The sequence below is a fragment of the Paramisgurnus dabryanus genome, chromosome 1, assembly GCF_030506205.2.
Source record: "Paramisgurnus dabryanus chromosome 1, PD_genome_1.1, whole genome shotgun sequence".
Classification (NCBI taxonomy): domain Eukaryota; kingdom Metazoa; phylum Chordata; class Actinopteri; order Cypriniformes; family Cobitidae; genus Paramisgurnus; species Paramisgurnus dabryanus.
Genome location: NC_133337.1, coordinates 8,235,921 through 8,308,009, shown reverse-complemented (window position 1 = coordinate 8,308,009; position 72,089 = coordinate 8,235,921). Strand labels below are relative to the sequence as shown.

The following is a 72,089-nucleotide window of genomic DNA, read 5'->3' as shown; positions in this document are numbered from 1 at the left end:
GGAGGACAGCTAGGAGTCCTGCGTCTCATCGCATACAGTATCAAATGCGATTATCACTTCACTGCATTTTTAATTGAATTACATGCTGTTCTTAATGGAGTAAGGTTTGCAGCATAACATTTGATTCAATGGCAAAAACATTGCACCGTTTCATGGGAACAACTTGAAAATTTGTGAGCGATGAAGATGACGACGCCATGTGGGTGATAACGCCCCAGCCTTGGGTAAAAGATGCGATAGAGATAGATATGAATCATTTGTGAGTCACAGGGCTGTTAAAACAGTAAAATGCCGGCTGCTGTCCATATGACACCGTGGTTCTTGGTTTTTAGAGAGGGACGCGCGCAACAGGGAACCTTTTACACACTGACAAGCAAATGAAAGGTTGGCTGAGGCTCTTTGCCCATTAACGTCATCCAAAAAGCAGATTGTGTTGTAGCGCAATTATACTGTGCTGATTCCAACCTGATCTCACAGAAATGCGTGAAATGAACACGACCTCTTAACCACGAATTACGTGGTGGTGGCACGGATTGTGTTGAAATTGCGTGTCGGCAGCACGGAAACAAGACCCATACAAAGTCAATGGGGCTATTTTGTCGTGTGGGTGACACGGATTCCCTGGTTTAATAACGTCACACAGTGGGCGGCGGTAAAAGCTATTACGTTGGTCCTTAACTTAATATAAGCAGTGCTATTACGTTGGTCCTGAACATAAAATAAATATAGCCAATTTATTGCAGTGCTATTACGTTTGTCCTGAACATAATACATTCAAAGCATAGATTAAATCGTACTATACCATACGATTTTGCAGAAACGCTCGGGAATTCAGGTGCTGTAAATCCGGTGGACAGGACTCATCTCGTTATAGATCAAGATAATTTATAAAGATCTTTAAGGGTCGGAATATCAGATAGTTGACATAGTTCATATTTTTAATTAAAAAAGTAAAAACGAAATAAGAGGAATAGCATACATTATTGTTGTTGCTGTGTGTCACGTGACAATCATGACCCGTCGCCATGGACACAAGGGGTCGGATATTTAAAGTTAAATATTTTTAACTTCCGCGTGAAATGGTTAGTTTTAAAAATATATATATTCTAAGTAAACAACAACAGCCCAAGTTTAGTAAACATTTTTTTATTGAAACTATAAATAAATATTCTGCATCCATTAGGTGTGCCACTGTGGGTGGCTCCCGCACACCCGTGGCTACGCCCCTTCCGTGACCCAAATCTCGTTCGCACATCATCGCGATGTTTATCATCAATTTACAAACCTCGCCCGTCGCCACATCTTTGTGAGTATACCATTAAATTTCTGTTTGTTCGATATTAAATTCATTATGTGTTTTTTATTAATCCAGATTGGCTTCTAAATGTTGTCTGAATTTTATTGATCATCTATATTACATTCTTTTTGTTCACAATAAGTTCAACACAACACATAATCAAGTAGTGGGTGATTAGAGCGTGATTAAAAGTCACGTTATGTTACTTACCATTAACGTAACGTGACAGACCCTCGATCATTGTATTATATTCATATTTTTGGAATTAACTACCAATGTACTTCTACTGTGGTATTTTGTGTTTATAGTACACAAATCGTACCATGTTTCTACCGCAGTTAGTTTACTTCTACTGTGGTGTTTTGTAGTACAGTAACAGTAACCTGCTGAAAAAAACAGCATCAAACCAGCATGGGAATTATGCTGGTCTATGCTGGTGGTCACTAGCAAATCAGCACCAAAACACAACATATTCTGGTCTTGTTGGTATGCTGTTTTTTTCAGCAGGGTAAACCTTATGCTTTTACCACAGTAGTTCAGCCTTTTTATACATAGTAAATAACAGTAACAACAACATCAAATGTATTAAAAGAATGGTGTACAATTCAGAAATCTTTAGACATTCAGATCCTTCTTTTTTGGTCAGTTTTATTCTGTTGCCGTTTTATTTATCTTATTATATAGTCTTATTATAGTGGGCAGATCTTGGGGTTTGTTGTAAATAGTTATACACATACAATGTTTAGTAAATAAAGAATAAAAAAAATCCAAAATTTGTAATTCACAATTTTTTTTGTCTTGCAGTTTCTTCACATACATCTCATACTCCTCCATCTACACTCTTCACAACATTTAAACCAACGGCTCTTTTAACAGCCATCACTTGCAAAAGCTCTCCTAAAGCAGCTGATGGCGATTTACTTCTAATCACAGAACCGGCTTTACTGATGAAACACGCATGAGAATCGCAGACGATTTTTTTGCACAGTGAGTGAGTGAGTTGGAGAGTTAGTGAGGGACACACACACACACACACACAACACACACACACACACACACACACACACACACACACACACACACACACACACACACACACACACACACACACACACACACACACACACATACACACTCTCTCTCTCTCTCTCTGTTTGTCCCTCTTTCAATTTGTTTTGCCTATTTCTATTTGCATTCTTCATTCTTTCAATATGGCATCTTCAGGTTTCGACCAGTTATGTCAGGAAGCTGCAACTATTTCAAAGCATCTTGAAATGAAAGCTGACAATGCTGAACTTGAAGCAGCTACCAGAGAGGCTGAAGAAATTCTACAAATGTTCAATCCTCCACTGGTAAAGTTAAATACATTTCAGTTTTCTTCTTCATTTGGTTAATTTTTTATTTACACTTAAGTTGCTTTAATAAATGTATATTTTTATCTGTTCATAGATTTCCAAGTCCTTACTTTCAGTCACTGTTAGCATTTTATTTTAACATGTTTATTTTTTTCAGCTGAAAAAGAAGACCAAACAAGCGATTTCCTGAACTCGACAGACACAGTGAACTTTGCACTGCATTTCAAAGGTAATATTGGTTATATAAGATATCCGTATATCCACAGAAATGGACTCAGGTCCGTAATAGTGCCAATGTACATAATATAGTTTTATAAAATTGATTGATTGTTGTCTTTTGTTACATCTGTAGCCAGCTTCTCAGCCGCAACACCGAGAACCAGAGTTGAGGTCAATGTACTGCTGAGAAAAGTGCAAGATCTGTTTAACCAAAAATATAGTAAGCATAAGTTCAAACACTTTTTAAGTCTTGATAACCTAATATACCTTCATGTTTTCATGGCATTATTATCAAATCAATAACTTATTTGTGTCCATCAACCATGAGATTATGACACATTACCGACTGTTTACAGCCTGTACACTGGATATTAACAGGATGGGAGAGTCACAATTGTCCAACTGTGTTACAATGTGTAACATGTACATGCATGTGTTTGCCCGTGTCTTTCAGAGGATGCCAGAGGTACTGGAAGGCTCCCCTGGTAAATCAAGGCATGACAGTTAAAGTTGCAGGACTGCCCAACAGCCTCAAAAAACCATCCTATTATGGAAGGAAGCAGTTGGAGGCCATTTTGCAAGCTGCTGAGGAGATTTCATTTGAAATCAGTAAGTGAGATTAACAGTGGTTTTGTTTCTCCAGCTCAGTTTCGGCAGATCATTTGGCTCTTTGCAAAGTGGGAAAAATAAGTTAACTAAACAATAATACGGGCCTACATGTGAGTCTTTGTATAGTGCAGCAGTGGTTGGATTAATTTTTGACCCATAACGAGTAAATATTGGATAGGTCAAATGCTGGATTGTTGTTTTGCAACCATGGGGTAATTAAAACCCAGGAGTTGGGTTTAAACAACCCAGCATTGGGTCAATGTTAACCCAGTGGTGTTCTGTCCAATATTTACACAACATGCATAAAAAAAGAACCCAGACATTTTTATAGTGTGGACCACTATATTTCTCCATGTCTCCTCACCCCAACCAGTCGAGGCAAATGGCTGCCCATTCTGAACCATGGTTCTGCATGAGGTTGCTGCATATTAAAAGGAAGTTGCCACTCCACTCTCAGAAAAAAAAGGTATAAAAGTTGTACCTTTTTGTCACTGGTACACTACCTTTTAAAAAGGTGCTAAAATGTACCATTTAGGTACAGATATGTACCTATGAGGTACAAGCATGTAGCTTGGCGGTATCAATGTATACCTTTTATGTACAAAAGTGTACTTTTTGAAAAGGTACTGCCCCAATGTCAACTTTTGTATCTTCATGTACCTTTTTCTGAGAGTTTGTAGCCTAATAATATAAAGAGTACAGTTTGTGCTAGACCTACTCTGTTTGAAAAGTGCTGTGAGGTAACTTTGTTATGAATTGGCACTTTAAAAATTAAATGTAATTCAATTGAAACAGATTACGGTTATAGATTCTGTATGTGTCTATGACAGTTTGTAAGGGATGTAACACTATTTCTCAGTTGCAGTTTCCTCATTAAAGTGGACACATTTTCTAAAAAGGCACCTCTCCAGAATATCCTACAGCTGTTTAGTTGAATTTGACTAGTGATTGTGATGGCCCTTGGCAACAGTTGAATTTTATCTATAAAATAATATTTCTTCATTAATACTGCTGTGTGATGCAGAAAGACCAGTTATTTGTTATGCTTCTAAGTGTTTCTTTTTTCCCTATACATGAATTAGATGCAGCACAATGCAACTCCACTGACAAAGCAGAAGGAATGTTAGAGGCGATGGACGCAGAAGGTACGCTGAGTTGTTTTTATTTTATCTTTAAATAAATATATAACATTAAACTTAAGAAGCATAGTTTACTAGATATGTAATTTTGGTCATTACACTGTACATTTCACCACTGTATACATTATTAAAACAATAATCAAATCAAAAGATGAAATCTGTGTGTGATCGTTTAATATCTTCAAATCAACAGACACAGCAGATGTTGCCCAGAAATTTTAGAGGGCATGTGTGAAAATGGTATTTCTTTTCATTGTAATACATTTTGAATGGTATTGCTTAAGTTCAAGCTTAATTAAAACTACTCTTCTGAAAAGTCTGCCATTGACATTGGACACAAAGAGAAAAGCTCACTTGTATGGAAATTACAATTTATATATACAATATTTCTTCAGGTGACATTTAACATCTTTTATAGACCATTTTGCAAGATGTAAACAACACTGGTCCAGAAGCACTTCCTGTATCAGTTTCTTAACACAACATAAACGTTGGGATAAAATACAACCAAAAGGACATATAAAACTTATCTTAAAAAACTTTTTGATTGTTTTCTTTATGTGTGAAATAAAGAAAACAGTCACAAACTGAAACAGGAAGTGTTTCTGGACCAGTGTTGTTTACATCTTGCAAAATGGTCTATATGTTTGGTATTCTGATATTTTACACTTTGAATTGGCTGTTGATATTTAGATGCAAACCATGAATGGTACTGTATCTGTATTTAACCTACAATTTACTAATTAACTATTGACAGTATAAATGTTGACACATTGCATTATGAATTAGATTCAAACGTTGTATTAAGAAAGTTGTTATTATGTTTTATGTTCTACAGAGCTGGAAGAACAGTCCTCAGAAACAGCCACCGCTGTAGCTATCGTGATGACTGCAGATTAAGGTATCTTTTCAAATTGTGCTGATTTTTATGTCCCATTGAGAATAATAAGCTCTTCCTCAAAGTAGACCAGGGCAAGTAGACCTGGTTTGGTAGTTTCAACAGATTACAATACTTTAACAAGAACAGATATTGGAATAGAACCAGAGACCAATCCACTACACAGTGACACATTGTGACAAATCAGCCTCCAATTCTTTCATTTAGGATCTAACAGCATTAAACTAGATTCACTTTGTAAGTCTTTCAAGGTGCAGTTTCCAGGCAGAACGTGCAGAATACATTAACAGAGTTCTGTACATACATCTTTGACCTAATGTATAAAAACATCTTAAAGGGTGTTGTCCAGGACATTGTCTTAAATTACAAACAGAGCACACCAAAAATTGCTTTTAAAATGATGTTCCTGTGTACAAGCCTATGAATGGCTAGAACAGGCCAACCAGTGGCGGCTCGTGACTGCACTTCCGAGGATGTGCTAATTCATAATAAGTGTTCGGATTGTCACGTGTGTGGTTACCTTTTCCAAAATATGTGTCATGCGTGTGGAGAGATCCTGTGTGCATCACGTGTTTTGTCAAAATATGTGCCTGCTGGAGACGCGTCAAAACCGTTTATGATAAAAGAGACACTCGCGTTCCCTAAATACACGCAAGACACTCCCTTAACAGTAAACTCTGATTACGCATGAGATTGTGCTAATATCTGGCACACGCGAGCGTCTCCGTTCCAGTTCAAGGCAGCAGGCACTTATTTTGGTATGACACGTGATGCACACACGATCTCTCAAAGCGCAGAACACATATTTTGAAATGACGAACCACACACATGACAAGCTACGTGCATGTTATGACGAACTTCGCATCGTGAGCTTCAAAAAAAAGAAGTCACCAGCCGCCACTGAGGCCAACCTACGACTGTATGAGTTATGGCATTACAGTTAGTAATGCTAAAGCTGAAGAATAAAGTGGTGGTGAGATTTTTTAAAATTGAGTTACACTTCTGAATCATGTTTGATTTACATACATTTCTGAAATGGAAAACCCAAAGTTTTCCTTGTTTCTGCTTTCTGAAATTTGCCTCAGGAATTCTTCTTTGTTGACCTGTTTGTATCTTATGATTGAGTGTCAGCAATACCCACATTTTAATTTGACAATAGTTACAAATGAATAAACTGCCTTTGAAATGTTACTTAAAATATGCTCATGAGTATTAATTTCAACTAACTGGCTTGACTTAAATATATTTGTTTTGATAGATGGAGGCCATTTGTGCTGTGTCTGCCGCTTCCTTTTCGATGACAGGAAGAAGAATGCTTCAGAGAAGTGGTGTTTATGGTCACAGTGCACAGTGTGCCAATCATGGTCACACACTGCATGTCAAGACACCATGCAAACAGCCTGTAGCGCTGCATCAGTGATAGGAAATATGCTAGTTACACAAGATGTTTTATGTTTTAACTTTGAGTTGTTTTTATTTTGTTCATGACCCCATCCCTACAAACACACACACATATTTTTTTTATTTTTATGTATTAGGTGCAATTTAATTTTTTTCATGCAAATGTATTGTAATGATTACACTTATAAGAATAAAACAGATTTTTAATTCACTCTAATTTTTATTTATTGTTGTCATTTGTTGGCACCATAAGTGTGGTCCCTTTACCTGGGACATGTGGGGACCAATTAATATCTATTGTACTGAATTTAGGCCACAGGTTGTAAATGATAAGTAGCCTATTGTTTCATCTTTTATCAATGGTTCGGTATGGTTGGGTGTTGGCAAGGACCTCACCATACTTTTCAATACAGTGAGTCAAAGATCGATTTCATGTTATGGTTAAATACTTTACATAACTTTTACAACTTTTTCGCAGTCTTGTTGTCACTGAGAGGTATTTGGCAAATTTGATATCGAAAAGTGGGTTTATGTCAGAGCAGTAGTGATACCTGTGGATACTTTGATATACAACTGAACAGTACAATTTAAATATAATGGTTGCTATGAACGATGATGAGGATGATGATGTTATGTGTATCTGCTTTATCAAAGTGATTTTCCTCCATCATACAGATGAAGTTGAAGCAAATCTCTATTACCACATTTAATGTTATTAAAAGAACCATCATGACAGAAATATATATTTATAAATGAATTTGGAAATAATACAAAAATAAAAATAAAAAATGAGACCAGAAACACATCATGAGTTAAAAAACTGGCTATGCTCAGTTGTAAGGACTTTTTAAATGATTAAGTAATTTCACATTATGTGTCATTTTGTGTTTTAAATTAAAGTGACAACACAAGTAACAAAATTTGGTGTTCCAATAATAAAACTGATTGTGTTGTTTTAACACATCTGTTTTTAAAGTGTATTTATTACTGTACAGTATGCTGTAGCATTCATTAAGAAAGTTTTAAATAATATAAACTGTATACTACACTTTACTATAGTATGGGTATTTACTATAAATTACTTTAGTACTTTTTATGTGGGCAGAATTTTTATGACTGGACTGACACCTGATCCACATACATTCACGATATAGTTTGCATACTGCTCAGGCCTGTCTTTCTGCTTACAAAGAAGGAACATGAAACAATACATAGGCTTCCTATACTGTATTTGGCACACATAGCTAAAATGTTTCTCAGTGACAGTGACAGGTTTGGAAGGAGGGGAATGGTACTCTAATGGATAAACTAAATAGGCCTGTTTGCCATTTTTAGTTGAGTTCAAAAGAAAACATTTAAACAAAATAAATAGGCTACAAAAGGTGCAAGAGAGCATACATTATGTACATTATGTAGCAAACATTGTGTATAATGTTTGCTAATCTGGGTTTTGACAACCAATAGGCCTAATAATCATCTACTAGCCTACAATCGTAGATGACTACCCATCAGACTATGTTCTTATTTATTAATGGTACCTGAATGTTTTTAATTTAATTATAGCAGCATTAACATAAATAGATAAGCCTATGCATAAAAGCCCAAACAGAAATGCACAGTTTGTGTGTGTGGCCAACACCAGGTATTCATCAAGGTATGGGGTCTGTTTACACAGCCAGAAACAAACAAACAGCTTTATTTTATCTAAATCTAACCTTATTGAGCTCTCAAAGTCTCTGAAACTACACCTGAGATGGCTTGTGTACTTGAAATGAGAACATGAAAAGTTTGTTGTAGAGCTAAGCCTAATACATCGTTAGAAAGGTCTTGACCTGCAGAATAAGATATGTCAGTATAAAGAATCTACATGGCTCCTGCTTTGAAATACGGACCTTTGAAACATCACTTTGGTGCATTTTTGAAGGCTTATAATAAGGCAACAAAAGGGGCTATAGACATGGGACAAACTCTTAATGAGAGATCTTGGCCTCAGTTATAATGTCAATGTAGTCAACAACTTGGGACACTGTTAAATATGGTTAAAATTAATTTAAACCTATTTAACAATTAAATATTTAAAAATCTGATTGTATAAGTGTGTTAACAATACCCCTAAACACCTTACTGTACTCTCAACTCACTATTTACAACCTCCAATTATAAGAAAAACACAAATGTTTAAAAAAAACTACAATTCCCTACATGTGTGTAATGCAGCTTGATACAAATTAGCATTAAAATTGTAGTTTTTCTAGTTTGCAAAGTAGGGCTGTAAAAACATATATCTACTGAATATATAAACACCTAGTTCAGACAAACTATTAATTATGCTGCATCTAGATGATCTACGTTAAGAAAATGTAAAAAAAGTTTTTTTTTTTAGATATTTTAGCAGAAACAGTGTTTTTTTGCTAGATGGGATACAGCTACGCAATTTAGGGTTATGTTTGGGGTAGAATTCGGATGGAAACAGCGGATCTGTCTAGATGTGATGCAACTTGTCTTAAATCGCGTGAAATGTTTGGTTTGGGGTTAGGTTTTGGGGATAGGATTTGGATAATAACAGCGCTCATCCGCGAGATTTTGCTGTTGCTGTATCCCTTCTAGCCACAACGCCGAAACAGCAGAACACGCAAACCCCGCCTTCAACACAATGCATTTCCGTAGCCTTCTGCTACCAAAAAACGAATTTCTCAAAATCGAGAATGAGAAATTGTTGAAAATTATCATATTGTTGAGTTATCAAATTTTGTTTTCTGTAGGAAAATGTTAAATGTCATTTAAAAAGAAAACACGTCATGCAGGCTACGTTTCAGTGATAGCAGCCTCATAGCAACCACCATAGCAACGAACTATATAATACTAAAGGTAATATAATGGGAAGAAAAAAGTATTAATCCACATCAACTTAGTTCGGGAGAATTTTAAGACAATATAATGGTTATGTAAGAACCTACTGTATGTGGCAGTCTTGTGGATTATGACTGTAAAATCATTGTATAAGTCATTTATTAAGTTCATCACTATTCATTGACCTCTAAAGTGTGCTGTGACAATAGCTGAAATCATGACTATAACTCATTGTGGAAAACATTTTATTTTTTTACAAACTTTTACAGTATTTGTTTCAAAGGATTCAAGATTCAATACTTTGTCATTTTAACTTAGCTCACAAAAACAAAACACCTTACACACATTGACCACATTTTTACATTACAGTAAATAAGTAACATCACAATGGTAAACACACAATTTTGTCCTCACACAGACTAGTGTGAATATGTGTGCTTAAAAACAGTACCTACGCTTTAAAATAAATCAGACCTAGTAAAACATCATGTTTGCACAAGTAAGGCGAACATTATATTACACCACCATAAAGGTTTCTATGATATGCTGCAACATATACTATACATTTTACATCTTTCTTTTTACAGAATACAATATCAGACTAGAAATTAACAAAAAATCTGTAGTGCTAGTTATCATATTTATCCACATTTTCATCATTATCACTCTTATCATTGTATACCAGTGTCTGTATGCTTGGCATGGGGAGGGCCTGACACAAGTGGGGGTTGTCTGCAGGAACAATGTCCGATAGATGTGGGTGAAACATCACAATGGCTTGATGTAGTTTTCTTTCCAGCTGTTGGAGGTGTTGAATGAGAGCAGCTTTTGCACCAGGCTGCTCAGTGTCTTTGATGTTAGAGCCCAAATGTTAGAGGCCTGCTGCTGATGGGGTGTTCAGTTAGGGGCCAGTCACACCAAAAGCGCTTTAAACGCTTGCAAAAAAAGAGCAGTGCGACGTGGCTTTTCATATTGCTAAGCAACCACCGAGTCAGCTGTCTTGTCAATCAAATATTGAAGCGTGAGCGCTCTTTTGCTGTTAACTGTCATATTAGCAGAAACTTTAAAAAGAGGGCGCTTGCTCTGACCTTGTTTGAGGGTGAGAGGTGCACAAACACGCAGGAGAGAGTGAGCCAGTGGAGTCTGGTTTTTCAAAGCAACTGTAAACTTCACTCACCACAACGTAAGGCCCGGCTCTCCCCTCATTTGATTGGACAATGGAAAGACCCGAATGACGTCGGGCTCTTCTCCGCTCTCAGCGCTCCTTCAAAAACGCGTGCGCGGCAGGCGGCAAAAAAACGCGAGGCGCTCGGCGCACATAAACAGCGCGTAAACGCGCCCTGCCTATAGAATATCATTCAAAAAAGGCGCCTGCAACTGCCATAAACGCTTTTGGTGTGACTGGCCCCTTAGACCACTTGGCCACTTTTCCTCAGCTGCCCGAGTCTTCATATGTAAGGCATCAATCCCTTGCCTTTTTAGACTCCTCGAAACATCATCTTCTTCAATCTAGAAGACAAAAGAAAACAAAATGCTATGTTATGTTACCAGGTGGTTTCTAATATGATTTGCAGGTAGTTAGTTTGTCAGATGGTTACTAGAGTGACTGCTGTGTGGTTACTAGGGTTAAGTTACTATACTTACAGTGTCATTAAAGCAGAAGTAGACATGCCAAGAGGGATCACATGATTCCTGAAAATCAATTGGCTACCTGCTTGGAGAGTCTAATGGCAATGGCCTGCCCATCTGAAGCAAAGCTAGGAAACACACATGCAAAATGTATTAATTTTCATTATAGTCCTTTTTAAGTTCAAACCTATAATGTCATATTGTATCTACTTATCCACTTTTAGCACTATACCTGGATATATTCTTCTCAGGTGGAGGACGACTGCTCTCTCCCTTGATTCAGTTCTAGCCTTACAGTTGGACTCTGAGCTCACGGTCCACATCTTTAAGGGTAGACTGGAAGTTTGAATCAGACTCTTGCCATCTTCTCCCAATACGGTATTTTTCCTCAATGTTCAGCAGAGTCCTCAATTCTACAATGGTTAGCAAATAATTTGTATTAAACGTTATGTACACACTTGATCAGAGAACAGTAACAGACAGATTACTGTTTCACCCTTTTTGTGTGACTCACGAGTCCCATATCTACACATTACAAAAAGTACAGCACAAAAGTTAAGTAGCTAGCAAGCAGAAAGCATTACCGTGGTACACCCAACCAAACATACGTTACAAGTAAGGCCTTGGTGGTAATAGATTACTAATTACACCACATGAAAATTTGCAATAATACTGCAATACTTTAATTTATAACCACCGGTGACAGTTTCCTTCAAAACTATGCCATTACTATAATCACACGTTGAAGCACATCAGCAACACCGTTTTTCAATATTTTACTACAGAGCTATTCAGATCTTACACCCTTGAGGGCCAGAGCACTGCATAGTTAAGCTCCAACCCTGATCAAACACACCTGAGCAAGCTAATCAAGGGTTTCATGATCACTAGAAAATCACAGGTAGTTAATGGTACATAAACTCTGTAGTGCTCCAGGCCTCCAGGGTAAGATTTGAATAGCCCTGTTTTACTATGTTCTTACCACAACTTAGACGAATTATACATACCTCTTTTTTCAATGCGTGCACTTTTAGTCTTTGTACAGCGCCTTGTGAATGTATTAGCGTTTAGCCTAGCCCCATTCATCCATATGGCTCCAAACAGGGATGAATTTAGAAGCCACCAAACACTTCCATGTATTTACAGTGGTGTCCAAGTATGGTGGCACAAAATAAAACTTTTGTTTGGAGCCATAGAAATGAATGGGGCTAGGCTAAATGCCAACACATTCACGGAGTGCTTAACAAAGACTAAAAGTGCATGCATTGAATAAAGATAGGTATGTATTAATTCATCTAAGTTGAGCTAAGAACATAGTAAAATATTGAAAAACGGTGGTGTTTTCCTTTAAAGACGTCTGTAATTACCAAAGTCTTACATAAAAACATTAAACTCTTACTTGAACTTGTAGAACTGAATCAGTCTGATGATGTAGTCCCTTTTCCATCTACAGACAGTGTCTGAAGAAAAGACGACATTACTACCACTCTAATAAAGTCAGTAATTTCATGTTACTTCTTAACATGATTATATTTTATTACTGTACACGGAAGGGTAAGTATTACATTTGCAATATTCTTTGTTAATAGTATTCATGACATTCTTACAGTATTTAAGACTTTAACTTCAGTTCCTTACTTATTGGTTTCTGTTGGGCTAGCTTTTTTCCATCTCTCCATGTCTCCTTCAGAAATCAACACTATACAACAACAATAACAGAAAACAAGACACACATCAATCCTAAATACTCTAGTGCAAAATGCACTTATAAATGGAATGTAATATTCTCCCATCTACAACTAATTATTACCTGCTTCTTATGTGCATTGTTTACCTGGTGCCTCTCTGATGAGATATCTTCTTGAGCAATATTTTCTCTGCTTTGTCTACTCTTTGCAGGAGCTGCACCTCTGAAAAGACAGTTTAATCTACTTATAGTATGCTTACCATTTTTTGTGTGATCGACTTCACTCCAGAAAATATAAAAATGTATAAACAGTGAACCACCAGCACAGAATTTTGAAAGGTTATACAGCAGTAGACACACCTAGGTCAGTTGATTTCCTCCGTCAAGGCGGACATCAGTCAGTAGGTCAAGGCGATGAGATGGAGTCATCTCCTTTGTGACTCTGGCAAATCTTTGGAGGAAAGACCACAGCCTTTTCATTCCTTCCCCGTCTGTGAGCCCAAACCCATCAAGCCATCTGGTACTGTACTTGATCTATGATTAAAGCAAAGTGGTAAAATATCACATACTGTACACAAAGCATGACCCTACTGCTTATAGTGATCTTATGGTATTTTATCTTCTAATTTGTAAAAATAGCAAAGCTGTTCTTTTTATTACTTTATATTAATGTTATTATTATACAAATTAGGTAATATGCATAAAAAGAAACAAAGGAAACCAATTTGGTTATAACAATTCTCTGCTTATAGTGATTAGTTTGACCCAGACAGATTTGACATAAACAGTTTCCACTGGATTGTCTTACACATTGCATTTGAAACAAGTTTAGACAAACGTCAGGTTGGAAAAATGTTAGATTAAAGATTATTTTAGGCCTTTCTGGCTAATTTCAGCTTTGCAGTGCATAGACAGGAAAAATTGAGGCCAAACAGGGAGTGAATGATGTGTGTTATATATCCTGATATCCCTATAAAGTCAATTAATTACCTGGCGGGGCAATTTGTGTCCATAAACATGAAATTCTGGTACGGCCAAGGCAATGTTGTGTGATATGCCCTCCCCTGATTTCTGATTGAACATAGTATGACATAAATAAGTTAAAGGTTTTTTCTTAAAAACAATAATTCAGTTTTACACAAAAAAAAGGGTACTTACCTGCAAATGTGAGGCAACAACACAGGCAATGTAACAGACTACTCGCAGGTGTATGTTCTTTTTCTCACATCTTTGAAGTAGTGCATCAATGACATACAGGGGATAGGCTAATCTATTTCAACACAAAAATGTGAATGACAAAACATAACTGTGGAAATGCATCATCACAGTCTGTGAAAAAAGACCATTATAATACAAAGAACTTTTCAATTGGTAAATGCATGTGTACAAATAAATACCTCTTGATGGTCGATGGTCGACTTACGGTCGAATGGAACGCACCTTGAGTGAGTTGGAGAGTGAGTGAGTGAGTGAGTGAGTGAGTAGGAGAGCTTTTGCAAGTGATGGCTGTTAAAAGAGCCGTTGGTTTAAATGTTGTGAAGAGTGTAGATGGAGGAGTATGAGATGTATGTGAAGAAACTGCAAGACAAAAAAAATTGTGAATTACAAATTTTGGATTTTTTTTTATTCTTTATTTACTAAACATTGTATGTGTATAACTATTTACAACAAACCCCAAGATCTGCCCACTATAATAAGACTATATAATAAGATAAATAAATAAATAAAACGGCCATAGAATAAAACTGACCAAAAAAAAGAAGGATCTGAATGTCTAAAGATTTCTGAATTGTACATCAAATGTATTAAAAGCATGGTGTTGTTGTTACTGTTTTTTACTATGTATAAAAATGCTGAGCTACTGTGGTAAAAGCATAAGGTTTACTGTTACTGTACTACAAAATACCACAGTAGAAGTAGACTAACTGCGGTAAAAACATGGTACGATTTGTGTACTATAAACACAAAATACCACAGTAGAAGTACATTGGTAGTTAATTCCAAAAATATGAATATAATACAATGATCGAGGGTCTGTCACGTTACGTTAATGGTGAGTAACATAACGTGACTTTTAATCACGCTCTAATCACCCACTACTTGATTATGTGTTGTGTTGAACTTATTGTGAACAAAAAGAATGTAATATAGATGATCAATACAATTCAGACAACATTTAGAAGCCGATCTGGATTAATAAAAAACACATAATGAATTTAATATCGAACAAACAGAAATTTAATGGTATACTCACAAAGATGTGGCGACGGGCGAGGTTTGTAAATAGATGATAAACATCGCGATGATGTGCGAACGAGATTTGGGTCACGGAAGGGGCGTAGCCACGGGTGTGCGGGAGCCACCCACAGTGGCACACCTAATGGATGCAGAATATTTATTTATAGTTTCAATAAAAAAATGTTTACTAAACTTGGGCTGTTGTTGTTTACTTAGAATATATATATATTTAAAATTAACCATTTCACGCGTAAGTTAAAAATATTTAACTTTAAATATCCGACCCCTTGTGTCCATGGCGACGGGTCATGATTGTCACGTGACACACCGCAACAACAATAATGTATGATATTCCTCTTATTTCGTTTTTACTTTTTTAATTAAAAATATGAACTATGTCAACTATCTGATATTCCGACCCTTAAAGATCTTTATAAATTATCTTGATCTATAACGAGATGAGTCCTGTCCACCGGATTTACAGCACCTGAATTCCCGAGCGTTTCTGCAAAATCGTATGGTATAGTACGATTTAATCTATGCTTTGAATGTATTATGCTCATGACAAACGTAATAGCGCTGCAATAAATTGGCTATATTTATTTTATGTTCAGGACCAATGTATAGCACTGCTTATATTAAGTTAAATACCAACGTAATAGCTTTTACCGCCGCCCACTGTGTGACGTTATTAAACCAGGGAATCCGTGTCACCCACACGACAAAATAGCCTCATTGACTTTGTATGGGTCTTGTTTCCGTGCTGCCGACACGCAATTTCAACACAATCCGTGCCACCACCACGTAATTCGTGGTTAAGAGGTCGTGTTCATTTCACGCATTTCTGTGAGATCAGGTTGGCTGATTCTCAACAGTGTGTTTAGCTATCATTAATCCATCAGCTTAGAGATCACATTTATCCAGAACACTGCATTTACAGAAGGCATGGTGTTGGGAATCGTACAAACAGGCTTTTTGCATTAAATTAAATTTTTGTGTTTGATTTACACAAAATGACTAGTAAATGTGAAAAAAGAACAATGCTGAATGTGATAAAACCGCAATACACTTTACAAGGTATACATGAAATTGCATGCATTTATTTATATATGCTGTTGTTTTTTAAACAAAACATTTTTCTTTGATAGTGCCTATTTTAAATCTATTCATCTTTTACACAATCTTTGCGAGATTTCCTCCAGAATAATATGCACGTACAGTTATTAATGTATCACCATAGTGAGCTGATTTACTGTCTAGCACATTGGGCAGATGTCTACAGAAATAGATATTCGTGAGTGAGGGACTTAAAAGCCAAGTTAATGCATCAGGAGAATATGCTGCATGCTCATTGTGTGACCCGCCATAGAAATCCTCCTACTGTAACTCTCACAGCTAAATCTGACGTTAAAATGACATCCGCTAGCTGAGGTAACAAGTTGAGACTCATTGCGAAATTACCACACAAAATGATTGTGTAAAATAACAAAAATTATATGAAGAATAACGAAAACTTACTAAGTTAAAAAGTCATATAAAGTTTTTTTGGATGTTCTTAAGACTGACATGACACCTTAATAATCATGACATGACGCGTGTCATGAACATGAACGTAATTTTATGACTGTTATTAAGTGTCATTTGTTCAATTATGTCATTTTTAATGCAAAGAAGACATTGTTTGAGATGTATTTGTTATGACTACTTAAAATAAACCAATACATCATAACTTGTCATAAATCTGTCATAAACATGACATAGCAGAATAATTACCAAACTTAAGAAACTAGCTTTATGGGTTAACATTACATAAAATGTCATTTAAATGTCATTAAGTGTTAATACTGTCAAATAATTTTAAATACATTAACAAAATGCAACAGACACGTCAAAATATTATACTTAAATTTATTTGTGCGCAATACATAAAAAACTGAAAACTAACAGAGGGTTTCCTACATTTTCTGACATAGAAGAAACAACAAACAAAACAATTAATAAATTTAATGCAAATAACTATTTATGCAGCGATATGGACCCAACGCTGCATGGCTTAACCAAACAATTTGTAAGATATTTGCAGTAAAATATCCAAAAACCACTAGTCCAGTGTTATATATTTTGTTCAGCTGATTACTTACAATATTTCTAATGTTTTCAACTACTTGTAAATTATGAGAAAATTCCCATTTTAAACAGTGACACAAGGCAGTCACTTGTCAATGATGTTACCATTTGTTACGGCCTTTACTAACGTAGAAACCACATGACAGTGTCGTGAACAAATGCAGAAGTAACAGCATCTGTCAGGCCACTCGCTTGTTTATTTTGTTAATCTGAACACTTAATTCTGTGCTGTGTTAACACACCATTTTATTGGACTAATCTATGACTAACAATTGTGTTTTGAACATTACATAAAACCTTACATAATGAAATAAAATGATGTCATCAAATGCAACATTTATAAAACTTGATATTACTTTACCTCATCTGTTAACATGATTTCTTGTTCCTGTCTGATTGATGGCCACCAGCGGTTGAGTTAAAGACAACAAATCCCATCATGCCACACTGCTTCATAGCATCATTAATCTAAGTCATTGTTATTGTTTTCATTGTGCGTCCTCTTGCAGCGCGGATGATACAAATTGCATCTTTAACCCATTACTGTAATGTTTTCATTTATTTTAGGTGAATTGGTTTCCAAATGCATATAATTTTATCGATTTTAATTATTATTATTACAGGATGATTGATTTTATTTCTTAAACACATGGAGGAAATGTAAAAAACCTGAAGAATATTTATGACGCTGTTATAAAGCTATTTGATAGAGTATTAACACTTAATGACATTTTAATGACAAATTACCACTGTACCACTTTGTACCACTGTAGTTGAGGTCAAGAAAAATATTAATTACACTGTTATAAAACTGTATGACAAAGTTTAGCACTTAATGACATTTTAATGACAAATTAAATTTGTATCACTAGTAAAAAAGTGGTGTGTTATGATGTCTTGGTAATGACAAGTTATAATGTATTGGTTAATGTCAAGTTGTCATAATAAAGACATCTCAAACAATGTCATCTTTAAAAATGATATAATTGAACAAATGACACTTAATGACAGGTTTCATAAACGTGCATAAAATCTCCTTCATGTACATGACACATGTCATGTCATGATTTATGAAGGTGTCATGTCTTAAGAACACCCCTTCAAGTAAAGTGTTACCAGTTTTTTTCCTACTATTTATATAATGTCAGTAAAAATGGACATGAAATGGTCCCAAGCTGTCACTTGTCCGGTACCCTATCAAATGGTCCTAATATGTTTTATTTAGGTACAGATATGTATGCATTTGGTACCAATATGAGTTGCTAATGTGCACGGATGGATGGATGACATTTATTTATTACTGTGCAAATGGTTATTTTTTGAATTTTGTGCAAACGATGAAAGGTGCAAAGTGTACACTGTGTATTATTGTTCATAACAGTGAGGAAAGTCAGCATTTATTGCCCTCCAATGTGGAATTACAGAGAAAAGGTGAAAGAAAAAGGGTGAAGTTTTTGAAAGGGTACTACGCCAGCAACAGCTAGTGACCATTTTTTTACAATTTCTTCTGACAATGTTGTTAATTAACAATGAATCATGTCCAATCTTTCTTTGGACCTGAAAAATAAACAGCTATTTTTAAGATGCTGTTTTTTCACATATTGAATGAGCAACTTGGCTTATCGTCCACAATGTGATTTTGCCAATGTGACTGTGCCTCTGGCTTTGCTAACACATTTTTGCAGTTTAAAAAAAAATTGTTTCTCCCGTTTGGGAAGAAAGTTTTGAGTTCAGAAAGTTAAAGTATAGTTTTATAGTACAATGAACACTCTTACCTCCAAAGATTTGGAAAATTTGATTCCTTGTGATATAACCCGTTTTATACTTCTCAGTTGCACCTTCTCTGTTGTTTATAAAAAATGATGGATCTTTGCTACAGTATATTGAGAGAACGTTTGGGAATTTTAAGCCTACGGACATTTATCAGGCCATTTTCAGTGTGTCTGTTGCAGAATTTTGCCTGAATCAATAAGTGACAGGAAAGTTTTAAGCAGAGAAACAAAAAATATTAACTCTACTACAGTGATTAAGATGAATACAAACCAGTTGTGGCATGTTTTGTTATTTAATTAAACTGGCTCTTAACAAGTTTTCTAAACTTTGATTAAAAATGTTTTCATCCGGTGGAGAATAATGTGGGAAACAGTGACTGTAAATCTGCTCTTTTCATCCGGACTGACTGTACAAATGGACCTCATTGTCTACGGAAAATTCGATTTTCTGCCATACGCCAGTCCTACACAAACTCCTCTCTGGGGTCTGATGCCACCTTGCTGAGGCTTATCAACGGTACTCAGGGTGTGAGATTGAGTTCTGGCGCATATGAAACCACAGGGGGATGAGAAACCGGAATCAGAAATATGGCATAATCCCTCTGGAGATCCACTACCCATCTGCCTCCATCATATACCGACTCTGTCGTCCGTTTGAGGACAAAACCCTTAAAAATTCATCTTGAGTGCTATCTTATGAGTGTGTAATTTGCCCCTTTATCTTCTGTTCGAGTTGGCCTCTAAAATGAAGTCATTATCATCATTTCCAGCTAAGCCAAGGCATGATGGGAAAGACATCCTTCATGGAGTCTTAAAGAGTCTGAATAAAGGAGCTCTGCTATGGATGCTTTAGTAAGATTGTTAAAATGCACATGAGCTAAATCCACCTCCCGGCTGTGGTTCTGCTAAACTGTTGCTAGGCATGTAAGTGCTACCTTCATCTCTGTAAAGCATGCCAGATACATACAGTACTATTGCTACTATTGAGGTACAGTGTGCCAATTTTCTGTATGCATGAAATGTACTACAGTGTGTTTGCTACAGTATAATAACATGCAATGCATAGTAGAGATTCAACACTGACTGCTGTATCACACAATGCAATGTGCTCGACCTAACCTCATATACAAAAATCTAATTAGTTGCAGCATGTCATAATTAACTAAGATTGACAAATGTAACATGTTTTAAGACATTCAATGTTCAAAATAACTTTGGCTCACTGCATTGTTAAATATTTCAGTATTCACTGGAAACGTGTGTTGAGGTCGCAATTTAAATATCACTTTATATAAAAAAGTGTACATTAATTTCATTGTATTTGTAGTTCAATTTAATCACCTTGCATTGTGGGATAGGGTTTGCTCATTACTCAATGCTCAAATGTCTTACTGTAAATGCTTTCTCATATGTTAGTTGCTTTGGATAAAAGTGTAAATTTAAAATGCTCAAGTACACGTTACACATTATGGCAAATGTATTATTTCATTGTACATTGTGTATTGTTACAACTGTAGCCTATAGTGTTGTGTCATTTCAGACATAACTAGCTTAATTTACAAATGCCAAATTTGCATGCACAATATTGCCTTTTTAATATAAGCATGTTACTTATCGACCAGGTTACAGTGCAAACCTCTTATTCAAAAACATATAGATCAAATTGTATAAGTATATGTATGTATGGCATTTCTATTAAGAAGTACCCACAGTTCTGTCTGTTAGCTGTGAAAGCTGGTTTTGAATCAACATGGTTGAAAGACAGTGATAAATATGCCCACATAGTCTGTTTCCTTCCCACAGAGAATAAACGCATTCTGGTTACTTATAGTTCAGTGACAGCAGGGGCCAGAGTAAGATCTCTACAGAGAGACAGCATGCTGCGTGGACTGCCTCATTTACAGCCACTCGAAAAAGTCACATGATATATATCAGCTACTGTATGATAGACAATAAAGAACGCAAGAGAGTGTTTGCACTGGAGATATGCATTGTGCTCTTTTTGGATGAGACGCCCCGAGTGTATTTTTAAATACGGTGATAATGATGTAGCGTAATCCTGTGAGTCTTATCTCATTTTACCTGTAAAGGAAATGTAAATAATGGATGTTTGGTGTGGGTGGATCAGAGCTTGAGATTGAGCGTTGAGCTGGAGGGTTTTCCCAGCGTCTACTGAAAGCACATTAAATATCCTGGTGATGAGCGCCAGGAAGATTTTCCTGTGGCAGAACACTTTTAAATAAGCAAATTTCAGATTTCAAATTAGAAATGCTCTGATCCTCGGGTCGGTCTGTTTTTACGTAGCCGTGATAGATACTGACGAACAAGGAAAGATTTTTGCAATTTGACTCTATTGTTGTGCAGTCAAAGCAGTTTCACCATCTATTCTGTCATCATGTTTCTTAAAGGGCACCAATTATCTGATTAACGATTTGACATTTCCTTTGGTGTGTACCTCGAGTTATCGTTTCCAATGTAAATATTTTTTCTTGAACTACAACAAACACATGGATTGTAGGCAACAATTTACTTCATAGGCCGGTTGACGTGGACTTGACGGTCATTATCATGATTCCTCCCGCTTCTGACTCACAGCCTGTAAGTAGTCTATGTTTGCATATTTTAAGAATTTACTACAGGTACAGACTAAACCATGATTCACACACGAGTTTTGTGCAGTGCAGAGAAGCGCTTGTTGTTGGTCATTTCTACGATCACAAATGCAGACATGCTTATGTTTTTGTATTGAGAGCCATCATGGCTTCCTCTGCTGGCCTGCAGAGGCTTTTCCCACACATCACCCTCAGGACTTCAATACCCATCATCCCATGCACTAGTCTGATCATCACCACACCTGTTTCCTGTTTGCTTACAGTATGCTGCGTTCCAGGCAACCTGTAACCGTAAATCATGTTGATGGCTTTTAAAATAGTCCAGATAATAATGCTGCGTTCCAGGCAGGTTTTTGAGCCCTTAAATCACGACTTCAAAACCACGACTCTGAACTGGGAGTACGCGTTCCAGGCAGCCTGTAACCGGTGTTTTTCCAACCTTCTAATCGTAAAAGTGCACTGGAAGAATAGTCAAACCCGTGAGTTCACACCCATGAGTTCCAGTTCAGAGTGAGTCGTTTTGAAGTCGTGATGTTAGGGCTCAAAAACCTGCCTGTAACGCAGCATTATTATCTGGACTATTTTAAGCCATGCTCACACTCACACACATTGCAAAGTATTGTTAGCCCTCTATTTGCACTACCGAGCATTATTCTGTTATTTTCTATTGACCTGTGCATGTTTATTGCTTATGATTGTTTGCTGCCTGCCCTGACCTGCGCCTGGATATTGTACTACGATTTTGGATTACCTTTGCAGTTGTGTTTGTGTAATGGTTTTGTCTTGTGTTCTGTTATTTACAGTAGGACTTTTATTTTGATATCATGTTCTGTTTCCAGTCTTTTATTTTGAAATCTGAACATGTCATGCTTTACATTCCACTTCCTGTTTTTTACTATGAAACCCATGGAGGCAGGATTTCATATTTTATTGAAGCTTTCCCGGGCGCCGCCATTGATTAGCGGACCCCCACCTGCTGTTAGCATTCCATTGAATCCTGTTAATTTTGGCATCACTTTGACCATGAATTACTTTACATCTGAGGCGTTTAAAGACTCCATTTTTCCATTACTTATTTCTAAAGAAACACGAAAATGTATAAAAGTCTCTGTTATATTGTGTCTTACGTTATGGACCAGTAAAAGCAATTTTTGGAAAAACAGTAGAGAAATAACCGTATGGACAGGAAGAGAAGCACACAGGCAATCTTTTTCTGTCTATGAGGCAATCAGGTGGACGTGGAGGCATAAAGTCAAGGGAGAAGCCCATAGAGAGTCCATAAAAACAACGGGAAAAAATTGTTCAACAAAGTTCCTTTTACTGTCTATGGGTGATTCAGATTTCTCGTGGCACAGCTGTTTCCAGTGTTTTATTTTGAAATCTGGTAATGTCATGCTCTCACAGGTCGGGGCGGACCACAGATGTAACCAGCCACGCCCCTTCCTAGTTTCCACCTCGAGGAGGTCCCAAAGCCAACCCAATGACCAGACAACCAAGCGTAAGTATAAGTTTAAAATGAACTTTATTTAATTTACTTAAAATATTTGGGAAAAAGGGGAAAGGGGAAGTTAAAAAGGTTTCTTCTGCCCTCCAGATGGGCCGTGCCAGGGGGAAGAGAGGTGCCTGCTGCCGGGGGTCCAAGGCACTGCTGAGGAGCGAGGGGAAGACAGGGGGGACAAGGCTCCTATGTCTTGTTTATTTGATCCCGTGGCACCCTCCTCTTCTCCTGGAGGCAGATTAAAAATAAAGGTACAGTGAATTGTTGGGTTCAGTGAAGTAGATACCTGGCAATCTTCTCGTATTAGAGTAGTCCGCTCTCTGGCTCTATCATAGAGTTGACACAGGTAGGTTCTCCCAGGCAACTGGGCTCACACGGCTCTTCTTCCACGGCTCACAACTGTAAACACAGAGTATTACTTGACAGTGACCACGACTTTTTCTCTCACCCAGATACTCGTAGCGGCGTGCAAGGTAAGTATTTCACAGGTGCTGGACTCAGGACTCTCTCCCTCTGGAGCCTCAATAAAGACTCGTGCTCTCACCCAGGTACTCGTAGCGGTGTGTAAGGTAAGTATTTCACAGGTGCTGGACTCAAACTCTCTCCTTCTGCAGGCTTATAGCTGTAACACAGAGGATTACTTTTACAGCCACTGGGACTCTTGCTCTCACCCAGATAACTCGTGACGGCATACAAGGTAAGTATTTCACAGGTGCTGGACTCGGGCTCTCTCTTTCTGCAGGCTTATAGCTGTAACACAGAGGATTACTTTTACAGCCACTGGGACTCTTGCTCTCAGCCAGATAACTCGTGACGGCATACAAGGTAAGTATTTCACAGGTGCTGGACTCGGGCTCTCTCCTTCTGCAGGCTTATAGCTGTAACACAGAGGATTACTTTTACAGCCACTGGGACTCTTGCTCTCACCCAGATAACTCGTGACGGCATACAAGGTAAGTATTTCACAGGTGCTGGACTCGGGCTCTCTCCTTCTGCAGGCTTATAGCTGTAACACAGAGGATTACTTTTACAGACACTGGGACTCTTGCTCTCAGCCAGATAACTCGTGACGGCATACAAGGTAAGTGTTTCACAGGTGCTGGACTCGTGCTCTCTCCTTCTGCAGGCTTATAGCTGTTACACAGGGGATTACTTTTACAGACATTGGGACTCTTGCTCTCACCCAGATTACTCGTGACGGCATACAAGGCAAGTATTTCACAGGTGCTGGACTCGGGCTCTCTCGTTCTGCAGACTTATAGCTGTAACACAGAGGATTACGTTTACAGACACTGGGACTTTTGCTCTCACCCAGGTGACTCATGACGGCATACAAGGTAAGTATTTCACAGATGCTAGACTCAGGCTCTCTCCTTCTGCAGGCTTATAGCTGTAACACAGAGGATTACGTTTACAGACACTGGGACTTCGGCTGGTCACTCTGGCGGCTCCTAGCATAAAGCAGAGGTAAGTAATATTTGGCAGCTGCGTCTCTTATAATCATTCCTTTAGCTGGTAGTAATTTTTGGACATTCAACAGGTATTACAACAACAAATACTGCTCGGGGATGGTGGACTTACGGCGACTGCACTGCAACCAATAGATAGGTATACTCACAGACCTTTATGTAGTGAAATGTCGTGGCACAAGCCTTCCCAGATGTCTCTTGTACTTCAGGGGAACCCTGACACTGTCACGTCGAGCCGAACGCTGCCCTCTCCTCTCTTCCACTTACGGCCACAGAGAACTGGACAGGGGCACACTTTTGAAGAGGCTCCGTAACAGGTGAGATTAATCCACACCACCCTTTTTACAACAGTACAATCTTCTTCGTACACATAAAGCACTTTTTGGTTCTCTTTACTCACAGCAGTATAGTACACCGGTATACTTCACCACCGTCTCCACCGAGCAAAGGCAAGTCCAAAGTATCGTCGAAAGAGTGCTACACCTGGGTCTTCAATACAGGGGTCACAAACAGCATATAATGTAAGTTGTTTCACCGGCTTCCACAGCCTCTCGTTTTCCCACGGTGAGTTCAGTAAAAGGGGGATACTGACAGCATAAACACAGCATCACACTGCACTAATTTTAAGTGTACACTCACAGCAACGGCACAGACTCACCCACAGCACTTCTCACACTCTATGTGAAAAATAAGGTCAAAGCCCCGTCTTCCTCGAACTGTTCCCGGGACCGGTTAGGCATTGTAAAAGTGGAAACCAGTAAGATAGACGTCGCTGCCGCCCTGGGCTCTTACTTCCCGGCTCTCCCACCACTCTGCTCCGTGGTAGGGCCGTTAACCTATTGACTGAAGGCTCACAATACACGTTGAACAGAGCAATCTCCACAATAACATGCTGTATAAGGTACCAAGTACTCACAGTGATTAATAATGTTCTTCTTTTGTTTCCTTCTTCTTAGGGCGGACGAAATCCTCTTCACCTCGTATTTAAATCCACTGCTAAAGTCTTCTCCAACAGCACTTCCGGTGAGTCATTCCTCAATAAACACTCAAACACATCAATGATGTACGTAGGTCGTTTCGTTTAGAAACTTTCAAATGGATAATATACTCAGCCCCTGGCTCTGTATCCTTCTCTGCTTCTTTGTCCAGTACACATCAATTCCTGCCGCTACCAACGCGACCTCGCCCAGATCCTCACTCTGCACACCGGAACGGTTCAACAGCACACCCAACAATAACGCAGCACTGCTACCACAACACACGGGTGCTCCTTTAATGAAACAACAGCAATGCTTTTCTTTCACCTCCTGCGGCCCTTCACTCTCTCCGCTCGCTTCCCAGCGATCGCCGGATCAACGGAGCGTTCGGGTTCTTCAAAAGGTATGTGTGTTTTCGGTCCGCCCTTGGCGTAAAAGGAGCTTTCCCCGAATCAACCGCACTAGGCGGAACTGCATCTGCCCAAAGTCAACCGCCCTCCACTTGTGTTTCTGCAGATCTATTTATGTGTCTCCTCTTCAACACATCCTCCAATCACAAGCTGCTGCATTTAATCCTCACACCTGTTGCTGATAAAGCCCCGATTGTGTTGCTCGAGTAACCAGGAAGTAAAGGTGTTTCTAAAATTTGGTCCGGGCGGAAACCAGCTTCGGGCGGAACCAATCCTCGCCATTTTCAGTTCCGCCCCTATAGAAGTCACACTGTGACATCCCCCCCGCCAAACCGTTCTAATCCCTAGAACGGGCTCTTCGTGGTGACAGGTAAAATTTAGGTGGGGCCTCAGGCACTTCGTTGTCGGCCATTGGGTGACCTTGGTCGCTCAACTCGAGGTGGAGCCCTGCGGACTACGCCAAAATCTGTCACAGGTCGGGGCGGACCACAGATGTAACCAGCCACGCCCCTTCCTAGTTTCCACCTCGAGGAGGTCCCAAAGCCAACCCAATGACCAGACAACCAAGCGTAAGTATACGTTTAAAATGAACTTTATTTAATTTACTTAAAATATTTGGGAAAAAGGGGAAAGGGGAAGTTAAAAAGGTTTCTCCATCTGCCCTCCAGATGGGCCGTGCCAGGGGGAAGAGAGGTGCCTGGTGCCGGGAAGACAGGGGGGACAAGGCTCCTATGTCTTGTTTATTTGATCCCGTGGCGCCCTTCTCTTCTCCTGGAGGCAGATTAAAAATAAAGGTACAGTGAATTGTTGGGTTCAGTGAAGTAGATACCTGTCAATCTTCTCGTATTAGAGTAGTCAGCTCTCTGGCTCTATCGTAGAGTTGACACAGGTAGGTTCTCCCAGGCAACTGGGCTCACACTCTCTTCTTCCACGTCTCACACATTTCACTTCCTGTTTGCTACTAGCCTAGAAATCTAGACGCACCCTAGCGGCCGCAAAATATATTTGCTGCCAGGGTTTAGTCTAGGCACTCACAATACACTTAACAGCTCCACAAACCAAAATTTGGTCAGGCCAATCACATCGTGTGTAGCGTCTGTGGGGCGGGCTTAACATGATGACGACAGAGCTGCAACGGTTCCTACTTGAAAACAAAGAATGGCTGCTGCTGCTGGCGAACAGCTTTCTTTTGAAGCGGCTTTAGCCGCGACTCTGGAGGAAGAGCAAATAACCCTACTGAAGTCCTTTTTAAGCAAGAAAGATGTGTTTGGAGTTTTGCCGACTGGTTACGGTAACTACGTCACCTTCTTCGTTGCTCTGATTGGTCATAGCGCTATCCTATTGCGTGCAGAGTCATTTTGAGGGACAACCTTATATCCCGCCCCTTGCATTGAGCCGTTTGTTTGAAGAGTTGCCAGACCTTACATCTTGATGTAGGTCTGGCTAACCAGGCTAGTTTGCTACTATAAAACCGGTTCAAACTCATAGTCACATTGTGAAGTATTGCCAGTGTAACACCTGCCTTACCAAGCGTTTCATAGTTATTGTTCTTGTTTCCTGTTATCCTGTCATTGTCTTGTTTCATGGTTCTTGTTTATTTATGTTCATGCTTTTGACCACTTGCCTGTTATTTGAATTACTAATAAACTTCTCTGCATTTGGATTCTCTTGCTCTCTCTCTCGCTTTGTGTAAGCACTTTGTTACAGATTAACTGGTTGTTGACCCTTGCCTGTTAGTGGATTACTCTAAATAAAACCTGCATTTGGATCTAACCTGTGTTGCACCTATATGATAGATATAGTATCCTTACCAGTCTATTACGTCCTGCTCAAGCCGTGCTGTTAAAGTTGATAGATCAGCTTGGTCAACTGCATTTTCTGGATCTGATTCGGCTTGCATTGATGAGTTAGTAAAGACGATATTAAAGCTGCAGTCTGCAAGATTTTTTAAATCATATTCACTGAAACCGACACTATTCTCTGATAGAACAATATAAATTAGATTGTTCAAGAAAAAAACCTCTACCTCCACCTAGGTCCTGTTATTTGTTTGGGAAAAATCCACCGCTCCAAGTTCATCTGGTCCAATCAGCGCAGGGCTGTGTAAAATCTGCCTGTCAATCACAGTTCCTGCACATGCCACAGGTCCCCCCTCCCCCCTCGTGCGCGTTACAATATCACATGCATCTGCCTGAAGTTCGCAGGTCTGTTGGATTGAACGCAGTACGCAGCCTGATGGCGGAGAAAACATTCACTAACAAACTTCCAATTCCTTAGTTAACAACCAGAACTTGGAGAACAACCAAGGAAAAGGAAACAAAGATAGAAAGCGATTTCCCGTAATAAAACTAGGATCAATAACGTACCGGCATTTGAAAGGTGGAGAGATCTATGACATTTTAAAGGGTTCAAGCTGGATGCACAGCTTGCCACATTTCTTCTCGATAAGTAATTGTGCTTTATCAATCATTGATTGTATTTCTGAGTGTTATGTAAGTAATCTAAGTATGCTTGAACATGCACTGATGAGGACCAGCTCGATGGGAGGTTGCTCCGTGGTAGTGGGGAGGGGCCAGTGTTGCCAGGTTTGCGGTTTTCCCGCACAATTGGGCTATTTTGAAAATACAGTTGCAGAAAAATTTCGGAGCCGCGGGCTGCAGTTTTTTGGGCTAGTTTTATAATGTGTCGCAGCCACAAATATGTTTATCTGTAGACTTATAAAATGAACGTTCTTTATTTTCCTAATATGCATTAATCCCATAAGAAATACCTATCAACCCAAGGACAGCTCCAGCGTCAGGAAGTCAGTGGAAAAGTGAGTGGAGGGGCACGTTTTGCTCTTAATATCACGTTAGAAACAAGAAATTACCTTACGTAAGAAGTTACATCTATACTGAGAGGATATTTACACACTACGTGAACCCATCTTTGTGTGATATTTTCAAGTTAAATAGAACATTTTTAATACATAGATAGAATGTTAAAAGGGCAGAGTTCATACTGTCTCAAAATGGCCCGGTTGGGTACATTTAACATTAAGATAATCTTAAGAATTACTAAAGTAGAATTTTTTTTTTGTTTAGAACAGAATAGTGTGTGAAAATATAGCACTTTAAGTGCATTAAGAAAATGTTCATCTGCATGGAAAGTACATTGAAAGCAATAGTAAGAGTTTATTTTAGAGCCTTTGTTTCAACTCTGATTGGACAAAGGTAAAAATTGGGCTAGTTTTCATTCCTTTTGGGCGGGTTTTGAGTTGTCATTGGGCTGGAAATTTTTCTTGGACCTGGCAATCCTGGGAGGGGCATGAAAATTGTAAACATTCGAAATCATCTCAATCCTCCAGAGTTGCCAACTGCAGATTTGACTACTGTCAGTATTATATTAGGAGCTAATCTTTCAAATATGGTAAGTAGCATCACATTTCCGGCTGACATCAGAGCTATTCAGGCAAATCACAATGTACTGTACTAGTAAGCTGGCCAATTTACTAGTAAAGTAAATTTACAATGTACTAGTAAGCTGGACAAAGCGATTTTCAGATCAATTAGCTATGTAACAAATCTGAGCATTTGAGGAAGGCAGGGAAATCTGGAGCAACAAAAAATTAATTGTATGTAGAAAATAATGTGTTTTTTTAACCATAAACCATGTGAATACACCAAATACACAAAATAACATTGTTTTTAGCAATGAAATAGGTGCTCTTTAAATGATTTGTGTGCTGTTTACAAGCCACTCCTCCTGCTGCATCCCACATCCACTGCTGTCTATGAGGCGCCATGGCAGAACTTTGCTTTTCTTAAGCTTTATTTTAACATTATGGGCTATTTATTACTATATACCCCAATCTGATAAGCAAGTTAGAAGAGACTGATCTCAGTTATTGCTCATTGAGTAAATTAACACACATCATGATTATCACCTACAGTCTGAACACAAGCACCACTGTTCTGAAGGGTAACCACAGAACTTAAAGAAAAAAATGAAAACTATTTCTTAAAGATAAATGAACTTTAAACACCAACTAAGTCTTTCTTTTTAGTTAAAATAACATGAAATAGCATTTAATTGTAAAATGTCCTCTCCAAATGCAGTCCCATGCATAGCATGCTAGGAATCACAAATCCACTTCAGTTAGTTATTAATGTAGTTTCCACACAAATTTCCTTCTTACAAATTTAAGTGCAATAAACATGATAAAATTAAGTTGAATTTACTCAGTAATTTACTCAAATAAAATTATTATAATATTTAAAGAGCCCCTATTATGTTTCTTAAAATAATGTTATTTTGTGTATTTGGTGTAATGCAATGTGTTCACATGGTTTATGATAAAAAAATATACTGTACATTATTGTTGCTCCTCTATGCCCTGCCTTCCTGAAACACATTGATTTTGTACAAAGCTCATCGTTTTGAAAAACGCAGTGTCCTACGATTGGTCAGCTAACCAGAACGTTGTGATCCGTCAGAATACAAAAAGACATTATAAATATATATGCTAATCAAAAATTTTAAAAACAGTAAACACGCCACTGATGACTTTGAAAGGAAATAATTACTGAGATTACTCAAATTATTCTCTATTCTGAGGTTTGACATCATCTCGGATGTTTCTCTGATGTGTCACAGCTGCAACGCTAATACAGCGTGCAAATTTTCGAATGAGCTCGAGTACAGTGGGCATCTGGGCCAGCTGCACACAGTGATACGTATCCTGTCAGAAATGGGAAAAGCAAATCATTGTTTTCATATGTAATAATAATAATTTGATCTGTTTTTGTTTCCTTACCCTTAGTACCATTAGCCACCATCAGGAAACTGAGCTTTTGTCTGATCTGGGCCACACACAGTCTTTCTCATGTTGCATTTCATAGTGCATAGTGCTAACATACACTCAAAATCATAAATATCTTTCCTTTCAGCCATACATTGCAGCAGTAAATGATGCCACAGATAAATAACAGCTTTAATTCATCCGACAGGAAATTATAGTAGTAATTATGCTGACTGAGCATTACTTACATTTCTAAGCACCCGTCTGCATTAACAGATGATAAAAACACATGTATGCATAAACAGAAGATAAACTCCACTAATAAAAAAACACCCGGGAGATGTTATACTATAATTTCTGTAATATTGCTTATTTCTGTGTTGTTCTTGTGCATTGTTTCACTGAAGCCTAAAGATTTAGTTCATTTTTCTGTGAACTATCTCTGTGGCCCTCTAAATGAAGATTAATGTCACGACGTGCATTTAATGAGCACCACACCGTTATGCACGTAGTACTGCTGCGGCCACAAAACATTCAAACGCACACTTATTGCCTTTCAGTTTCAGCAATTAAACCCTGAATATTTCAACAGATAAACATGTCGTTATTAAGGAGAAATGTGCTAAATGAGTTATATGTCAGATTTGAGAGCAATCAAGTTGTTAGACATTGACATCACATTTGGTTTGGTTTGTAACATTGCTTCCTGTTGGACGTTGATATTTTACGCTGCACTTTAAATAAAATGTCACAATTTATTTCTCGACTAAAACAATCCATCCTAAAACAAGATGTAACATTTTTACAAATAGCTTTAACAAGATACACGTTTGTGTCTTTAACACAAATCACAAAATGAAGTAAACTGCTCTCCAGTTTTTCAGAGGAAAACAGAATTAGTTTTGCATTGCCTTGTTTTGAAAAATCTGTACTTTAAGTGTGATACATTTGTCAATGGTTGCAGGCTACAATTTGGCTAACACATGATTTGATTTTGGGGTACATTATTTCACAGTCTCTGACAGTCCTATTTATTCCTTAAATTCTTGCAGAAGATGAGAATCATATGTAGTGCATCTCTTTTATGTATCCTGTTTGTTTTATTATATATGAAAATATAATTTATTTTAAATCACAGATATCTATAAAGTTGTCTAACAATGTCATATTTAGGCATGTGGATGTTGCGATCTTTGTTTAACTGTCACAAACTTATAGTTAAAAAACCTTATACAGTAGATAAACTCAAGGACATTTTCATGATTAATTTATCTAAATAAAATGTCAATAATCAAGTCATAATAGGGAAAGATTAAAGAGCACCTATTTCATTGCTAAAAACAACATTATTTTGTGTATTTAGTATAATACAATGTGTTTGTGTGGTTTATGGTTAAAAAACACATTAGTTCCAGATTTCACTCTCATTCTGAAAGCACGGTTTTGAAAAACTTTGTGTCCCTGATCTGTACGTTGTAATTGGCCTGAACACCTCTGACATCAGCAGGAAATGTGACGCTCCTTACCATGTTTGAAAGATTCGCTCACAATGCAGTGCTAACAGGAGTTAATTTACAGGCTGTGAGTCCGAAGTGGGAGGAATTATGATAATGTCGGTCTTTATCACCAATCCCAGGAAGTAAACTGTTGCCTACAATCTGTGTGTTTGTTGTAGTCCAAGAAAAGAGATTTATGTTGAAAATGATAACTCGTGTCATCCTTAACTTTGGGGTTTGTTCCTTTTGCATATCATTAACATGTACTAATACACACTTACACACCAAAGGAAATTTAAGAAATCTGATAATATGTGCTCTTTAACTGCTTGAGATTAAGCATACAGTACAGTATGTCTGAATATATATGAATATATGTATGTATTGTTTATTTTACAGACATACAGTAACTTCACACTTAGAAATAAAAGGTACAAAATCTATCACTGGGGTGGTACCCCGTCAAAAAGTACACCTTTGTATGTAACAGGTATATTCAAGTGCTGTACCTCAAAATGTACATATTGGAACCTTGAAGGTACATACATTTTTAAGTGGTCCTGTTCCAGACAACATTTGTACCATTATTTCTAACCATTGTTTGCTCAAAGAAAAAACACAAGCATATTTTTTGTTAAAATGTTATTGAATATTTAGCTTTTAAAAATTTTAGACCACTTTGTCATTTTTTATTTATTTGTCTTTTTCCACATTATTGAATAAAAGTACACTCATCAAAACTATGGCGTAACACAACTATAACAATGTCAATTATTTATTCAAAATAATACAATATGTTGTAATATTTCATCTTCAGCATAGACAGAAATGTGCTTTTGGCATGTTATCAAGCAGCTTCTTGACGTCCGTCCTTGAGATGTTTTTTACACTGTCAGAAAAAAGTTACAAAACTGTACCTTTTCTGTCGATGGGCTGATACTCTCAAAGGTACATTTTATATAATTTTAATTACCTATAGTGTACCATAAGGAACAATTTTGTACCAGTTAAATTTTAGGTGTACAAAACAGTTAACTGTACCTTTAAAGGCACACAATAGATTCTTATGGTACTATTATGTACTAGCCTGACGTTGTCATACTCAATTCTAGTCAGAATTTGAGTCTGATACCGCTCCATTGAGCTATAATTATGAGGCGTGTCTCAACCAAAAAATGCCTCTGCACTCAATTGGATAGACCTACGACCAATCAGAGCAACGGGGTGTGAGACGTATGTTGAAATGACGTATTTGCAGCATGACCGAACTGCTAGTTATTTCGCTACGACACACACTACAAGTCTGAGTTTGCGAACGTACATCAACACCTACTATGTTTACAACATTTCATTTATATCACATTAAGTCATACAGTAAGACTATCTCTTACCATTTGTACATTAGTTGAACTTCATCCACGACGATACCCATTACGCTTGCTTGTTATATCCATCTCGTCGTGCACACCGAGTTGCATCGCCGTGATACCCATTTCAGTTGCTTCTTTAACTTGATCTTTCATAAGTGCGACAACTTTTGTCGAATCCCGTAGGACGGCAAAAACATCAACAAATGCCTTGCTCGCGTTTCTCTGTTCCTCTTTTAAAATCAATGCTCTGTCGATATCTTTTAGAACAGACTCAATGTCAGAGTCCACACATCTGATTTCTACCGCGGCAGCCATTTCGTTGTAAACAACAGATTCAACACACGCGCTCTTTGGTGACGTGGTTGATTTACGTTACTGATCATCTGTCCATCATCATATAAAGCCCGCCCTGACAATTTGATTGGTCGACCAGCTTTGGGTCGAGCATAGTAGCAACTCAACGGTGAAACTCCAGACCGATCTTCCCGTTCCTCAAAATGTTGTGGGCGGGGCTAAGATCGGCTGGCACCCAGGCTAATTATGTACCCCAAAAGGTTCAAATTAATGTGTTTAGTAAACTTGTAAAAGTACAAAACAGGACCTTTGGGCACCACCCTAGTGACAAAAAACTGTGTCTGATAGTGTAAACAGTATTAAAGTGATTTTATCTGTTATAGGCTGCTTTTTCTTCATTATTTAGTCCAAGTCATCCATTTCAATTGTTTTAATAAAATTAGTTTTCAATTTTTTTGTATACAAAGCATTTAAGCATGGGTTCAGATTTAAACAAATCATGTAAAACATTCATTCAAGTGTTTATGTTTGTGTTTAAATAAACCCAGATATTCATTTCCCAGGTGCAAAAGCAGTTTTCTCTAGTTTAACAACTTGCGTACAACCCTAAAATCCCAGGGAAATTGCTGTTGTAAGGTATTTGATAACTGAAGGACTGATAAAATGCACTTGACTAAAGAGCAGTACAATTGAAGACTGCCAGTCTGATGTGTTACTGCAAGAAATCTACCTGAGGCCCTGTTATTTGGAAGAGCAAATAAGGCAATTTGGATGCTCTGTCAGCAAACACTTTTAATCAAAAAACAGTCGCAATGATTCCAAGGTGCCAATGTTAAGGAGTTGAGTTGCTTGTTGCAGTGAGAAAAACATGCAAACACAAACTATTAAACTATTTAAATGTACAGTATTTTTTAATCATCACCGTGATTTTGTGGTTTTAATCCTGTTCAAGTTGAGGTTAATAATGCGTTGTCTTGTGAAACGAATATCTGCATAGACTGCCCAGGTCAAAAAGACGTAGTATTTAATGTATTAAAAATATACTTAAAATACAAATAGTATGTTTATAATACATTTGTATTTCCAACATACTTATTTGAAGTGTATTAAAAATACGTTAAATTGCATTTAAACATATTTTTTAAAAGTACACTAGAAGTACACTTGTAATAAATATATACTTAAGTACATTTTTAAGAAATATGCTAAACTTAAGAATATTTTAAATGTATTTATATTAAGTGTATTAGAAGTACATTGGTAATAAATATATACTTAATTACATTTTTAAGAAATATGCTAAACTTAAGAATATTTTTAATGTATTTATATTAAGTGTACTAGAAGTACATTGGTAATAAATATATACTTAATTATATTTTTAAGAAATATGCTAAACTTAAGAATATTTTTAATGTATTTGTATTAAGTGTACTAGAAGTACATTGGTAATAAATATATGCTTTATTACATTTTTAAGAAATATGCTAAACTTAAGAATATTTTTAATGTATTTATATTAAGTGTACTAAAAGTATGCTGGTAATAAATATATGCATAATTACACTTTTAAGAAATATGCTAAACACAAATGTACTTCTAGTGAAGTTTTAGTATATTTGGATAAAACATACTTTTTTCAAAACATGATTCATTAATTGTAATAAGCTAACATTGAACTTTCCTCAAGCCTTTCAACATTATATCATTCCGATTGCACAATAAGCTATTTTTTCAAAGATTTGCTTAAAATCTTACTTGTTTAATTTCAAAATCTTACTTGTTTAATTTCAAACAACACACGTGACACACGTGACTAAACCTGATTGGTTGTTGTCATAGTAACACGTCACGGTGCTATTTGAAACTTGTTCAGTTTAGTTCAGTTGTTCACGGTGCATGCGGTTGCTTGCATTAAACGTATAAACTGTTAAATTAGATGGCGACTCTGCATTAAACGTATTTATTTAATTAATCGGCGATCATATTTCACCAGAGGACTAAGATAAAACAACTCGATTTAAAATATGAGCAGTTTTAGTGGATCTGACGTTGAGGGAAAAAGTATTTCGCTTTTTGTTTGGAGATGAACGAGATAACACGAGGGTAAGTGATGACAGATTTTCACATTTCTTTATTTAGTTAACTATTAAATAAGTAAAACATTACATTACATTTAACCCAGCTTCTTTATGTAATGTTATGTCTGTGTTGCGTGTGGTAATTGGAACATCTTTATTTTCTGACTAACGTTAGGCATTTCTCTTAAGCATTTCAGAAATCATTAAAACCTTTCTTTTTTTTAGCACAGCGACATAAATATGACCAACCAGATCCCAAGTAGACAGGAACAAATGAAGATATAGCGCATAGAAAGACTTATTCTTGGTGGTAAGTTTGTTGTTGCTATTTGATTTCACGTTTAAGTTTTTCTAATGTTTCTCTTGCAACGCTAACGTTAGTTTAAAATGAATGTTTGAGCTGTCTTACCTGAAAATACCATGATATGACCATATGGTTATTATAACTCCAGTAATGTTCAATGGCTAATGTTTATATCAGTTCAATCTTGACAACCTTATTGTCTTTTTGTTTATTTTTAAATGTATTTCTAATTACATATGGACACAAAAATGACATTGTAAGAAGGGATACTTTTATGAGAGATTGTAAAACTGCCGAGGCTGGGTTTGATTATATTATATTGTCTTAATATATTGTACTCGGGGTAAGTAAATCTTAAAACGAAAACAAATCATTAATCATCATTTACCTGCCTGTTGTTTTTCAGATCGACTGCTATTGACATTTTTGAATCGGGGCAAATGTGGAGTGAAGAAAAACGTTTGCAACACATCCATTCCAGGTGGCTAATTTCTGTCCTTTTGAATTATTCTTGTAAAAAACGTTTTTTTATTGTAAAGCTGTAAGGGACTTGGCCTAGTCATCATTGCACCATTTGGCAGGGCACCAGACTAACTGTTTTTACTAGGAGCACAGTGGCCCCCAACTGAAAATTTTAGGGGCGCAACCAGAAAATTTAGGGGCACACACGGTAAAACAACATGCTAACCAAATATTCACATGTCTACTAATTTAGACTGTATTACTAATAAATACTTTAATTATAGATTCAGAAAGTACAATGTGCTGTTTCAGATTAGTGTCATATCCACTGATCTATATAAATGACTGGATTGCACATGACGTCACACTTGTGAAGCCACCGCGCCGCCATGTTGGTATACCCAAACGTTCTATTTAATCAATGGACGTTATCAGATTTTAATGATAAAACATCACTTTACTCATCTTCGTTTTTATATCTGAAGTTACCCTGTACATTATTACAACACAAACGTCCAAAGCATGTAAATAGTTATTTACTGAAAGTTGTACATTTTGCATTTTAAACAGTTATTATACATTCATCTTTATTACAGTATCAGATCAGCAGACAGACCACAGCATATTTAGTATTAGTGACAATAAACGTGCTCATTCTGAAATCTAAATAAATAATCATGCTTTGTACAGTATGTGCATGCAATAATTTGCTAGTTTTGTAATTATGTTATCTTAACTTACATGTTACCTAAACTTATTTAGAGATATAACGCTGACCGTCACAGTGTAGCTGAATGTCAAAAAAAACTTTATTTATACCCGTGTCATTAGCAAATGCAGCAGACACACTCACCTTAACGGTTTTTTATAAATCCATTATCCTGCCCGATTAAAACATAAACATTGCAAATAACACCAGAATTAACAAATAATTAACGTACACATATCCTAAAAATTAACCTTGTGTAACTGATACGCTGTAAAGGGGGTAAATTTTGATCATGATTTTGAATGGAAGTCAATGACGCTCTCTGCCGGTTGGGTATACCAAGATGGCGGCTCGAACTCTGCGCTGGCTTCAACTCACGCAGTTACGTCAAGCGTTCCAATCCAGTCATTTATATAGATCAGTGGTCATATCACAAAAAAAAAGGTCAAATTTGCTGGTCGCACATGTGCGACCGGATGTAAAATTCAGTGGCACACTCTCAAATTTAGGTGGCAAAATGCCACCATTTGATAGCAGTCTGGAGCCCTGTTTGGCATCATTTCTGATTTCCTTAAATCTCCTTAAACAGAGGTGAACCTTAAGTTTGCAAGACCACAATAGACAAACAATGGAAAATGATCTAGGTTCAAATAAAACACAATTATCAATGTAAAACATATCCTGTAATACACACAGGTTGCTTTATTTCATGAGCCTGTTCTAATCCTATCTTCATTCCCACTTGTAGAGTGCTCTGACAGATAAAACTGACACGCTTGATGAGGACACAGTCAAAGCTTTAAAAGGTAAACTGAGAAGTTAACAAAACTTCCATACATGCATATCTATGCCAATTTATTTTAAACATGGATATCCAAATGTTCATTCATTATTGGTTAATTGGTATATTCTGTTTCCTTTTCACAGCCTGTGTGATAAAGCAGTCTTCAATTACTACGGTGTCTGAATTGCAAGAAGAAGTCACCCTCCACTTAAACATGTGACATCTAAACTGTTTTGTGTTTTAGTTCAGCTTTTTATAGGTTTATCTTAAGTTGGTTAAAGGCAGAGTGCACTATTTTTGAAAGCCAATGTTAACATTTGAAATTACCTAAACAAACATGCCTCTACCCCAATAGAATCGGGACCTTCTTTTGATAGAGCCACCACACACATACGCAACCCCGGCAAGGATGTCAGTTAGTAGACACGCCCCTTACTGCTGGTTGGCTACAAAGTGTGTTTTGGTAGTCGGCCCAATTTCCTTTTACAAAGCGTTTTTCAAACATTGTGCACTCCGTCTTTAAATTGCACTTAAACATTTTTTTTCATTAACTTTTTATGCAGAGAATTACATTATGATTATTATATAATCATTGCTTATGAATATTTAGTGATTGCATATTCATAGTGTACTTTTCATTAATACATTTAATGTTAATGTTGTACAATTTGATAGAAGTAGCTCTGTAATTGCATTTCTCTGATATTTGTTTTATATGTTTCTCTTTGGTCAAGATTAATTGTCTCTGTGCTTGATTAATTTACTTTAGGTATTTTTGTAATGTACACAACACAATATGAAGTATATTAAATTGTTCTGTATTCAAAATCTGTGTATGTGTCTTAAAATTTAATGATTTTAATATAACATTTTAAATATTAAAAACAGCTTTATAATAAAATAGTAGTGTAATGCTAATACATTTCTATTAATGTAATGCTAGTATATTTCTAATATGCTGAAGTACTATTAAAGTGTTCTTAAAGCACAGTTAAATTAAGCTTTAAATGTATTCTAACTGTATTTTTAAGTGTATGAGAAGTGCATTTCAAATGAATTTTAAAGAAGTACACTTAAATTGCACTAAATATATTTGAAGTTGTTCCAATTTAACACAATTTCAATATATTAAATATAATGCAAATAGATTAAAATTGACTTTAAATATATCTTGAAATGCATTTAATATATTTGAAGTGGGTTCAATATAATACATTTAATATGCATTTAGTATAGTAGCTTTTAAATATATTAAGTATGTCCCAAAAAATACTATTTAAATATATTTCTTTTTCACCTGGGTGCACAGCACTGGTAAGTCAGCACTTGGCATGTTGGCCTTTGTTCTCCAAACTTACTAACTGATAGCATCTTTGATTCCACCAAGTGTAATATTAATGCAAATCTGCACGTCAGCTGCGACATCATAATTAACCGTCTTGTCGCATTTGGAGTTTGTTTATTATCTTCCTAATGCTGATGTTTTGAAATTAAAAAGCTGTGTTGCCCTGGACCATTAGCCACGCGGTAATAAAGTCTCTCTTGCTGTTGGGTCACAGTGTTCTCGCTAGTTGAGGGAAGAGAAATTAAACATTTAAGAACGGCTGTCAGTGTTAATGGAAATATGTTCCTCCGCGTGTCTTTCTGAGCTTTCTGAGAAAGGTCTTGTGGGAGGAGGGTTTTTTATTTACTACTCGTGTGCGCTGACAGGTTAAGTGATTAAATCCATGCTTCATGCTGAGGGACAGCGTATCCCTATAGAGGATCCTTCACGCAACTTAGGGCTACATTTCTTCAGGTTGAGGACAGCTCATTTGCGGAGTCCCCGTGGTGGAACGCATCAATAGCAAACCTGGGCGCGTTTTAAATCCTGACGATAGGAACCAGACCTGTTTCAAAACCCTCCCCGCATTCCACTTTAGGACTTTTGAGTGTTAAAGGCACACAAGGCAAGTCTGAGTATAATTTCTCTACTAGCTTCCCCTAGTGTCTGGGAGTAAATGCTTTCTATATCTGAGACTTTACAGACTGAAGGACACCGGGTCGGATACAGCGAACTTGCAAGTGGGGTATTCTTCCTACAGACGGTAGGGGCGGGCGAGAGAGTCTTCATTCGTCATGTAATGAGTCATTTAACCATATACCGACTTACGAAGATGATTTATTAACATAAAAATGCTGCCTTGTGTCCCTTTAAAGTCCCAATGAAATCAAAACTGACAATTCTTTTGTTTTTGTGGAATATAACAGTGTTTATTATAAACAATTTATCTGTGTAAGTAATCTTTTTTATCCACGTGCCCTCATAGACTTCAATCAACATCTGAAAATGTACTTTCGTCCTCATGTGACAATCATTCTCTGATGATGTCAGCTAGACGGTTTGGGTGGGACCATTCGTTAACTCCGCCCCCTACAAATGTCAGTCTGATACCAGTTCCATTTCTGAATGAAACGCCTACTTTTCTATATTTAATCACAGTGGAAAACAAGCCACACATGTTATTCTGTTTAGCTCGGAAATACGTCACAACACAAAAAATTAAGTTGATCGTGACTTCTGGTTCACATACTTTAAGGTCTCATTGATAAAATGTACAATGTAAAGGAACAATGTAGAAGCTTTGTTAAACGAAGGGTTTAGATACTTATTCACCGTCTCTAGAATGAATTGTGAATTCCCTCATAAAACTATACATGGATTTCTCAGTGATGTCATCACTGCTTGCGCATGCAACCTAGAGGCAAAAAGAAGAGATGTGCCTTGTGTTGTAGGCTACAAGCGGTGTCAAAATGGCAAGGAGTTGTTGCGTGGATAATAGTACCAACAGAGCCAGTGCTGGGTGCTGCAGGTTAACATACCAGCAGATGCGACTATTAAGTTACTAGCCTAACATTATATTTCATACATGCATCACAGTAACACTGCAAAATTAAAGACAGAAACACAGATCCAACTAAAATCAAATTTTATTTATATACAAACAATAAAGAAAGCATCAATACTTAAGGTTGTTGCAGTAGCGGACCAGCTCACCAATCAGGCTTTCTGCCTCCAGGATGTGCATGCACCCTGTAATGTTTGTAAACAGGAAACCCGTGTATAGTAGTATTTTTGGTAACACTTTATTTTACGACCCGCAAAGTACCGCGTAATTAAACCGAATTTACAGCGTACCTATTTGTAACAACAGAGTACCTCTACAGTACGTACTTGTAGTTATAAGGGAATAATATTTTAAGTTTGGGGTAATAAGGGGGTAAGAATATATGGAAAAATATTCTCTAAGTATTTCATAACTACAGGGTACCTATTGTAATATTACGTGGTATGTATGACTTACGTCTATGGGTAATATGGTCTATGTGTAATAGTTTTTTTTTTTCATATTTGCTACTTACCTGATGAAGTGTTTTGTATAGCCTACAGTTGATGTCTACAAGCCACGTCGGCAAATAAAATATAACACACAATAAAGATAATAGCAACTTGTACCTCTTTGATCTGTATATGTATACAGGAGTTACCAGGTAACTCTTATATTTGCGGGCTGTAAATTGAAGTGGGGCTTATTCCCCGATTGTTCTGTGTATGTACCAGGTAACTCTTATATTTGCGGGCTGTAAATTGAAGTGGGGCTTATTCCCCGATTGTTCTGTGTATGTACCAGGTAACTCTTATATTTGCGGGCTGTAAATTGAAGTGGGGCTTATTCCCCGCTTGTTCTGTGTATGTACCAGGTAACTCTCATATTTGCGGGCTGTAAACTAAAGTGGTGCTTTGTTCACCTCTTGTTAATAAATGTTATAGGGTAAATACCATAAACATACAGAATATTGTTATTTTTATTTTAAAACAACTTATTTCAAAACATCTTTAAAACACTATAATTAAGCCAACACTTAATGTTTATTATCACATAACTTTTATTTAAAATAAAAAGTCATGACAATTTTTCATTGTTTTTGCGGCTTGGCTTCCTCTGTTGGTGTTCTTGTCCACTCGGATGACGAGTTGATGTCGTCTCACAAATGCTGTTCTGCATTACATATAAAAAAACATAAATGAAAGCCTTCAGTAAATGTTTCTTCACTGTGCCTTGACAGAAACAGAGTTTTCTAAGCCAGTTACGTTTATAAATGTTAGGCTTACTTATGTGCTAGCTAACCTGCTACCGTTAGCTAGCAACTTTCTTGAAAAACATTGTTTGAAATGCGTGAGTCATGTATTAACAAAACCAGTCACCTTATCCAGCATGCGGAACCTGCTAACATCACTCGCAGCTGTACTCCACAGTGTAGAACGTTTTTAAAACCTCTTAAAGAAATTTCACCTCAGGATCGCGTTCCAGCAAACCTCCTGCAGACGACCGCGCGCTCTACACCTGCGCAGTAACCTACGCATGTAGTCGTCTTTTGCTTTAGCGGGAGCTGATATCTGCTGTTGTTTCATTCTGGTTTGCCATTGCATAAATTATATTTGGCTAAAATACTTGTGTTTACAGTAAATAAATTGCAAAGCACCACTTCAAATATGTCCGCAAATGTAGGAGTTTCCTGGTAAATAGGGAATAAGTTGCTATTTTTATTGTACTTACCTTAAAAAAAGATAACCACATTAAATCAGCTTGACTTTTGTTATTAAAAGCAAGTAATATAGGCTACTAAAATAAAAGTGATATGCTGTTATATTTATTTGCCGATGTGGCTCGTAGACATTGACTGTATAGAACATTCAGTAGTCAATATGAAAAATTCACAATAAAAAATAAATAAAACATAATTTCCCCATAGACTTGACTAAGTCATACATACCACGTAATATTACAATAGGTACCCTGTTGTTATAAAATACTTAGAGTATAAATAATTTATAATTCTTCATATTCTTACCCCCTTATTACCCCAAACTTAAAATATTATTCCCTTATACCTACAGGTTACCTACCCGGTTGTTACAAATAGGTACGCTGTAAATTCGGTTTAATTACGCGGTACTTTGCGGGTCGTAAAATAAAGTGTTACCGTATTTTTTAACATTTCTAAATTATTTTTGCTTAAAATCAAATGCACACTTATGCAATTGACAGACACTTTCTGTTTCTTAAATTAGTTATTTATAATACAAAGACACTCAGATGTAAAGCCAGCGTGTGACAGACTGTAAAACGATCAATCATTATACACTTTTTAATATACATTGTGTTACAACAACACTCCTGCATGCAGCAAAGTCTTTTTTTTAACCTCTTGAAAAGCACCCCCATTCTGGCCCGAAACCATGAAAATACCTACTTTCACTAAAAGGGCTGTTTTTACTAAACCATTTATAGTATAAGCATAACTGTGGTATCATTAGATAGAAGACACTTTGAGCTTCGTTTTCCATGTTTCAAAATTATTTTAAGATATAAAAAAAAGTTAGAGAGGCTGAAGTACATTGTAATACATTTTTTTTTTGCATAACATCTTTTTTAACACTAAAAATCTTAATGATAAATATATGTGTGAAACCTAGAAATGCAATGAGGCCAAAGCCACAAGTCTAAAGAAGTTATATTTCACGTTTGAAGTCAATAGACCCAAAAGGTTCTTGCAAGAGTTTTTGTAAGACTAGTGCCTTTTCTAAGTGCCAGTCAGCCACAAAATAAAAGTCTTTTGTTTACATGCATAAACGTTCGTTCTTTTTATTGTTTATCCTTATATAAGCGTATAAAATGCCGTATCCACACCAGGAAATAAAGCTTCACACAAAGATCGTTGAATTCGTGTTCTAATTGGCTACACGTTCTGTCTATCAATATTTTCCATGAAGTCATTGGAGGAACGCGCGAGTCAGATGACGTCACGATATTAGACAGCGCTGTTTGGATATTATGTATTATACTCCCGCCTACTTGTACAATCATGCTTGAGCGCTGGTTTTGAACGCGAGTGTGCTCTCATATACAAGTGTTACGATGTAAATAGTCCTCAGATTGTATATTATAATCTATTACAAGACGTGCATCTGAAATCTGATGTAAACAATGGAAAATATATCCATATTTCACAGATTATACGCATTTGTGGACAACAGTGGTCATTGGATGTACTTTGTTGGAGAGTTTTTATGGGTTATTCACACATCTGAAACAGACTGGATTCGATTCGCGTTCCTTATACCAGCACAAAGGTAAGGAGTCAGTTTATATTATGCATGTTGTTATCTGGACTTCTGTAATAAAATACTATATTTATGATACTAGAGCAATTTAATCTCAAAACGGACACCATACACTGATGCTAAACCCTTAGACCTTTTAAACGATGTATAGTAGTGTTATTATTATTCTTGTTTGTACACAGTAGGCTATATATATATTGCTAGCAGCATTAAAAAAAACTGACGTCCTTCCGTCCGCGAGCTAGTGCGCGTCGAGAGGTTAAAGTGCTGTGAGGTGTCAGATCAGCAGGTATTTTGCCTTATGTATTTTATCCATTTTGGCCAATTGTCCACATAGCTTTCTCAGTATCAGTAATAATAAAAAAAAACATATCGGTCAACAATTACATTCAAGGTGTTACTGTGCGTTCACATCGCCATGGCGAGAGCGTCAAAGTAGCCGGAAATCATTCATTTTCAATGGCTGTCTCTAAATTCCAAGCACCTTGGAAGAACGAACTCAGAAGGTCGCGAGAACACAGAACGCACTTGTGAGAATTGAGATGTGTGCGATCTTCCTGCTGGTCATGTGACATCCCCAGATTTCAACGCGCAAGTCTGCAGTCGATGCATTCTCGATATCAAGAACTAATTTCCACGTGTCCTCTGAACTTGCGTTCTTGAGAATTGGAATTGAACTTTGACTGTCAATGATGACGTAGAGCGAGGACACAAGGACGGAAGATCGCTGAACAACGCATATTGAGAAACAGCCTATGGTAATGAGCTATGACGCGGTTCAAAAGGTGGAAATGTTCAGTGAGAACCAATTGGAAGGCGGGAACCTCCACTTGAGAGGATTCCAGAGAATCCATTTGAGCATCAGAGCGTCCACCACACTTTTACTATAGCGTCATTGGCAGGGCAGCCGGAACGTTTTTTTGTTTTGTTTGTGCTCTTGCCGGCGGCAGTGTGAACGTACAGCTACTTTTTATTTATTTGCATGTTCCCTGTGAATATTGCAATTCATAATGAAACTGTTTGTTTTGGTTCAAGGCATTGTTAAAGAAGTTTTAAGAAATAAGATACTTGGCAACTTTTGTAAATTGTGTAAATGATGGCCATCAGATTCAAATCATCCCAGAATATTAGATGAGCTCTTATTATTTATTTTATGACGTACTTGTATGTCATATTGTGGTCCTGCCTTGGTTCTTCCAGCACCAACCCAGTCTCACCCCATGGCGTCAATATTTGACGACACTTGACCATGCGTCAATATGTTGACGTGGAGGGTATACCTTTCGCGTCATTTTTTGACGAACTGGGGACTTCAATACTATTAAGTCCGTTGCATTCTCTTTCCTATTTTCTTACCATTTTCGCGTCGGTTTAGGGTTAGATTTACATAATGACATCCCTACCCAAACCTAACTCTAACCCCAACGCCAGGTGACAACTGTTTAATTTCGCGTACCTAACTCTAACCCCAACGCCAGGTGACAACTGTTTAATTTCGCGTACACTGTTTAATTTTGCGTAATCTAACCCTAAACCGATGCGAAAATGGTAAGAAAATAGGAAAGAGAATGCAACGGACGTAATAGTATTGAAGTCCCCAGTTCGTCAAAAAATGACGCGAAAGGTATACCCTCCGCGTCAACATATTGACGCATGGTCAAGTGTCGTCAAATATTGACGCCATGGGGTGAGACTGTGTTACCAGCACATGTTTGTAGTATCAGAGCAATTTAAAAACAGCACTGAACTTTAATCCGACTCGCTGGGGACTCAGGACAAATTTTATGCGGCCTGCATTTTAAAAGCTTCAGTCTAATGAGGAAGGAATTAATTCAGCTGGGATTTTTAATTCTGCCAGGCCACAATTAATCCCATCAGTAAACAAAGCAGAGGTCATCTTGTTTTGGAGAACTCCAATTATAGAGCTTAATCAGCAGTAATCAGACAAGCTGCTCTCCAGCATCTCGTCACACTGTTTATACCTCTCTCTCTCTCTCTCTCTCTCTCTCTCTCTCTCTCTCTCTCTCTCTCTCTCTCTCTCTCTCTCTCTCACTCTCTCTCTCTCTCTCTCTCCCTCTCCAGTTTCTTTTTATAAATCATTTCTACAATGTTTTTTTTCAATTAGTCAGAAATTATAGTTTTACTTGTCAGTTTTTAATGCAAAAACATGCAATGAAGTGCTGCCAAACCAACAGGTGGCAATATAACCCTAACTAGAAAGCTATGTTGGCCAATCAGAATCCATTGCACAGACTAGCTTCATGTAAACAAAGGAGATAGCAGTGCACAGGCTGCACACAAGCCAAAATCTCCAGTAAAAATGACTACACGACAACACTGCAAACATAGTTTCCAACCTGATCTCACAGGAATTGGTACACATTTTACAGTTGGCTAATTAGTATGAATTTGTACGCAAGTAAATCATACAAAAACATTCGATTGTAATAAAAAAACAAAAAGGAACCCAACCCCTCACCCTAACATAACAGGGCGAAAGCAAATGCGTGTGGTCATATGAATTAATATGACTTAGCCACCTCATAAAATGCATACGAATTGCCATGAGATTGCATTGGAGTTTGTGAAAATCTTCACCTTGAACAGGAGTTTTCAAAAATGTTTGGTTACAGTGTCCTGTTTCTGCGTTTGTGTTGGACGAATGGCCAAACCGCATAGAAAAAGCTGTCGATTGTTGGGTAAAAATGTGCATTTAAGATGATCATTTACATTTGTGATGATTTGGAAGAGTATTAATTCCTTACATATTTGTTATAATCTATTTCTGTCACGAACGGGAACACGAGTAAGGACACAAACGCAGGGTTCACATGAAAGGGTAACATTTAATATAAATAACATGAAATCAAACACGAGGAATAACACGGGCAGGTAAGAACAATGACTGAAACACTGGAAACAAACATGACATCAGCGACAATCATCCGGCAAATGAGTACAACACATAGGGGTATAAATACAGACAGACTAATGAGGTGCAGGTGTGATGAGGAATCAATGAATTGTCCAGGTGACGTAATCAGTGGCCATCTCAGGGACCGACTCCGAAGACTCCACCCTCCTGGGAACCGACGGGGATCAGGTCATCCTGGGGATCGACTCCCACCATTCCGAGGAAAGGGGCTCCACTACGGTGGCGACCACCTCGGGGAAAAATCGAGCGTGGCATCCGTTCTCTAGCCCCAAAACGAGCATAGTGGTGGACCTCTCAGGAACCGACCCAGACGACAGTACCAGCAGGGGAATCTCTGGAATCGATCCGATCCTCGAACCTGGTGCTTCCTTCACTGGCTGAATGATTCTGTCACGAACGGGAACACGAGTAAGGATACAAACGCAGGGTTCACACAAAAGGGTAACATTTAATATAAATAACATGAAATCAAACACGAGGAATAACACGGGCAGGTAAGAACAACGACTGGAACACTGGAAACAAACATGACATCAGCAACAATCATCCGGCAAGTGAGTACAACACATAGGGGTATAAATACAGACAGACTAATGAGGTGCAGGTGTGATGAGGAATCAATGAATTGTCCAGGTGACGTAATCGGAACATACACAAAACATGACACGGATTTCACCGTGACAATTTCTATTTGTTTACCTGTAATTTCTTTGGTACTTATTGTCAGGATCCTGTCAGATCCTTGTTTGTATTTAGATCTAGTTCAGCATGGCAGGGTTCTGAAAGTACAATGTTTCATGTGGGAGATGCGTGGTTTTAGTATTGGTTTATTCTGACCACGCATTTCTCGGGTCTCGTCACTTTTTCCCAGATCCCTTACTTGTGATTTTTTTCAGGTGTGTGTCATTTAGTTTTCCCTATTTAAAGTCCTTAGCCGTTTCTCAATACCAAGTACGCCAAACTCGAACTTGTGTCCTTCGTAGTTCGAACTTGCAAGTTCAGACTCAGAAGAACGAACTCCTGACGCGAATGCATTCTGGGAAACTTCGCTGTCATAAGTCCCCACAAGTCTCCTCTGATGCATCTTTGATAAAATGGGCGGATCAAGAACACATCCGGGGATTTTATGTGAACTTGGGCTTAATGCGAACTTTGAATTGGAACAGTAGTTGGGCCGCGACTAATGACGTTTCACAAGTCCACAAGAACGCAAGTACAGACAAGAACGCATAATGAGAAACGGCTTTTGTGTTTGGGTCTTGTACGGGTTCGTTTTGTTCTGTCCGTGAGTATTTTGTTATTGAAAGGATATAGTCCAGTTTGTTTAAACATTTTGAAGTTTTGTGTAGTTTGTGTTTACTCTGTTTTGTTTGCCCCCTCGTGGGTTTTGTTTTCCTGTATTTTACCTTGTTTTGTTAATAAAGTCCTGTGGTGTTATCTACGTCTGCGCTTGGGTTCATTTCCCTGAAAACCCCTAACACTTATGTGATATAAGTCAATGTTGCAATTGTTGGAAGAAAGTGTGTGATTTTTTTTTTTTAAACCAAGGGCATTTAAAATGCTTTCTCAGTTTTCATTTTGAATTTACGTGGCCTTTATTGCCATTTACATTTAGTCATTAAGCAGCCGCTTTTGTCCAAAGCGGCTTACAAATGAGGTAACAACAGGAGCAATTCGAGCAACAGAAGTACAGCAAATCATAAGTGCACTAGAGCTAGTCTCATCAAGTCTAACACAGTATACATAGCCAAGGGTTAGTAATTTTAAATATTTTTGGCATGACAAATACTGTACGTTTGTATTGCCAAAGCATTTGCAAATGGGCTCTCTCTTGTTTGTGTAGTTGTTATTTGTGGTCAGCACTAAGTGTGACCTCTGTGATTTCATGTTAAAGGAGAAAAGAGGTTAAATACCACAGTTGCTCAGAAAATAAGGTAAGATTTAAAGATGCTGTCTCAGTAATGTTAAAAAATGTGTTCATAGTCCAGAGATGCTTCAGTCAAAGATTCACCAGTGCCTTTACCCACACAGACATACAGCCATCTGTTGATAAATTTTATCACAAAAAAGTAACATACTGTGGAAAACAATAGAAAACAAGATGCTTTTTAGATAATCTGACGTTGGATATATAATGCCCGAAGTGTAGTCTGTTTTTAAAATGTACGCAAACGTAGGGTGAAGTCAGGTAAAGTGGGACACTTTTTGGTAAATTGCATTTTAAACAACCTAAATCAGTTAGAATGTATTAAAATTGTATGTGTTTTGTTTAAATAGATTGTAATAAAGGTCACTATGGTGAATTTTTTTCAATTTATGAATTTATTAACAAACAGTTCATCTTTAAACATCATCTGACACCCTCTTCAGCAAACTGGAAGCAATCAGGTTGAGTGGGACACTTTGTTAGGAAAAGTGGGACACTATTTTATGGTTAAAATGAACATGACAAATACAATTCCAATAAAGTTTTGACATTGTGTAAAACGTAAATAAAACCAGAATACATGCATTAAAAATGTGTGGCGCATTATGAACCGCAAAATACAACACGGAGACCTTCAACTAATGAATACTTGGAAGAATTTTTTAAAAATGCATTTCTGGAACTAATGCAAAAATTGTAACATTGTAAACTTCACTCTACATTCAATAAATGGAACTTTCCTTTTCCTTTTGGAACATCTTTTTAGAACCTTTTAACAACTTCAGTGAACACATTCAAGACAGATGAAGTCATCGTCATCCATAAGTCCGTTGAGCTCTCCGCAGGACTCATGATACCACCGTTGGCAGTGGCAGCAAGCCACCCATTCATCATTGGCCTTTGGGTCGCTTGCATCCCCATAAACGCCCTTGCAACCAGTACAGGGGTCACTTTCCTGAACTGTTTGCATTGGAGGAACAGCAGCTTTTTGGGGGCGGACACCAGCAGGCTTACGCACTTTGGTTGTTTTTGTTTTCTTTTTTTCTGCTTTCGCCTGGATAAATTTGAAGTGTTCCTGGCTTGTTAGGTGGTAGCTGGGTGGCCTCGCCATCATCCTCTTCTTTCCCCTCTCTCTTGTAGGTACTTCAATAAGGTCTGAGAACCTTACAATGGAAGCCTGCTCAGCTGTTGAAGTGCTGGGTAGAGAGGGTGGCCCAGTTGTGATGGTGGAGGCATGAGGTGCTGGCCCAGTTGTGAAGGTGGAGGCATGGGGGGCTGGCCTAGTTGTGGGGGTGGAGGCATGTGGGGCTGGCCTAGTTTTGAGGGTGGAGGCATGGGGGGCTGGCCTAGTTGTGAGGGTGGAGGCATGGGGGGCTGGCCTAGTTGTGAGGGTGGAGGTATGGGGTGCTGGCCCAGTTGTGAAGGCATGGGAGGCTGGCCTAGTCGTGAGGGTGGAGGCATTGGTGGCTGGCCTAGTTGTGAGGTCAGAGGCATGAGATGCTGGCCTAGTTTTGAGGGTGGAGCCATGGGGGGCTGGCCTAGTTGTAAGGGTGGAGGCATGGGGGGCTGGCCTAGTTGTGAGGGTGGAGGCATGGGAGGCTGGCCTAGTTGTGAGGGTGGAGGCATGGGGGGCTGGCCCAGTTGTGAAGGTGGAGGCATTGGAGGCTGGCCTAGTTGTGAGGGTGGAGGCATGGGGGGCTGGCCTATTTGTGAGGGTGGAGGCATGGGGAGCTGGCCTAGTTGTGAAGGTGGAGGCATGGGGGGCTGGCCTAGTTGTGAGGGTGGAGGCATCGGGGGCTGGCCTAGTTGTGAGGGTGGAGGCATGTGGGGCTGGCCCAGTTGTGAGGGTAGAGGTATGTGCGTTCTCATTAGGCTGGCTGGTTACCACCACTTCTAAATTTATAAAAATGTTATATTCAGACACATTATTATTACTTATAACTTTAAAATTTAATTTTTTGTTCATGAAATGGCCGTAGTGTGTGCTTGCATTAGCCCTAAAACTGTCCCACTCAACCTGAAATGCACTGTCCCACTCAACCTAACACTTTCAGGTTGAGTGGGACAGTGCTGTGAATCTAATTTTCACAAATATTTTATACAGTTAGATGCTCATTGTTATTAATCTCTAATACACAGACAGCATAAATGTATGTGCAAGCAAAAGTTTTATTGTTATATCATAAGTGACAGAATTATCAACCTTATTATTCTAAAATAGATTTACACTTGCCGGATGACTTACCGTGAGGTCCCAGGAGTGAAGCAATTTGAAAAATAACAACCAGCCCACATCTGTGATGTCACACCAATCACAACCTTTATTTCATATTCAATAGACATTCAGCTACAACATAGTAACAATTGTTGTGATTGGCTTACAAAATTAACCCCTTGCAGTACCCGAAAGCTTAAGTGTCCCACTCAACCTGATGTCCCACTCTACCTGAATTCACCCTATGCGCATTGTCGAACGCACAGCCTTGAAAAGTGCGTGCGTGTGTGTGCACATGCACATATACATGATGTTGTTTACTTCACTCGACCTGTCTGTCTGTGATCGAACACATTTGACTTGTTATTGACCTTGTACTTCACTGGTACCTTATATGTAAGGTCTACAGAATTATAGCTGATTTAATCATGCCTAAAAACTGGACCTGTGGAGCTAATCAATAATGCAGACTTGTTTTATTTATGCCTTGATGTTTTCATTATTCATTTTAACTTTACATCAAGTCTCTTTGTAGAGTGCACTCAAAGTTATTGCCTCCAATAAATGCACCAATGTGGATTCATTAATTTTGACAAATGATACTGTTTGCTTCGTCATGCAAGAGAAAAAAACCTTACCATTTTCTCTAAACGCTCCCAGTCAGACTACAGGATGATACGTCAATTTTTATGTACCGACTGGGATGTTGGCAAACTCTACCTTTAGTTTATATACAGTTAAACTTGGCACAGTTTCTAAACACTCAGCATAAGGGCTGATTTGCATTGTAGGGTTTTGGAGTGGCTGGTATATATTATCTCGCTGGCAGACCATTATGTTAAACATTTGATAGGTAGTCAGTTTTGAAGGGGGTAAATGTTATAGGATGACCCCCTTGCAGACCCCTTTCCAAGTTCTTATTTGTTTTTTGTCGGGCAAGCAAAACTTCCTCTAAAAGTTTGGAATGTCGTGTCCACTATTAAATTTAAGTTTTTATAGAGGCAAAGAAATGCCCAACATGGTTTAAGGACTGAATATTGGATAAGATTGTTGCCCAGAAAGCCCCTCACGGCTTACAGTGTTTCAATTACAATCCACTTCCAACTATTTGTGGAACTGCTGCTGTGTAATTTGAATTCGGTCCTAAGGGAAAATCAGGAAGGGAGAGGAACAGAATTTGTACATGCATCTTTAATTAAAACATGATTTTAAATATTTTAATAAAAAATTACAATAAGACACAGTGTTTGATGGGTGATTGTTACGGTGAAATACTGTAGCATCTTTTACAAGTGGGCAAAGTAATTTCAGGAATTGCTGTACAGTGGCCGCAAAGCATTTGATTTATGTTAAAATATATAAATGTCATTGAATGAGATCACAACATACCAAGTGGCTTTCTTTTTAAAGAATAATGTACATGTTGTAAGCAAAGCAAACAGCCATTCATAAATGCCGGTTTATTGGCAGAATCCACTGAACGCCACAATGATTTTCAGCAAAGTGCACTAAGGAAAATTGAATAAATGAGGACTTGCATATGGTACGTTTTTTTAAAGCGAATATATTAGGATATTGATCAAATTTTTAGCCATTTACCTTTATTTAGAAAGGACGATGAAGAGTGACTGGAGACCTTTTTTTTTTATTGAGATTTTTTTTATTTGTGTACTTCATTTCATGTAAGTCACTGAAAATAAAGCCTGATAAAAATGCTAATTTACAAGAAAACATGTCAGACGCACAGGGTTTTCCATCTGAGCTCTTCAAACTAATCGGAGCACCAATGGTCTGATTCACCATTTTTCATTTCCTTTGGTGTGTAAGTGTGTATTAGTACATGTTAACGTTAGGCGAAAGGTACAAACCCCAAAGTAAACGATGACTATTACAAACACACGGATTGTAGGCAACAGATTACTTCCTGGGGTTGGTGATGTAGAGTAGACCGACATTATCATAATTCCCACCTCTTTGACTCACAGCCTGTAAGTTAACTAATGTAAGCATTGCATTGTGTGCAAATCTTTCAAACATGGTAAGGAGTGTCACATTTCTGTTTGAGGTCAGAAGTAATAAGGCCAATTACAACATACAGATTAACTGGCCAATCAGGGACACAGAGCTTTTCACACTGTGCGTTTCAGGAAGAAAGTGAAATCTGCCACAAAAGCTACAAAAATGTACAGTATGTGGAAAATAATTTAACCATAAACCATGCAAACACATTGTATTATACTGTACCAAAAAGGTTCTTCAGATTATGAAATGTATAAAGAAGTGGTTCTTTAAAGAACCTTTCAATAAATGGTTCTTTGAGGAACTAAAAAGGTTCTTCTATGGCATCACTCTGAAGAACATCTTAAACACCTTTATTTTTAACAGTGTACTAAACAACAGTGGAGTACAAATAATGAAGTGAAAACACCCCAGATAGCAGTCAGTTCTGGCCCGATTCTGGCTTTTTTCCGCCAGTGTCGGCTGAAAGCCGGACAGATTTTTAGTGTATGCGCCAGAACTGGCCCAGATGAGGAAATAGTATACCAGTAGTAAACACTATTTATAGCTGTTGGCCCGAGTGTAAGCATACTCAGCTGAAGTCGGGGTCTACTAAAGTAGTGTCTCAGTGTAATCGGGCCGAATCTGGCATTGTGTAGTCGGACCGACTACATTGCATTGTGCCTGGACCGATTATGGTTTGATATGATACTGCCAAGATGTGTATGATGTCAGAAATTCTGTATGTGGCCCGATGCCAGTGCAACTGACACATGCCGGTTGTAACGCTGTTTGGCGGCAATTTAAAAATGTTTATGCTTCAGACGGACAGTATACAGTACACGGCCCGATTCCGTGATGTGGCAATCAGCCCTCTAGCTGTTGAACGGCAACATCACAACTGCTGTTATGATTTGAATCAAGCAGAGCACAAAGCTGAGCTCCCGTTCGACACAGACACCATCATCAATAACTGGTAAGTCACTGATTTAGTTTTTATATGTTAAAAATGCATGATAACAATGAAAAGGAATTGTTTGCTACATATTCAAAAGCGTGAATTTTCCTGCACATTTAGCCAGCTATCACGTTAGCTTAAATATTGTTGTTAGTAAGCTGAATCCATTTAGAAAGATGTAAATAACCAGTCGTCGTCCTCGTGCAGGTTAACAGGTTTTTAATAATCAAGCAGAGAATTCAGACACACGTTCATGTCTTCATAAAAAGGAGCAGTACACACAACCTTATTTGAGTTAAAGTAGTTAAGAAGTTAAAGAGCACCCTGCTGAAAAATCCAGCATCAAACCAGCATGGGAATTATGCTGGTCTTTGCTGGTGGTCACCAGCATAACAGCACCAAAACACAACATATGCTGTGGCTTGCTGGTATGACCAGCAATGGATGCTGGTGCTAATGCTGGTTTGGTGATGGTGCTGGTTTGAGGCTGTTTTAGCTGGTGTTCACTAGCAAACCAGCACCAAAACACAACATATGCTGGTCTTGCTGGTATGCTGTTTTTTTCAGCAGGGCACGTATTTTCAGATTCACAAATTTACACACCCTTTGATGTGTAAGTGTTAGAGACATGTGAACGATGTGCAAATGTACAAAACCCTACACTGTAAAAAATTATTTGTAATTAACTTACTGTAGAAGTTAAAGACTGAAAATGTTTCATGTTCATTTAACTTGAACAAACTGTTGCCAGTAAATAACATAAATGTAAAATCTACAGTAAGTTACTGGCAGCTAGTTGCCAGTAATACCCAGTAATACTGTAATTTCTACAGACATTTTTACAGTGTAAGTAAACAATGACACCAGTTATCTTCTTCAACTTAAATCTCTTTTCTTGGACTTCAACAAACACACAACAGTTTACCTCTATGGATTGCACACAACTTTTCTTAAATTAGCACACAAAAAATAGCATGCATCACCTCTTTGATATAAGCAATCAACTACTGTATGACCTGTGTCCTGTATGAAACTATGATCAACTATTAAGACTATAAATCTGTTTCAGGTTAACTGGTTGGGGCTTATTGGCGGGACAGATGTACGAGACTGCACATGGCATTGAAGAGGGCGACTGACAACTCCCTGGCCTAAACTGGATGGAAAATACTTTATTTGCCACCCTCCAACTCAGAGAGGTAGTGATTGGTAAATATATATGTTAATTATTTGTTAATAAAAATTAGACATTTCTTTTTAATATGCTCATTAAATGTTAAAGATTTCACAATGACAATATGGATTAATTATTTTAAAGATGCAGTTCGGAGAAGGTCCCTTACAGTTGTGGAGGGGACAATGAAGAGGTGGCTCGATCGAGAGGGTGGATGCAAGAGACAACTTTAGCAAAAGAAAAGCAGTTAGTGTTAGCGCCTGTGTTTGTGTCTGCAAAGGAGAATGTTTTGTTCTGTAAAAGGAGTGGTGGTGTTTTGGTTAAATGTGTTTAACTTGTTTTAATTACTTGGTTTGTGTGTGAGAGGTGTGTGTGCGGATGGGTTGTTATATGTGGTTTATGGGGAATAGTGTATAATGACATGTTTAATATGCTATAAACATGCTTTACAGGGACACAATACTAAGTGATACTTTTTCATAGATTAAAGACTTCCAACAGATTTTTGTTATGGTTGGGCTTAGGGACTGGGGTAAGTTAAGGCAATATAATATACAGTTTGTACAGTATAAAATGCATTGTGTCTATGAAATTGTCCCGGTAAACCACATATGCCGACGTGTGTGTGTGAGAGAGAGATTTTTTTCTTTAAATGTTAATTAATTTGTTTTACATGTTGTCTCGCTGTAATTGCTTAAGGGGATAGTTCACCCCAAAATTGCAATTTTATCATAAATCACTTCCCCTCTGTCGTTCTAAACCAACAAGTGCTTAGATTGTCTTTAGAACACGTTTTTAGATATTTTTGATGAAAACTGGGAGGCTTCTGTCCGTCCCATTGATTTCAGTTAGTTTTACAATCCGTTTCACAGAAAAGAATGAAAGACATTGCCTAAAAGTTCAGTGTCCCATCAGTATTTCAATGAAAATTTTTTTTTAACAGTTTGTTCTTCTCCTTGGTCGTTCAAAGCCTGTTAACGACCAGAGTACGGCGCATCATGCTGACGTCACCTGCTGCTGACGTCACCTGCTGACGTAGTTGCCAGCGTACAGACAGAATAGGCTGCCAAGTAATTTGTACATTTATTTGGGCTGTTTAAGTGTTGTTACAATGTTTGCATTATGCTTTAAAAAAAGAGCGTAGAAAAAAAACATTGGTAACCACATCAGCAAGTGACGTGAGCTGCAGGTGATGTCAGCAGCATCGCCGTAGTCTGGTCTTGAATAAACTTTCAACATCTAAGGAGGAGAACAAATTGTTGAAATCGTTCGTTTTATTTTCTTTGTGCACAAAGTGTTCTTGTCACTTCATAATATTATTATTAAACTACTAATGGAACATGGACCTTTTTGGCGATGTCTTTCATTCTTTTCTGGGAAATGGATTGTGAGACTAACTTAAGTCAATGGGACAGACAAAAGCCTCCCGGTTTTCATAAAAAAATTCTAAAAATGTATTCTGAAGACAATCGGAGCACTTGGTTGTTTAGAACGACACAGGGGTAAGTGGTTTATGAGAAAATTATATTTTAAGGGTGAACTATCCCTTTAAATTGTTTATAAAGTGGGTTATGTGCTTGTAAAATGTGTTGTGTAAGAGGTATATGTCTGTTTGTATTTGTTGGGTTTTTGTAAAGTGTACTGAATTTGTTAAGAATTAATATGTTCAAAATTACAATGTATTTGGTTAATTGTTGGTTCATGTTAAAACATGTTCATATTTATGTATTTGTTAACTGTTAATTCACATTAATGTGATGTGTGTATTTTTTTAATAAAAGGCTCTTAATCTTCTTAAATGGGTGTATTTTTCTTGAAAAATAAAAAAAATACAATATTTACCAGTTTCTGGGCCACATCTGGCCCAGGGACCATGCAGATGTTGTCGGCCATATAAAACAAAGGGTCTGGGCCAGACCTGGGCCAAATAAGCAATTTAAGTCACTTTACAGTGTGCTAGCCAGACCTGGGCCAAATAAGCAATTTAAGTCACTTTACATTGTGCTAGCCAGACCTGGGCCAAATAAACAATTTAGGTCACTTTACAGTGTGCTGGCCAAATCTGGGCCAAGTCAGTATGTAAGATCTATTTTACTGGGTGTGGGCCACAACTGGCCCAGATTTAATAGTTTGATCCAATTTTTAGTGTGTGGACCAGTTCTGGGCCAGGGACCCAGCCAGAACTGGGCCAGAACTCAAGCAAATATGTGGCCCAGTGGTGGGCCAGGCAGATTTTGCTATCTGGGACACAGACCCTAAGAAACCTCTCAGACATTTTTAATGGTGTTGAACACAGTTAACAAGTGTCCCTATGAGCCAGCAGCATATGTATTATACTATTAAATAAATTATTCATTACCTTTACAATATTGATTAGCTTTAAGATTATTCCTGAGCAACAGAAAGAAAGTTTAATGAATATTTATGTCTTAAGCAATTCAAATTCATACTTTCTGATAACCATACTGGCTGTTCTTTGAACAGGTTTTTGTGCACATACTGCCTTCGAACAAACTCTCATCTATCAGTATTCCTTCTTAACTTGTTTATTTATATTGTGTTTAAAAATACCATAAAAATAGCATTGACCTTGGAGCATGCACACTGATGAGATTACTCCCAAACTGATTTAAAATGTGCAAGACACTCTTGATTTTGGTTCACAAATGTTTATTTTTAAGTGCAGATTGAATCAAGATTGTGCCCCATCTGAGTGTGTGGAGAACGCTGAGCCATGATTCAGTCTGACAGAGGTACAGAAGAGTGAATGCCAACAGAATGGTAACTTATCAAATCCTTTTTATCGTTATTCACCGCGGCCTTTCGATTTATCATCATTCGCTGCAAAACACATGAACCATTCCCTGGTGCAAATGACCTTCCTTCCACGCAGTGTAAAAATAGATTGAAATGGAAATAGTCTGGGCGACATGGATCAATGTTTTGAAAACTTATGTTCTGATGGTGGTGGTATAGGAATGAGGAGGAGGAGGGAGCTGTATAGGAGCAGAGGGACTTTTTGATGTATTTCATGTGAGGAAAGGTGGGGCAGGAAGACCCAGGAAAAAGATTTGCTGCAGCTAGATGAAGGAGGTTGCCGTGGATTGACAGTTTATTTTAGAGGCCATTGACTTTACATACAGCTTGGAAATGAAATAGAGCTTTTGTACAAGACCCTGGAGACTGGTGGCTCAGGATCACCTTATCTTAACCTGTATGATGTGAGACGAGAGACTGAGGGATGGTGTTTTTCTCAAACTGTGGTGATTAACTTTAACATTGTTGTGACAGGGTGGATTTATGGATTTACATTGCATGGATGCAATCTGAAACTTAAACATACAGTAACAGAGAAACTCAGCGAAGCACCTTTATTTTTACGCGTGTATTGGTTGAAACTTAATTGTGCACAATGAGGATACCAGTACAGTAGCTTACAATAGCGTTTTTAGTGTTGATGCCAATGAGAGTTTTCAAATTCCACCAAAGTCCATTTAGGGAAGTCATGGCCATGTTTCCAATGCCTCTGGGCAGTTAATTCAGTCATGCAAGTCTAAAGTCCTATCTACTTGAATGATGATCTCTAAAATCGCAAGCTGAAATTACTATTAACAACATATTTTAAATCTGACATTCACTGTACCATAACTTTTGTTTCTTAAAGGTGACATAGAATGATTGAACGGGGTATTAATCCTTGTTTTGTGATGTGACATGTAGACAAAAATGTTTTTGTTTGGGTCTGTAATGCCTTAAGGGCGATTTATAGTCGTGCGTAGGTCTGCGTAGCCTGACGCGCACCTCACAAAATTTCTAACAGCGCGTCGGCTCTACACGGACCGCAAGCGCTGTGATTGGTCCACCAGAACCCACCAGGTAAAAAACTGCGTCATAGGTATTTCCGTTTGAGACGGTGAAAACAAAGATGAGCCAAGTTGAGGAGTGATTTAACTCAAACTGCAACATAAGTCGCTGTTTATTTACTTCCATCATTGCTGGTCTTCTCAAATTATACACAACAAGTTGCTATTTCTTCTTCGTTTGTGGGTTAACTTGCTTCTTCTTCTGTGACGACTTCTGCTGCTACTGTGGTTACACGCGTGATTACTGCCAACCAGCGGTTTCGGGTGTGTTTGCATGCCGACGCGGACGGCGACGCAAAAGTATAAATGAAAACCGACGCGGAACCTACGCCGTCGCGGCTACGCCGTAGGACCTACGCACGACTATAAATCGCCCTTTAGAAGCTTCCTAAAAACCTCTCTCAGATAGCTCTATTAGGGTGGGGGATTTTAAACAAGTGGTTTTGCACCTCTTTGGCTCCCCCTACTTGCTTAACTTGCAATCTTATTACTGATTGGCTGACTTTGCTGCCACTCAAAAAATTTAGCCAATTATTTTAAAGTGGAGGGCCAGTTAGATGCCTGTGATGTCATAAGCATCAGTTTTTCAGATTGGGCCGTTTTATGGCTGACATTTCTAAAAGAGGAATTTCTATGAGACTGAGATGTTTAGCATGTCTAGAAATTTTTGTATGTTTGTGAATGCGGGTAGACTACCATTATTCAACAAAGACAAGGTAAAAATGGTTTTTCATTCTCTGTCCCCTTTAAGCTGGAGTTGCCCCCAAAAAACATATGGTTGGCAAGCATCCCCAACCCCCATGGAATTGTGACTATTTATCGATTGATGATTGGTTCTTTTAACTGGAAGGCGGGACTTAGCCAGAGCGGCCATGTTGAACCTCACAATTCTCATTTTGGTTTAATAGCAGTGCTCAGGGTGCATCCCAATTCAAGGGCTGGGTTCTTCTAAGGAAGCAGACTTTGAAGAGCGGTCTTTGAACGCTGCAGCTTCTGAAGTTCATGAAGCTAACTGAAATGAGACGGCCTATAGCCTATGGAAAGAGTTGCATCACTTTCTGTTCCCACCCTCCGCACCTGTCAGCGGGACACAACAGCAGAGACGTTTCAGATTTAAAAAATATATAGGGAGCCAGACATTTTTTCATTTTATTTCAGATAATATAATGCGTTGATGCAGATCCTCTCTCCAACAGTATATCAAATTTTTTCAACCTTAGAAATATACAAAAGTAAAATGCATCATGCACAGTATTGCAGTAATAATATTATCACATCATTAAAACAGTGGCGGCTGGTGCAAAAACATTGGGGGGGGGGGCGAACACACTCAAAATCAAACTTTTACTGTAGTAATGCAGTACTGTTAATAGCCATTTATCAGGTGATGAATATCATTAGGCTACTGCTTAGCTAAAATGCTGAAAATGTTTAGAGTTGAAATCAAACGCAAGAAATAAATGTACTATGAATCTGTAATGAACTAATATCAAGGTAATTATTCACACACACACACACACACACACACACACACACACACACACACACACACACACACACGCACGTTCTGGTTTCCATGTTTTTTGGGGACATTCCATAGACGTAATGCATTTTATTCTGTACAAACTGTATATTCTATTCCCCTTACCTGCCCCATTCCCTAACCCCAACCATCACAGGAAACTGTCTGATACCTTAGATTTTCAAGAAACATCATTCTGTTTGATTTATTAGCTTGTTTCCTCATGGGGACATCAAAATGTCCCCACAAGGTCACAAAAATACTGGTATTCCTATCTTTGTGGGGACAATTGGTCCCCCCAACGTGATAATTACCCGGCCGCACACACACACACACACACACACACACACACACACACGTAGACTTTTTCAATCTCCGTCATTTCTTTTGAGAAACAGCGTTGTAAAGAGTCCGTCACAGTCAGTTACTATTCGTCATTTCATGTTTTAATTATTTTAATTTTCGTTTACATGTCCATTTCTAATCATAAACAAGACGAGCATACAAGTCAAATGTGTTTATTTATTTGTTTAGAGAACAGATAAACGGAGACCGTGCATCACTTTACAGGTTTAACATCACACGAAACAGATGTTTTTTTTCTCACAGTGACAGCGGAGGCGATAACACGCGAGCTGTATGCAGAACAGGCAAATATGAACAAATCCAAAACACTAATGCGATAAAAATATCAATAAACGTGTAAAAATCTGAATTGAACTAAACTCATCTGAAACCATCTTGTGTAATATGTGACCCGTCACGGAAACCAGGGACTCAAGTCGGAAGCACAAGTTTCGAGAAAATGAGAAACAAAGTTTTTTTTTCGAAATTTGTGATTTTCGTTTTATTGCAGAATCTGTTAGTTGAGATCACGAAGAAGCCTCTCCATGTTTGAGATAGCAGTTTTTGTATATTTAAAAGCGTACATTTTGCGGTTAAAATAGGCTTGTTTTTCCAGAGATTCTAGCGTGCAGCGGGGGGCGTCATTGTCTGTGTGTATATTTACATACTGTATAAGCTTGTGTTTTCGCCTCCGCCCCCAAAGGGAACAGCGTGACTACTAAATAAGGATAGTTCGCCCAAAAATGAAAATAATGTAAGTAATAACTCACCCTTATGTCGTTCTAAACTCGGAAGACCTCCGTTCATCTTCGGAACACAGTTTAAGATGTTTTATCGTTAGATTTAGTCCGAGAGCTTTCCCCTTCATTGAAAATCTATGTATGGTTTCCATGTCCATAAAGTTAATAAAAACATCATCAAAGTAGTCCATGTGACATCAGTGGGTCAGTAAGATTGTGTTGATGCATCGAAAATACAGTTTGGTCCAAAAATAGCAGAATTACGACTTTATTCAGCATTGTCTTCTCTTCCGGCTCGAGCGTGAAGTCACGTGACTGTAGTGACGCGCTGCCCTGTTCCTCAGACATGTTTGCTAAGTTTTTTTTTTTTTCAAACTTATAGCCTGCGTCTCCCCAGACTGTAAAGCTCGGGCGCACAAAACAAAAGAAAAATAAAAGAAGCTGGGGCGGAACAAATAACAGTCAGCCGCATCATACGTCAGCCGCAATGCGGCGCCGCAGTCGGATGACGTCAAAGTACCGCGAGAGCTCTTCAAGAAATCTTACGGAGTAGTTTAATTTCGACTCGCTCTCGCGGTACTTTGACGTCATCTGTATGTCAGTTCTTGCAGCGCAGCATGAGTCCAAACACACAGAAGTTACACAGATATCGTTGTATTCTTCATATAATTGGCTACATGTTTTGTCTATCAATATTTTCCACGAAGTCATTGGCTGATGGAGGAACGAGCGAGCCATTGGTAACCTCTCTAAAGGATGTCACGTTTTCGACGGCGCTGTTTGGATGATCTATTATACTACTTCCCTATTTTAAATACAAACTTTGAAGGCGGGTTCATGTGTTTAACGGAGTAAAAGCTCATATACCCTTACATGTTACGATTTAAATAGTTTTCAGATTATATATTATATTGTATTACCAGACATTCATGCGAAATCTGATGTAAACAATCTATATTTCACGGATTATACGCATTTGTGGACAAATGTGGTCATTGGATAATCTGAAACAGACTAGATTCGACTTGTTATCTCCACAAAGGTAAAAGAGTCATGTTTATTTTTGCGGGTTGTCATTTGGTCATAAAATACTACATATGATGCTAGAACATCTCAAAAAGGGTTTTACAGGGGGCACGGCTTAGCTAAATGAGATGTAAATGAGCCCTATTGTCTCCCCCAGCTGAAAAGAAGAGTCCCTTTCGTCTCGATTTTCTCGGTTTGAGTATTTCTGAGTTCCTATATTCAAATGGCCACAACTTCTCCAAATCTTATCAGATTTCCATGTGTTACACATCGTTGGAAAGCTTAGAAACTGCACTTTCAGAATCTGTGAATAACTCAAAATGCCCAGATCCGACTTGTGTCCCTACTTTCCGTGACTGGTCACATATACGCATGAAGGCAGATTAATGCAGACTCTTGTCTTTACCTTAGACAGGCGTCTGGTTGCAGCATACCTGTAGTGTTTAAATTCAGCAGCGATGTGCAGACCAATCAGTGTATGACATCAAAATATCGCGAGAATGTTTAGAAACCAGGGCATCATTTGAGCAACACACTGCCACCAACTGGACATACATAGAAATTACATTTTAAAGTTAAGTTGTATGGACAATCTGCCAAAATGGCGTTCAGATTTTTCTTTATCCTGCTTAAAATTTTCTCCGTCAAAGACTTTTCTTTTAATGCGACCGAACAATCACGAACTAATCACAGGCTCGTACGTTTCTTTTTGCTTTTATAGCAATAGCACAAGCACATTTTTTTCTCATCACAACAGACTAAGTACATACAGTCCATCAGCTCAATCTGCACGGTTTGTGAAGTTCCTTTAAAAACAGTGGTTTTCTCGTGGGTGCTTTTATAAACTCTACAACAACAAAACTAACAACAACAAAGTTGACCAAGCCACGGAATATACTGGATTATATATGAGCTCTCGCTCTCATTATGTCCACGCAACACAAGCTCAAACGCGCCACAAAATTTCATGTCATGCACGTCTATCACGCATTCAGACTTTAAAATGGCAAACAGGGAAAAAAATAAAACTCAAGACTTACATGATATCCAGCTAGCCAACTCTGTTTGCCATGAGAAGTGGTGGAGCACACAGACTGCCATCATTTGACTCCGTTGGTCGATCTGGTCCAAGGTTCTTAATCCTTTATTTATTCATCAATTAAATACCTTGTATAGGGTGATTTTGTGATGATAAAATCATATTTTCCTTCATCTCAAGATATTTCACTTGCTTTCACTGATCTGTACTGTAGCTATCAGTTAACACAGCAATCTGCAACGCGGTTATGAGACTCTGAGAACGGTCCAATCACAGGAGGTAAAAAACATTAAAAACAATATTGATTCGCTTACAACATAAGTGGGAGGATTTGGGGCGCACAGTCCTGCGCCCCAGGGGGGATCCGAAACCAGCCAATTAGAGGTCAATCTCAGGTCACGTGTTTTTACCCTTTTTACTGACCTACATAGACACTCATTAGGGGTGCGCCCCAGACACACAAACATGACACACACACAACGAACTCAGTTTTGATTTTTAATTTTTTTAAATAAATTATAACATGACTAACAGTGAAATAGTACAACTAAACGAATTTATTTTGTATTAATTTGCACTATATATTTAACTTTTTGGTAACATGTTAAAGTAGCTTTCCTCTCTGGCCAACTTTAAGGGGGCGGCACCCCAGCGCCCCCTAGAGACCAGCCGCCACTGATTAAAATTACTAATAACAAAACAGTGACAAGGACCTACAGTTATGAATGTTTATTTTAAAATACCCAGACGTCACAGGTGCCCGATGAATCTTGGGATAACCAAGGTTGTAAAGGAACCATCTATGGATCCTTGGTTTCAGGGGAAACAAAGCCTGTATTTTAAGGAGCCTTTGAATTTTGGACAGCCCTAATCGCGGCCCGGTGACATGAATTAAAAACCTCCCAATTCTTATTTTGGTTGAGTGTATTTTTGTAGCTCGATTGGCAGAGCAGTGCAATAGCAGTGCAACAGTTATAAATGTATAATGCACTATATCGCATTCAATAAAAGTTTCTTTCATTTGTAAAAATGTACAGAAATAATAAAAAGTCTTCACATTCACGATTTTGTACTCTGTGGAAAAAAGACCTTACAATGGAATTTGGCATTTGTTCTTTCACATAAACGCTCTAAAGATATGACTTGTAGTCACAGAGGTTGGTCATTAAGTTCAATAGTGTCGAAATAGAAAAATGGAGACTGTTGTGTAACATTGCATGTTGAAAAGGCATGGGAAAAGAAAGGAGGACAAAATGGTCTGGCGGTACATAAAAATAGATTTCCAGTTTGTCTCATTACCTGCAGCCCACAAAACATTCATGTTCAACATTAGCTCAGAAGAATCGATGGTTTCTTACGCAGCCAACAACGCTTAAGTAGCTGAAAGTTAATCAGCGTTCTGCTCTTTTAATGACTCAGCATACTCACAGCTGTCAAGATATAAACCAACACTAAATCCAGCTTCAACTTTCATTAAGCGCTGTCATTATTTCCTCGGCTCTGACAGATGCCATTGTGGGATATCGGATTTTATGGCGGGTCATCTTTCATATTCCATTTCTTTTCCCATTTGAAGAGGAGTTCACAGTCCAGTCAAATTCATTTTGTGTTTGAATATTGATTTTCTCTGTTCCTCCTCCAACATCCTCTCGTGTCCTTTTCTTGGCAGTAATTTTGACACTCTGGTGGTTTTCTACTTAATTAAAAGTAGCCTTGAAGGAAAATGTTGAATGTAAATACGACTGGCAAGAATGACATTATGTGAAATTAGTTGAGATCCCAGATAGGTTTGTAATATTAGGCAATAATTCAGTCTTTGAGAAGGATGTATTAACTATTTATGTATTAAATGCTCACTGGATACTACAAAGAGATCATCGTTGAATTGATGCAGTTCTCTTAAGGTTGAATCTCTTTGAAATGTTGAGCCATTAGTCAGCCGGCCAGACACCTGTGTCTGTCCTTACATAAGAGTATTGATGGAGGATCAAAGCTATTTGTCAGTCGGGGTGTCCAGAGATGAGCCTTACCTACTTGTTCAGTCTGAAAATAGCACTTCTGCTTCATAGAAGAAGGGCCAGTTCTTTAAAAGCTACATTTTAGTTTCAGTTCTTGGGTGTAATACCTGGCACACTTAAAACAATTTGGCAACACTTTAAAATAAAGTTGCATTTGTCAACAGTAGTGAATGGATGGGTGGGTATATGGTTGGGTGGATAGATAGATAAATGGATGTATAGATTGATGGATAGGTAACTGTCTAAATGGATGTCTAAATTTATGCATGGATAGGTGGATGGATAGACATGCAGACAGACAGACAAACATAAACATAAGATACAGTATGTTTAAAGGTTAACATGGATGATGGATGGATGAATGTATGGATATATAGATGGATGGATAGACAGATGGAAGGAAAGGTGGATGTCTGAATAGATAAATGGATGTCTGCTGGATGGATGGATGGACAGACAGGCAAACAGACAGATGGCTCGAAGGGTGGTTTGGATAAAAAGATAGATAGATAGATAAATGGATGGATGAATAGATAGATAGATAGATAGATAGACAGACAGACAGACAGACAGACAGACAGACAGACAGACAGACAGAGACAGGTTGGTGAGTAGATGGATGGATGGATAGAAGGATTGATGGGTGGGCAGATGGATGAATAGATAGATAAATGGATGTATAGATGTATGGATGGATAGGTAACTGTCTAAAGACATGCAGACAGACAGACAAACATAAACATAAGATATGTGCAAAGGTTAACATGGATGATGGATGGATGGATGAATGTATGGATATATAGATGGATGGATAGACAGATGGAAGGAAAGGTGGATGTCTGAATAGATAAATGGATGGATTGCTAGATGGATAGATAGGTGGATGTCTGCTGGATGGATGGACAGACAGGCAGACAGACAGATGGCTCGAAGGGTGGTTTGGATAGGTGGATAGATAGATAAATTGATGGATGAATAGATGATAGATAAATTGATAGATAGACAGACAGACAGAGACAGGTTGGTGAGTAGATGGATGGATGGATGGATAGAAGGATTGATTGGTGGGTGGGTGGGTGGATGGATGAATCGATAGGTGGATGGATACAGTAGGTGGATAGATGGATGGTCGGACAGACAGACAAACAGATGGGTCGAAGGGTGGTTTGAATAGGTGGATTGATAGATAAATGGATTGATAGATGGATGGATAGCTAACTGTCTGAATGGATGTCTACATTTATGGATGGATAGATAGATGGTAGGAAAAGTAGATATATAGTATGTGGATGGAAAGATGGATGGATAGACATACAGACAGACAGACAGACATAAACATAAGATATTTGCAAAGGTTAAGATGGATAGATAGATGGGTGAAAAGGTGGATGTCTAAATAGAGAAATGGATGGATGTATGAATGAATGGATAGATGGATGGATGGATAAATGGATAGATAGGTGGACGGATGGATTGGTGGATAGATGGAAGATAGATGGAATACAGACAGACAGACAGACATATAGATGGAAGAATAGACGGACGGATTAAGAATTATATATATTTTTTATTCTTTTGCTTTTAAATAATTGCAATCTATCTTATTCGAATGTTCCATGTCCATCCATCAAAAGTTGTCTATGCCAGGCAGAAATAGAAAAAATTACTCTGTTTTACATAATTTGCCAGCCTGCTCATTACAATCTGGAATTATTCATGTTGTCAACATTATTCCACAACATATTAGCATAGCAAGTCTGATGTGTGGCTCTGTTTTCAAACATGATACCTAGATCATGTGAAGAAGACAGCAAACCTTCTGGTCAGAACAATACAGGCCCCATATCACTGGACTGTCCTCACTACCTTTCAAGGCCGGGTGAGTCCAGAAGTGTCTCTGTGGATAGTCAGGGAATAAGAGTGCTGGACATTCTCTGGGTTCGCAGCTAACGGTGCGTGAAAGCGGCAGGTCTCAGCGGCTCTGTTCTTCAGCCAAAGAGACAATGTTGATCAGAAAGGCCTTGGAAACAGGCAGTAAGTTGCCAACATCCCTGCCAAGTGCCAGAGCCTGGGATCAGGGCCTGCACATCGCTGAGTGGGACAATGTGAAATAGCAAGCTGTTTGCTGGAAAAATACCCCCCTTTTACAACCTGTTGTAGATGCACGGTGGTACACAGAACAACAGCAGCTGCCAAAATAAGGTCAGGGTGGATTCGGAAACCTTTTTATTTCCAGAAACAGGGGAGAGAACTTCCGAGCAATCGGAATGCGTGAGTCGAAGGAACGTGATTTGGGGGGGTTAACGAGTAGCTTTGTGTGTTTGCTATGACAGATGGGGATTGTGGAAAACTACAGCCTGAAGGAATCTCCTCTGAGACCCTTTTGTGCACCCACAGATACACAAGGCACATAATAGTGAGTTTGAAACATGACCCGGGCATTAGCCCACACTGCTCACCCCTGAAAAACAGATTAAAGAGTTCAGCGCTAATGATGGCAGTGTCAAAATCTATTTACCAAAGCCTAATGACTAAATAAACAGTCATAATTTTGCCTTACTGTGTTTATTGTGTAATGGTTAAAATGAAAAATCCAGCTTTTAGTAATGTTTCACCATAACCATGCTTGCTTCTCTCTCAGTCATTCAGTATTCTGTAGGATCTGTCCACCCCAACCTCCTCTGTCCGTCATGTGTTCTCATTTATTCTATTTTAAGATGACCATATAATCATGCATTGAATAATCTGTCATCTTGCCAATTTGTGTAAAGCTCTGAGTAATATTTATTATTGAAATTGACTCAGAGTGGGTCAATTTATTCAGTCTCTCTGTGTTGTGAGATGTATTTTTCATAAGATAGTAGGTTTGTTTGGCTCATTCATATTTGAGCACATCTTTACAAGGATTGTAGTCAAGTTTGTGTGCTGTGTTTGTGTCAAGGTCAAGAGTTTGACTGAAGCTGGATTCTCTGTAAGATGTGAGGCGGTGGGGAATCTGGGAGGGTTAATTGTTGACTGAGTGAGCCATTCATGAAGCCTTTACATTACCAAATATCAAAATGATTGCAGGCAAAATTAAGAGAGCTGTTGATGTTGGTATTGTGTTGTGTGTTTTTTAGAATTGGCTCCTAAACGGAAGTGTCTTTGAGAGACTGCCAAACCTCAGATAATTAAATGCATGAAAATAATTCACAAATTATAATTAAATTAAAAGAAATCTTTAGACAGACACAATCAGTTTGGAAAACAAGAGAGGCATGGATAAGTTCATTGGTAACACTTTACCATATGGTTGTATTTGTTTACAGCATTTATTAATCTTAGTTCATGTTCATTTCAGCATTTATTAAAAACATTTCAAATAAAAACTGTTAACATTACTTAATACATGATGAACTAACATGAACACTTATATTAGCATTAACAAAAATTAAAAAATAAAGAAAAACTATACTGCTCATTGTTAGTTCATGTTAGCCACACCACTTTTAAAGGTCTTGGTCTCGTCTTGGAATCGACCGCATTTTTACTCGGTCTCGTCTCGGTCTAAGAAAAAGAGGACTCGGAATTTTATTTCAAGACCGGTCAAGACCACAACTGATGAAACATCACAAATTTATTTTTTATCATAAATTTTATGCAGTTTATTCAGGTTTGGCATATGATGTTGGCATTGTTTAAGCACAAGTTTCTCCCAATGACAATTTTTCTAATTTTATTACTAAAAACACCTGCTTTGTGTTAAGTGAATGGCAAGCCATGGAAAGACAGTTCAGAATAAAATTGATTTCAGCTCTTTAGTGTTCACTTTTATTTGCTTATAGACAAAGATAAATTCTCACATATCTGCAATGCCTTTGATTATTTTATCAACTTCTCTGATGGCATACACACACATGCGCGCACGCACACACACACACACACACACACACACACACACACACACACACACACACACACACACACGCACAGACAGACAAGAAGTGCCTAATCATAAATTCCCCATTTTATCATAAGTGTTTTAATGCAGTGACTCGCACTGGTCTTGGCCTTGACTTGGTCTCGACCTGTCTTGGTCTTGACTTGGTGTCGACCCTTTAAAGTCTTGGTCTTGGCCATGACTTGGTCTCGGTTTAGGTGGTCTTGACTACAACATTAACAATTACTAATATTAACAAATAGAACCTTATTGTAAAGTGTTTACAGTTAACTGAATTTGAAACTAGCTTAATATTCGCAACGATGCTTGTCAGAATACAACAGGATATTCAAGAAAATTTGCAAAATCAACACTAGTTTCAGCCTGAAGCAGTTATCAGATATTTTTCCTATTTAAAACTTGACTCTTCCGTAGTTACATCATGTACCAAGACTGACAGAAAATTAAAAGCTGAGATTTTCTAGGCAGATGTTACATCAGCAAAGTCCTTAATTATTACGCCAGAATGAGAGTATAGTTCCTAGCCATATCTGCCTAGAACATCATAACTTTTAATTTTCCTTCAGTCTAGTACACAATGTAACTACAGAAGAGTCAAGTTTTAAATAGGAAAACTATTGAAACACTTTGGTTATTTTTTGCGGGATGCTAATGGTCTAATCAGATTCAATGGATTGTGCTAAGCTATTCTGAAAGTGCTAGCGCCAGACCCGGAGATCAGCTGAATGGATTCCAAAACGGTAAGAACCAAATGTTAAACTCTAGGGGAGCTGGAAAATGAGCATATTTTCAGTGGAATGTCCCTTTAAGTATAATACAAAATACTCAGTGGTCTCCCAGGTGCTAAAACGTTTCGGCTCTGGACACATTTGTTAATTCTATATTTCCTATTTGTTACAAATAAAGCATTTTTAAACATTTTAACATTAACAAACAGATGGCCTTGAATGTACTAGACCTACCAAACATCACTATAATCCAGTATTATTCCATTTTTTTTATCCTAGTTGATTTAGGATGTATCTGTGGCTTTTAACAGAGGATATTGAGTCACAGCTTTTAATAGTGCTATTGAATGTGGTCGTGTCATATTGTTACTCATTTGCACTTTGCAGCACACCACCGCAACAGGCATTATTGAGCATATGCCATTGCATTCAAAGAAGAAAAATCAAATAGTCCAGAGCGAGATGACAGATCACATGACCACAGTTTTAAACAATTTGCAGCTAATCAGAGACTGATGCCTCATAAGAATGCAGTGCGCTCATGCGCAATGACTCGCATCTCTGGGGCATATTGGCTTACTGCAAACGTGTAGAACACATTTTATTTATTTGTGCGCTCATGTTCTTGTGCGAATAACTGTAAGATATGACTTTCAGTGTAGTCTTTCAAGCCACTGTGAACTTACTTAAAAACAAAGGGCTTGTCTCCTGTGTTGGTACATTTATGTACTTGAATATCAAGGCATTTATTTACCTGAAAATCAAGCAGTTCTTTTTTGGGTGTGCATTTGATTGAGATTTGTGGCAGGGAGCTCATTGCCAAGTAATAACATTAGTGTTTTTTCCTCTTCCATTAATTCGACAGCGTGTGGTTTTCATCATTCTAATCAGGGGAAATTGCTTCCCCTCCATCCTCTGTTACTTAAAGGTGAAGTGTGTAATTTTCCGCACGGTGGGCATCACCAAACTGGATTACTATCTGCTTGTAAAAAATACCCTTTCCGGGTCCAAGCCTTTACTCGCTTCAT

General features: G+C 37.9%; 1 protein-coding gene and 3 long non-coding RNA genes across 4 annotated transcripts; 2 read left to right on the top strand and 2 right to left on the bottom strand.

The window, feature by feature from the left end:
• Window positions 1–10,003: 10,003 nt before the first annotated feature.
• Window positions 10,004–15,619, bottom strand: LOC135747158 (uncharacterized). The gene is made up of 12 exons (XM_073815917.1): window positions 15,607–15,619; window positions 15,339–15,461; window positions 14,482–14,662; window positions 14,243–14,354; window positions 14,075–14,155; window positions 13,445–13,618; window positions 13,232–13,307; window positions 13,036–13,096; window positions 12,797–12,857; window positions 11,630–11,810; window positions 11,413–11,525; window positions 10,004–11,277 (listed from the first exon to the last, which is right to left on the bottom strand). The coding sequence occupies exons 1-6, from the start codon at window positions 15,617–15,619 to the stop codon at window positions 13,445–13,447; spliced, it is 684 nt and encodes a 227-aa protein (XP_073672018.1). The 3' UTR covers window positions 10,004–11,277; window positions 11,413–11,525; window positions 11,630–11,810; window positions 12,797–12,857; window positions 13,036–13,096; window positions 13,232–13,307.
• Window positions 15,620–35,551: 19,932 nt separating this feature from the next.
• On the top strand, window positions 35,552–39,190 carry LOC135747164 (uncharacterized). The gene is made up of 5 exons (XR_010531709.2): window positions 35,552–36,233; window positions 36,434–36,518; window positions 36,919–36,993; window positions 38,432–38,489; window positions 38,611–39,190. It is a non-coding gene; the product is annotated as an uncharacterized lncRNA (long non-coding RNA).
• A 3,058-nt stretch (window positions 39,191–42,248) lies between these two features.
• LOC141282764 (uncharacterized) lies at window positions 42,249–43,150 on the bottom strand. The gene is made up of 2 exons (XR_012337672.1): window positions 42,714–43,150; window positions 42,249–42,507 (listed from the first exon to the last, which is right to left on the bottom strand). It is a non-coding gene; the product is annotated as an uncharacterized lncRNA (long non-coding RNA).
• A 10,986-nt stretch (window positions 43,151–54,136) lies between these two features.
• Window positions 54,137–57,234, top strand: LOC135747148 (uncharacterized). The gene is made up of 3 exons (XR_010531699.2): window positions 54,137–54,684; window positions 55,736–55,875; window positions 55,985–57,234. It is a non-coding gene; the product is annotated as an uncharacterized lncRNA (long non-coding RNA).
• The last annotated feature ends 14,855 nt before the right edge of the window (window positions 57,235–72,089 follow it).

Coding starts and splice junctions, on each gene's coding strand:
- LOC135747158 (XM_073815917.1), bottom strand. Junction 14,663..15,338: donor TCGCCCGTCGCCACATCTTT/GTGAGTATACCA, acceptor TTTGTCTTGCAG/TTTCTTCACATACATCTCAT. Junction 14,156..14,242: donor TTGTTGCCTCACATTTGCAG/GTAAGTACCCTT, acceptor ATGTTCAATCAG/AAATCAGGGGAGGGCATATC.